This window comes from Myxine glutinosa, chromosome 1 (genome assembly GCF_964187855.1).
Source record: "Myxine glutinosa chromosome 1, kmMyxGlut1.1, whole genome shotgun sequence".
Classification (NCBI taxonomy): domain Eukaryota; kingdom Metazoa; phylum Chordata; class Myxini; order Myxiniformes; family Myxinidae; genus Myxine; species Myxine glutinosa.
This window is the reverse complement of record NC_136261.1, coordinates 148,036,468-148,108,556: the sequence shown is the minus strand read 5'-3', so window position 1 is coordinate 148,108,556 and position 72,089 is coordinate 148,036,468. Positions and strand designations below refer to the sequence as shown.

The following is a 72,089-nucleotide window of genomic DNA, read 5'->3' as shown; positions in this document are numbered from 1 at the left end:
TTCGAAGTCTTTCCCGACTCCTTTTGACTCACACCACCGATCAAACATGTTTTCTTTCACTCTGGCAAACTCCACATGGGTCTCACTCTCCCTCTTCCTGGCATTCCTGAATTTTTGCCTGTAAGCTTCCGGAACCAACTCATAGGCCTTGAGGATGTGCTTCTTCAGTACCTCATAATCTGCACATTGGTCCATTGGTAGCGCCGAATAAATTTCCTGAGCTTTCCCCACCAGCACACTTTGCACGAGTATGGTCCAGGCCTCCTCCGGCCAGTTAAATTGTCGAGCCACTTTCTCAAAGTGTGGGAAAAATTTCGCGACTTCTTTTTCACTGAACGGTGGAACCAGCCTCACATGTCTGCCCACATCCCAGGTTTTCTGGTTAGGTGTCGACCCCGTCAGCAAGGGTGGTGCCTCTCCCCGTTCTCTCATTAACTCCAGCTCCTTGAATTTGATTTCTTGCTGAAGCTCCATGTCACGTTCCTTTAATTCCCTTTCCGCTTTTCTCTCCTCTGCTTCGAGGTCCCTTGCAGCTCTCCTCTCCTCTGCTTTTCTCCCTTCTAACCTTTCCTGGAGTTCTCGTTCCACTCTCCTTTCCTCTGCTTGTTTCTCTTCTCTCCTCTCTTCTGCTTTCCTTTCTTCTTCTTTAATCCGTTCCTGGCTCCGTAATTGCAACTCCAGTTTCCGGAGCTCAACGTCTTCTGGTTCTTCGGGTAGCCACTCCCAGGCTAACTCGTCCCATGTTCCTAATCCCACCATAGATTGTATCACCGTGGCCTGCAACTCTGCCTTCCTCAAATTAGTTCGGACCTCCAAGTTAAAATGTTTGGCCAATTTCAAGAGGTCCGACTTTAGCAACGCTCGGAACTGTGCCTCACTCGGTGTTACCCCAAAGTTCTGTGCCACAAACGCCATGGTGCCTATCGTTAACACCTGTTAACCTTCACCCAAGATTTTACCCCAATTTCTCAAAAAAAATTTTTACCAATTAATAATTAATTAATAAATTTTAATTAATAAAAATTATTCTTTTATTATTTTATACAATTTTAAATCCCGGACGTAGACCCAATTGCGAAACCGCAAATCGTAATTTGGACGAGCCCCCAATTCTGTTACGTGGTCCCCTCGGTGAATACCTGGTCTCAGTGACCCCCGGACCGTGAGAGGAACTTCGCCAGAAAGCTGTATTATATATGCGCTTTCGCCACGCAAGCCATATGAATTTCACCCCAGAGACAACTGACGTTCAAGGATATATTTCAATGGTAATGATACCAAACAATTTCAATGACACAACCATCAACAATATTTCAAGGACACAACCATCAACAATATTTCAAGGACACAACCACGGAGATTTTCCCCGAGCAATCAACAATACATAATCATCACCAATTCCCAATTCACAATCAATTCCCTATGATTAAGATGGCCATCTTATACATGTGTGTCCCGGTGAGTACTCACACCCCCTTTCGGTCTCTGCTCCTCACAATGTCTCTGGGCCCCTCCTGACCAAGATACTGCTACTGGTCGGCGTCTCCGCACTCGGGCGGTTGAACGAACCCCGGGTGGACGTTCCTCCACCGGGCAGGTATCGTACCGGGGACAGCGGCTGCAGCGCACACCTCCTTGCCAAGCAACGGGGCAAAACCCAGCGCGGCTTCCAACGCGCGCGAGGCCCCAAAGTGCGACCCGTACGCGTCCTTGTAGACGGGGCAAAACCAAGCGCGGTTTGCAACGCGCGCGAGGCCCCAACGTGCGACCCGTACGCGTCCTTGTAGACGGGGCAAACTGTGCCGGACGCTTGGTTCCGTGCACGCACTCACGGTGACTTGCCGTGTCAAAAGGTAGTTACGCGTCCAGGTAACTCCTCTCGCCAGACGGGTTTCGGAACGCCGCTTGTTCACGCAGCGCAAGGTCGATCCCACCTTTCGTAGGAGCGGGCGAGGAAGATGAAACCTCCTTCTTTTACCTCGTGTCTTTTCTTCTTCCGTTTCCGGCCACTTCCGTTTCCGGCCACTGGTTCAGAAGGGCTCCTGACCCTCCAATCACAACAACCCTTAATATAATACACACGGATAAGCAACCTGAATGGTAATTCACATACATTCACATAAATATGTAACAAAATAGTTTTTCCACTTTTTGTACCGTTGCTTGTGGATTTTGTGTTTTCAGCCCTCAAGGCCAGTAGGAGTGACGCAGGTAGGGGAGAAGGCCTTTCGCTGCAACTATGTAGATTGTGGCAGACCTTACACCGCAGCACACCACCTCAAGGTAACTTTACCTGTTTCCTGATATTTGTTGGAAATGTTGCAGCATATTTGTGAGAAATGCAGTGAACATGCCTTACTCGTCTTTATTAATGAGTATACACTAAATGATCAAAAGTATGTGGACACCCGAATATCGAACATCTCATTCCAAAATAATGGGCATTAAAATGGAGTTGGTCCCCCCTTTGCTGCTATAAAAGCCTCCACTCTTCTGGGAAGACTTTCCACGAGATGTTGGAACATTGCTTCCATTCAGCCACAAGAGCATTACTGAGGTCGGGCACTGATGTTGGGTGATTAGGCCTGGCTCGCAGTCGGCGTTCCAATTCATCCCAAAGGTGTTCGATGGGGTTGAGGTCAGGGCTCTGTGCAGGCCAGTCAGGTTCTTCCACACCGATCTCGACAAACCATTTCTGTATGGACCTTGCGTTGTGCATGGGGCCATTGTCATGCTGAAACGGGAAAGGGCCTTCCCCAAACTGTTGCCACAAAGTTGGAAGCACACAATTGTCTAGAATGTCATTGTATGCTGTAGCGTTAAGATTTCCCTTCACTGGAACTAAGGGGCCGAGCCCGAACCATGAAAAACAGCCCCAGACCATTATTCCTCCTCCAACAAACTTTACAGTTGGCACTATGCATCCGGGCAGGTAGCGTTCTCCTGGCATCCTCCAAACACAGATTCGTCCGTCGGACTGCCAGATGGTGAAGCGTGATTCATCACTCCAGATAACACATTTCCACTGCTCCAGTGTCCAATGGCTGCGAGCTTTACACCACTCCAGCCGACGCTTGGCATTGCGCATGGTGATCTTAGGCTTGTGTGCGTCTGCTCGGCCATGGAAACCCATTTAATGAAGCTCCCGACGAACAGTTGTTGTGCTGACGTTGCTTCCAGAGGCAGTTTGGAACTCGGTAGTGAGTGTTGCAACCGAGGACAGATGATTTTTAAGCGCTTCAGCACACGGCATTCCCGTTCTGTTGGCTTGTGTGGCCTATCACATCGCAGCTGAGCTGTTGCTGCTCCGAGACATTTCCACTTCACAATAACAGCACTTACAGTTGACCGGGGCAGCTCTAGCATGGTAGAAATTTGACAAACTGACTTGTTGCAAAGGTGGCATCCTATGACGGTGCCATGTTGAAAGTCACTGAGCTCTTCAGTATGGCTCATTCTACTGCCAGTGTTTGTATTTGTAGATTTCATGGCTATGTGCTTGATTATATTATATATACCTGTCAACAATGGGTGGTTGAAACAGCCGAATCCACTAATTAGAAGGGGTGTCCGCATACTTTTGATCATGTAGTGTACTACTGAAAGTAGTTTTAATGCTATTGGAAGAAATGACAACATTTTGAGGGTTATGACTGAAAGTCTAAGCAACGGGGGTTCATATCGACCTGCATATGTATGTCGCCCTCCCGCTCTTGGTACTCTGAATCGTGTGGTGAAGCAGTTGCTTTAATAAAACTTGCCTTGTCCACCTGAAGACGACCTCAGATCATTCCACAAAGCTTGCAACAAGTGTGTATGCTCGAGAGAGAGCCAGAAACAACATCTGTCCAATCTCAAGAATGAGCTTTCTAAAACCTGATGGCGCCTTGTCACCCCATATTGCCTGCCCTTGTTTGTCCGTCTCCATATGTTTTCTCCCTCCATCCTGATGTTGGCGTTTCCCCTTTCTCATGTTGTTCCCTTTGTTATGTTGTGCCATGATTTCTTCTGTGTCATGGCTCTTTCCCGAGCTTAGACCATGTAGTAAAAATGTTGTTTTTTTACCCCTATTCGAACAATGCCCCCACATTCATGGATTCGATATTTGCGGCATTCTCCAGGAATGTATACCCCGCAAATGTCAGGGTCCGACTGTATATGTATATCTGAGTGACAGATGTCTGTCCGTTAGTCTGTTCGCGGTTTACACTGATTGGCTGCGTGAGGCTAGGTGCAATGTGAATGGCTCCTGACATTCCACCACACAGCCATTTATTGCAAAGTATACCTCATAGACCAAGGATTGAATAATGTATCGTCGAGGCGTATTAAAAGCTGATATTCAAAATCTGAATCCATATTTGACAATTGTAACTAATGGCCTAAATAATTGTCAAAATCTAGACTGAAATTGGAATTTGTTTTCGGAAAAAGCGATATTTTTTTTCTAACCCGATTAAATTCAGTAACCTGTTATTGGCTCCACTGGATGCGAGGTAAAATGGCTCCAAAAATACTTTTTTCTCTCTTTTAAGGGTAATTATTGTGTGCCTGATTTTATTTTCCACCGTACAGGGACACCAGTAGTGATCTTTGTGGATTTGCGTTCTACTTATTGTGTCGACTTTTGTTGCTCCCGTGAATGTCATTGTCTGTTCTGTGTTCTTGCTCTTCCACGAGCCTCGATGATGTTTGAAAAACGTAGGGGCGATACCCCTGGCGCTCACCTGGTAGAATAAACAGTATACTGCACTGACTAAAGGTATTTTAAACCAATTTCAATGGTTGCTGGAAGACAGGACAGCATGTAGAATCATACGAACATAATCTAAAGACTTTAAACAAACAAACAAAAAATATCTATTTTGGGGGCAACCACCCCCCCCCCCTCCCCCAACCCCCTTTGACTTCGATTTTCATAGTGCCGTGAACAAACATTGGTACATCATGGGTGATGAAGGTTGTCGTCAAGTTTCATCGAAATAGTGTTTTTAGCTTCAGAAGAAAAAGCAACTTCCTATATTGGGGGGGTCAAACGTGGATCCACTTTGACCCCTGGTAGACCCCCTTAAGCCACGATTTTCTTAATGTCGTGAACAAACTTTACTCCCCTCCCTCACCTGATGGACCCTTGTCATTTATGGCTCGTAATTGTCGACAAAAAATGGCCATCTCCACATAATTTTTTGGGAAATTCTGAAGCCACACTTACTACTTGGATGTTTTGTTTTATATTTTTTGTTTTTGGATAAGTATGTGAAGCAGAAATTTGAGGGTCACATTGTGTACTTTTGTTTCTTTTAATAACTTTTTCACCTTGATGATTGGGGGATGATAGGGCAATTCTGGGGTTTTGCCACCTAAAAAGCATGTTCAGCCACAGCCTGAACCAACTCTTCTCTCTTGACTGGTAGCCGCTTGTCTTTTGTGGCCCTGTCTCATTCCTCCAACGTCTCTCTCTTCCCCCAACCATCACCTTTTCCTATTCTAGTTTAACCAGGTACATTACTACCAAAACTGTAAAGAAATTTAACCAGGTAACCAGGTGCATTACATCCTTTTTTATTCCTTTTTTCAACTGTACAGATATGCCAGACTAGCACAATAATTGAGTTCCATTTTTCTGATAAAAATTGAGGGTTGTTTTGTTTAAATGTTCCATTCAATCTCATTAGGATGAATATTTTTGCTTATTTTCCCCTAATTGGTCCCCACTAGCATGTTTGTGTTTTTGCCTTTCTCTCTTCTTCCATTTCCACACTTAGAGGAGCAGCAGTTGTGAAGCAGTCCATGGCCATTCGGTGCCTTGATTTGTGGTGTACCTCATGCGTCTACAATTGTATGCACTGGTCACACTATTTGACAGCGACTTAGCGTGGGTTTAAATCAGCAGGCCTCTCAATGTAGGATAATGCTGTCAGGGCTGCAAGGGATAATTTTGGTTTCATTGAATGTGGCAGGATTCACTCTAATCTACTAAAGGTACATTCTTTCAATGTGAGCAGAATATCGGTCTGTGAGCAGTGCTAAGAGCAGTGCATTGTTTTGGATTTGTGCGAAAATGCTTGTTTTTTTTGTTCCTGTTCCCAAAATTCAATACTTTCAGGTAGTTAATAATTATTTTTTGTGTGTTTGTTTACTTCGTTTTTTCTTGGAAATTGTTTGGGAGGCAGGAAGGAGAAATGGACTATTTGAACCTGGAAATGCATGATGATTGATGACTTCAATATGGTGGTGGAAATGCAAATGCGTCATGCCATTCCAACATCGTCATAGGACTCAATTTAGATGTTCCTTTTAAGCTTTAAAATGGTGTGGCGATGTTTAACCGAATAGTTTAAACAAAACTATCGGAATAAAATGATAAATTTTCCCAGGTTTGGTTAAATTTAACTGTTTATTTTGTCCATGGTTTGCTCATTTAGGTCCTGTGTGTTAAATCGCAATGCTCACCCTTCGCAAAATAATGAGCATTGAACATAAATTGGAATCTGGCCATGGCACTGGTATATAGGCATCCTCTTAAAGGGAATTTAAAAAACCATGAAGTTTATTCCACTAATAAACAAGTGCAAGCAGGTGAGAAAACAAGCTTTATTTTGCTGTGCCTGTGAAGTGTTGAAAGCATGGTTTGAAGTTAAATGATTAATTTATTTATTTATTCAGCCAGCCTTTCTTTCAATGGCATTTTTGTGACAAGCTGCACATAACTCACTCTGCAAAATTAGAGGTGGATGACAATCTCAATTTTGTGGGATTTTTTTTCCGACTGATCAGATTTGACCACATTTGCACAAATTTGACCATTTGTTTAAATATTAGAAACACCCGCTCCCTTTTAGGAGAAGCCTGGGGGGTTTGGAGGGGAGGGGCAGTGGGGAAGATGGGGCAAATAGATTTTGTGCCGTGGCTAATAATCCCTCCTGTCTGCAGCAGGGGTCAGTAAACCACTTGCACTGTGGCACGTGCACAGGCCAAAATCATTAATCTCCCCTTCCCCCGTCGCAAGGGGGAGGGGATGTATTTTGTACCCATGACCTAACTCTGGGTACTACCACGTATGCTAATTTTGGTGGAGATTGGCACAGTCCTGTTTTTTTTAATATATAATTTTCAGATGTGCACACATACAGAGAATAATTGCCTTATTTAATATACGTAGTAGGATTTTCATAATCTGTATAAATCAGGCTTTCAGAAAATATGATGCATTTAGCAGTTTTTAGGCTAATAGGATCACAACACAGAGATTATAGACAGAAAAATGCATTTTTACTATACATGGTGTTTATAAAGTCTCTATTTCAGAGAAATAACAGGTAACTAAATAGATAGGGACTTTATAAACACCCTTTACTGTACAGTATTTTGCTGAATATTATTATTTATACCATTGAAGGTATCCGTGGTGTTGGCTTAGCGGTTAGGGTGCTGGCTTGGGATCCTAGGATCCTGGGTTCGAATCCCGGTCGATCGCTGAATTAACGCCAGGGGGGTTGACTCAGCCTGTCATCCTTCCGAGGTCGGCAAATTGAGTACCAGCTTGCTGAGATGAATGATCACGGTGTGTACCCCGATTTAGAATAGGTACACCGTATCCCTGCGCATCGTAAGAGCGTGACCAAGGGTTTGTGTCAGGAAGGGCATCCGGCCATTAAAACATTGCCTCAAACAGGGAACCATGATTGTCATGGGGCCCGCAAGGCTAACCCCCGCTCTAGCGGGGAAAATGGCCTTAAAACGATCATTCATTCATTCATTCATACCATTAAAGGTGTTGCTAAGGAGCATGTTGGACTTTAATATCGGCATCCTCCCATCTAAATTTCTGCCCTGGGATATCAGAATATCCAAGCCAATGAGTTACATTATTGTTTGTTATTGAATAGAGAAGAATCCTGCTGACTGGTAATCATGGAGTTATCCCAGTAATTGTACTGACGAGAGAGAGAGACCTACAGACAGACAGACAGACAGAGAGAGACAGAGAGCCTCCTCAGCGTCGACGAGTCTGGCATTTCACTCAGGCCAACTGGCACGGTCTTCAAGCAGCCATCAATCATCTGGACTGGTCTCCCATCTCTTCCGCCTCTGACATAAACCCATCCTGGGAATTCTTCCAAAGTAAATTGCTCTCTCTCATGCACAGATTTATCCCATCTCGTCTTCAGTTGTCATACCCTTCCTCCCGTCCATGGTACACGGAATCTTGTGGTGAGGCTATTGCCCAGAAACAACTTGCTGCAAAAGCAAATCCAACTGAAGGAAATCTCATTTCCTTTCACAAAGCCCGAAACAAGTGTGTGTCCACCCTCAGCAGAGCCAGGAAACAATATCTCTTCGTTCTCAGGACCGAACTCTCTTATCTGTCTCCCTCTTCCAAATCCTGGTGGCGTCTGGTCAAATCTGTTTCTGGTGTTTGTTCCCCCTCCATCCCCTCCCTCACCTCAAATGGCCACACGGCTGACTCCGCACGTGTAAAAGCTGAATGCCTCAACTCTGTGTTTGCCTCTAAATCTTGTGTCCCAAACCCCAAACCCATCCCTCTCTGTACCCACCATACCCAGTCGTACCCAGCTGCTCCTGGACTCTGTGTCCTTTCCTCCTGACAAGGTGGAAAAGTTTCTGTCAACCCTCGACTCTGATTCTGCAAGTGGACCTGACGGCATCAGCCCACGGGTCCTAAAATCCTGTTCTTCCGCTCTTTCACTCCCTCTCTCTGTTCTCTTCACCCTCTCTTTTGCTCAAGGTCATCTGCCATCTGCTTGGAAATCTGCCAACATCACCGCTTCGCACAAAAAAGGTGCAAAAACAGATCCCAGCAACTACAGACCAATCAGCCTTCTCCCAATTATCAGCAAAGTCATGGAATCCATCATTGCTTCAGATATGAAATCTTTCCTCTTCTCCAATGGCTTGATCTCTGATCATCAATTTGGTTTCAGACCTGGTCACTCTACTCTGGCCATGCTGCTTCTGCTTTCTCAACAATGGATGGAGGTCCTCAATGCCAAACAGGAAATTAGAGCTGTCTCCCTTGACAAATCACGTGCCTTCGATACGGTCTGGCACCCCGCACTGCTCACCAAACTCTCCTCTTTTGGTATCCATGGAAATCTCCACGCATGGCTGGCGGACTTCCTCTCTAGTCGTAGTCAACGTGTGGCCCTGAATGGGTTTCTCTCATCTCCTCTTTCTGTTCAGGCTGGAGTTCCCCAAGGCAGTGTTCTGGGCCCTGTGCTTTTTCTGGTCTTCATCAATGATCTCTCTGACTCTCTTGAAAATCTTCTCTATCTCTTTGCTGATGACTCTACTCTCTGTCGCTCCATTCTTCATCCCTCAGATCGGCAGTCTGCAGCCTCCACACTCTCTGCAGACCTGGACAAAATCACAGACTGGGCAAACAAGTGGAACATGTCTTTCAATCCTGACAATTCTCACACTCTTACGATGTCTCTCCGAAAAGACCGAATGGACAACCCTCCCTTCCACTTTCTGAATAATCCTCTCCAAGAAGTTCTGTCACTCAAGCTTTTGGGTCTCACTATCTGCCATGATATTTCCTGGGAAAACCACATTTCAAATCTGGCCTTCAAAGCCAGTCGCCGACTGGGCATCCTCCGTCGTGCGAAGTCCTTCCTTGGCACACCTGAGCAACTCACCACAAACAAGGCTTTCATCCGCAGCTCAATGGAATACTGCTCTCCCCTCTGGGCTGGCGCTCCTGCCTCACACCTAGCTCGTCTTCACGCTGTTGAAACCAAAGCATTCAGAATCATTGGAATCTCCCGCAATGAAGCTAACTCCAAGGGCCTCTCACTCACTCACCGCAGGCAGGTTGGTGGTCTTTCCGTCTTCTACCGACTCCTCTCTGGCCTTGCCCCCCCACCCCATCCCCCCCCCCCCCCCCCCAGCTCTCTCTGGGCTCTGTTCCGCAAATATTCCTACAGGTCGCACAAGATCTGCCTGCAACCCTCTTATGGTTAAACTGCCAAAATCAAGACTCTCTGCTCACCTTCACTCCTTCATTCCTCTTTTCTCCCGCCTCTGGAACAAACTCCCTCACTCTCTTCAATCCCACTCCACCCTCCAGGTCTTTAAAACAGCTGTTCACCACCATCTCTTATCTTCCCCCATCCAAAACCTTGATCTTTTCTACCCCCACTAATTTCACCCCAATTCCACTTTTTTGAAATACCAACTTCTGTCCTGGAAGTCCTTGGTATCCTTGTGTTTTATACTTCTCCCACCCCCTTCCCACGCCTCCTCCCCCCAAGCCCTCTCCCTCCCACACATCTCCCTGCTCTCAAATGTTGTGTTTGTGTGCTTCCCCTTCTCTCCCCATCTTGTCTTCCGCTCCCTCTTTTTATATATTTTGTTTGTCTGGTTGATTTGTTTGTGAAGTAAATGTTAGCTCTTTCACGAGCCTCGATTCATTATACAAAAAAAAGAAGAAAAAAAAGAGAGAGAGACAGACAGAGAGAGAGAGAGAGAGAGAGAGAGAGAGAGAGAGAGAGAGAGAGAAAGAAAGAGAAAGAGAGAGAGAGAGAGAGAGAGAGAGACGTGTGGTTTACAGCCGACCCCCTGTCTCTTCTGCGACAGAAAAGGTTGAGTCATTGGGGATTGGTTCATTGGATGGAAACAAAATAATTTCTCAAGTTGCAACGGAAAGATGGAAATTGAGATATGACGAGTTAGCAGTACAAATGTGCAGCTGCAGAAGCAAATGCATTCACAGCCTGGATTTTAATAGTAACAAGAATGGGGTTTTGGAAGGACGTATATACATCCTGAACTGGCTTTAAAATATTGTGGACCGAGAACTGAAAAAGAAAATCCTTCAGTTCCAACAACCAAATTTGTAACAATTATTTTGTGTGCAAGTGTGATGATTTTTAGCTTGCATAGAAAACTCAGGCTTTTGATACTGTTACTCTGAGTTGTACAACAATGAGGGCACTTTTGAAAAGGATGTTTGCCCTCACTGTGGTGAAATATTGCTTTTTTTCCTGAGGTTCAACAATGCCACATTTGAACTGGAAATCTTTTTGCAAGGAGGTTTTAAAGGATTGTTTTGGTACTCTCCGACACTTCTTAGCAAGAACAGGCAAAATAAAACACTTTTGCAGTGGCTCACAGAATAGAGATTGAAATGAATTTTTCTGTTTTGTGCATATGTTTCTTGAGTTTTATTGTGAGTGAATTGCAGTAGAAGCAAAGATATTCATTTGAAAGAAAATGCTGCTTTTTATAACTGTTGCATTGTACAGTAATAAGGTGTAAAATTTTCTAAATGGCCTTTTTGTACCCCTTACGAATAAACTTTAAATTGGTTATTGTTTGCTGTGCTGTTTTTGTCCCCCGTCGCACCGCGGAGCGAAAGGGGGACTATGGTTTTCCCCTCCGTCCGTGCGTGCGTGTGTGTTGTGTGCGTACGTGCGTGTGTGCGTAAGTGAAGGACCGCATTCGAATTTGGTGTGTGGGTGCAACCCACGTCAAAATCCAAGATGGCCGCCGCCATGTCTGTCTGAACCTTGTGAGCTGAATATCTTGAAAAATAAGCGAAGTACCAACTTATAATCTGGTGTGTGGGTGTATCTAGGCACAAGGAAGAACGCTATTGAAAATTGGGTCGCCACGTCAAAATCCAAGATGGCCGCCACCATATATATGTCTGAACCTTGTGAGCGGAATATCTTGAAAAATAAGCGAAGTACCAACTTCTAATCTGGTGTGTGGGTGTATCTAGGCATAAGGAAGAACGATATTGAAAATTGGGTCACCACGTCAAAATCCAAGATGGCCGCCTCCATGTATGTCTGAACCTTGTGAGCGAAATATCATATCATCGCATGTTTTCTGCGTCTTCCACTTTGTCAACTCACATCACTTCCTCCACGGGGGACCTAGGCGTAACGCTTGTTTACAAGCATTGTCTTTATATGAAAAGCCATGTTCCTTTATCCCATTGTCAAATGTGCGGTTTTGGAGAGGTGTACAGTATTTTTTTAAGGTTGTTTTGATGATATGAAAGCAAATAACTATGCAAGACCTAGACCCTCAGGTTCTAGCCTGTTATTTAGAAGATGATTACTACTTGGATGTTGTAATCATTCCCTTCACAGAAATTTTCAAAAATTTAGTTAGTTTGAAAAATTAAACTTTCAACAGTTTGTTTCTCTTAACGAGACAAAGATATTTTGTGTGAATAAAATCGCCAAGCATTTGGTACTTTGTCTCTGTCGTGGTTGCATGGCTTTGACCTGAGGTGTACTTTCAAATGAAACTTAAATCTGTGTTTGTGTGTGCCAGCTGATTTTACCTGTGATATTTTACCCCAGGATCACCCAAACAAGTCAAAATTCGTGGTGAAACACATGGTTGGGGAAAAGTGGGGAAACATTTCTTGAAGTTAAATGGATTTTATTTACAAAATAAATATGGGGGATAAGGAAGGCCAGGACGATCAAAAAACGCTACAGATCTGGCGGTCAAATGACTCAAGAAAAGGTGAAGGACGAACACAAAATCTTGTCTTCTCTAATAATAAATGCCAGCGTTTGTGTGTTTCACCTCCATAACTCCAAAACCATGCATCCTAGCAGCCCAAAACTTTGTATGCATACGAAGGGAACTCCAAGGGAGTGCATGAATGAAAACTGGATGTTTGGGTAAATTTAAACACGACATGCATGGAGGTTTTATGACTGTACACCCCTTTTGAAGATTATTAACTCATCTCATCATGAAAAAACAAAAACAGGCTTATTCTTGGTCAGTCCACTCTCTCTCCTAGGGGTCTTGATCTGCCATTTGTCTCGGCTGATTCAAAAATGCCTTGGTGATTTTCCATGATGACCTCTCATGGACTAATTAAAGTATATAATCAAAATCTGTCTTCAGATTTGAGGATCGTAGCTGGTGTACTAAAAATCTGGAGTGAAATCTGAAAATTTTAAGAACGTACCGATTCTTATAACTTAGCGTATATCTTGCTTATCACAAAGCAAGTGCTCCTTCCTTCTCCATATTTACACAAGAAAATGGAAAATTGCCAAAGCATGAAATTTAACTTTCTACTGTTCTGACAATTCTATTGAGTGAAGGAATATAACATTAAGGAATGTGCCCAAAGTGTAACTTCATTGTGTGCAACAAAAATAATTAAGCAGGTGAAGGCTACTGCAGTGGGCATGGTGACCGCTGCTCGGTTCTCCGTGGGGACATCCCTGGATTTGGAAAGGCAAAATAAATTCGAGGTTTAGAATGAGTAAAGCAACGGGACAAGTGAACTACAAGTTCAAGAGATAATTGAAAAATGTTTTCAGTGGCTACAAATCGATGAATCTCCACACCACAACAGGATGGCCGAGAGGTACGCACACTCACCCCAAGCAGTGCCGTGTATATTGAGAGTCTGGCCAACTGAAATACTGGCGCCATGTTGCATACCTAACTTCGTGCGCTGGCACTGCGAGATGTATCTCAGCTGTGGCAATCCTGTAGTTCTGTGATGAGGGAATCGATGTTATTACTGTTTGGTCCCAGATTTAATGAGGAACAACTAATTCAAGTTAAAGTGATGTGTTGTTTGTTATTGGAATAATAAAATCTGCAAGTGGCGTCATTTATTCACACGAATTGTTTGCCTGTCGCGATCTTGGCCATCTTGGCACACGATTTATTGTCAGCTGCATACAGCATACTGATAAATTTTATTTCTCTTGGCATGAAATTGTAATTTGATAAAATGGAGCTTGTATACTAGTTTTCATCTATTATCTGGAAACGTAACATACAATCAGCATTCGGTGAGTTAGACTTGATATGCAACTTCTCAAGTTGAACGACAGAGCCCATCAGCTTAATGCTGTGATTGTTCTGGTTATCCCCACTGTTACGTGGTCCCCTCGGTGACTACCTGGTCTCGGTGACCCCCGGACCGTGAGAGGACCTTCGCCAGCAAGTAGTATTATATATATGAGCTTTCGTAACGCAATCAATAGGAATTCCAATCAAAAGGAAACCCCACACCAAGGATCCGGAATAATCAGTGATATATTCCCCGAGCAATCAACCATCAACAATCAACAATCAATATCCCAAAGATGTAACTCATCTACAATAACTCTAAGATGGCCATCTTATACCTTGCTCACGTGAGCCCCACTCCTGACTCCCTCCGTGGTCAATGTCTCTCACAATGTCTCTCTTCTCCGCACACGGGCGGTTGAACGAACCCCGGGCGGACGTGCTCCAAACGTGCCGTCTCGTACCGGGGACAGCTGCTGCAGCGCACACCTTCTTGCCAAGCCACGGGGCAAAACCCAGCGCGGCTTCCAACGCGCGCGAGGCCCCAAAGTGCGACCCGTACGCGTCCTTGTAGACGGGGCAAACCAAGCGCGGTTTGCAACACGCGCGAGGCTCAACGTGCGACCCGTACGCGTCCTTGTAGACGGGGCAAACTGTGCCGGCCGCTTGGTTCCGTGCACGAACTCACGGGGACTTGACGTGTCAAAAGGTAGTTACGCGTCCAGGTAACTCCTCTCGCCAGACGGGTTTCGGAACGCCGCTTTGTCCACGCCGCGCAAGGTCGCTTCCACCTTTTTTCGGAGCGGGGCGAGGAAGAATAATAACCGTCCTTTTTTCTCCTCGTGTCTTTTCTTCTTCCGTTTCCGGTCACTTCCGTTTCCGGCCACTGGTTCAGAAGGGCTCCTGACCCTCCAATCACAACAACCCTTAATATACTACACACGGATAAGCAAAGACCTGAATGGTAATCCACATACATTCACATAAATATGTAACACTCCACCCCTTCAAGAAAGAAAGTTTGAACCCAGCGAAAACTTTCTTTGCCGGCCAATTTGGAGAAACAAACCAGATCACTCAACCCCCCCCCCCCCCCCCCCCAGATTAACTCAATCTGGACAAAGCGTCCGCCACGACATTGTCCCGGCCCCGTACATGTTCAATTTCCAAGTTGAACCCCTGCAAAGCCAAACTCCATCTCATCAACCTCTGATTTTTATTTTTCATTCTTTGAATGAAGGTTAAGGGGTTGTGATCCGTAAAGACCTTTATGGGAAAGGACGTGATTCCTAAATACACCTCATAATGTTGAAGCCCTAGCAGGAGAGCCAGGGTCTCTTTCTCCACGGTGGCATAATTTGCCTGATGTTTATTGAACTTTTTGGAGTAGTAGCACACGGGGTGGTCCACCCCATCCTCATCTTCCTGTAACAAGACCGCTCCAGCCCCCACATCGCTTGCATCTACGGCCAACTTGAAAGGTGCCTGAAAGTCCGGAGCGGTTAGGACCGGAGAGCTCATTAGTATCGCTTTGACATGGGCAAAGGCCGCCTGACATTTGCCATCCCAAACGAATGGGGTCTCCTTTCTCAACAAACTCGTTAAAGGGGCTACCACATCCGAAAAATTCTTACAGAACCGCCGGTACCACCCCGCCATACCTAAGAATCTCATCAGCTCTTTCTTCCCCTTTGGGACTTGGAAGCGATCGATAGCTTCTACCTTGGCGGTCACTGGTTGTACTTGACCCTGCCCTACTACATGGCCGAGGAACACTACCTGTGCTCTTACAAATTCACTCTTGGCTAAGTTGATGGTCAGACCTGCCTCGCGGACATCGTCTGAAAAAATGCATGGATTTGCTTAATATGGTCTTCCATGGTCATGGTGTGGATGATTACATCATCCAGATATGCCTCCACCCCCTCCAGGTCTGCAATGAGCCTATTAATCAGTCGTTGAAATGTCGCCGGCCCGTTCTTCAACCCAAAAGGGAGGACCTTGTACTGATATAACCCATTCGGAGTGACCAAAGCTGAGATTTCTTTGGCTCTATCGGTAAGAGGGATCTGCCAATACCCTTTCAGCAAGTCAAATTTGGTAACAAATTTAGCTGGGCCTATTCGATCAATACAGTCGTCAATCCTCGGGAGCGGATAGGAGTCGGTCTTGGTCACTGCATTCACCCGTTTTAAATCCGTACAACACCGGAAGCTGCCATCGGGTTTCGGAACCAACACACATGGGGAGCTCCATTCACTGTTGCTTGGTTCGATGATGTCATTGTCCAACATATATTGCATCTCCTTCCGAAGGTACTCCATCTTCACCGGGTTCATCCGATAGGGGTGTTGTTTCACTGGAGTGGCCTCCCCCACCTCGATATCATGATATACTAAGTCCGTACGACCAGGTACATCTGTGAACAAATGTTTAAATTCGAACATTAGGCTGGACAGTTGTCCTTGCTGTTCCCTTGTTAAATGACCTAACTTCTCATCCAAATGATTCAACACTTCGGTGTTCGTCAATTTGGGGCAGGCCTGGTCATCCAAGTTATCAAACTTCACACCGGCGTTTCCGTCCATTGTCACCGGTACGACCGGTGAGACAGGAACTACGTCTTCCACCGGTTCCCTCTCATGATATTTCTTCAGTCGCACATGACACAACTGTCGCTTTTTTCGTCGGTCGGGAGTGGTCACCACGTAGTCTGTCTCATTCACCCTCTCCTCCACTGCATAAGGACCGAAATATCTAGCCTGGAGGGGCTGACCTGGAACGGGCAGCAATACTAACACCCGGTCCTGAGGACTGAAATTCCTTATCTGCGAGGTCTTGTCATGTCTCTCCTTCATTTTCCCCTGGGCCCTTCTCAAGTTCCGTCGTGCCACCTCACACGCCTTTGCCAATCGGTTTTTTACTGTGCCCACATACTCCCTCATCGGTGTCCGGGACTCCTGTAGTAACCACTGTTCTTTCACCAATTTCAACGGTCCCCGCACTGCGTGTCCAAACACCAGTTCAAACGGGCTGAATCCCAAGGAATCCTGCACGGACTCCCTCGCCGCAAACAACAATAGGGGTATCCCTTCATCCCAATCCTTGGCACATTCAAAACAATACGTTCGGATCATATTCTTTAAAGTCTGGTGAAACCTTTCCAGGGCCCCTTGGCTCTCGGGATGGTAGGCGCTGGATCTTACTTGTTCCACCCCCAACAGGTGTACCACTTGCTGGAACAGTGTGGACATGAAATTGGTCCCCTGATCCGATTGAATGATCCTAGGTAGGCCAACCCAAGTGAAAAATTTAATCAAGGCCTTTGCAATAACTGCCGCCGTTATTTTCCTCAGAGGCACTGCCTCGGGGAACCTGGTGGACGCACACATGATGGTCAGTAAGTATTGATGTCCAGCTTTGGTTTTGGGTAAAGGGCCCACACAGTCCACAATGACTCGGCTGAATGGCTCTTCAAAAGCTGGAATTGGCTTTAACGGGGCGGGGGGGATTTTTTGATTCGGCTTTCCCACCAGCTGACAAGAATGGCAGGACTTGCAGAACTCCGCCACATCCCGTCGCAGTCCCGGCCAGAAAAAATGTACTAATATCCTGTCACAGGTCTTGTTCACTCCCAGGTGCCCGGCCCAAGGGGTCTCATGTGCCAAACTCAAGATCTCCTTCCGGTACAGCGGTGGCACCACAATCTGATAGTGAACTTTCCACTCATCGTCTGCGGGTACCTCCGGGGGCCTCCATTTCCTCATTAGGGTTTCCCCCTTCATGAAATACCCCACAGGTATCTTCGTAGCCTCTTCTTCCGTAACGGCTTTCTCAATTAACCTCTGGATCTCCGAGTCTTCGTGTTGTTCTTCCACTAGTCTCCTTCGGACCAGCACGGTTTGCTCCACTTCGTTCTCCGCGGTCTCCGACGGACACTCCACGTCCCCTTGCGTTCCAGACGCTACCCTTTCTCGAAATTCCTGGGAATCCCTCCCCTGGGTATTTCCCTTTTTCGAGTTGTCTTCCCGTACCTCTAAGGGTTCCAACTCCCCCTCTCTTTCTTCCTCCTTCTCTTCCGCGTGCTTTCTACCCATAGCCCGAGTCACTGCACAGGATGGAAAGATACCCGGAATCTCCATCTCTAACCGAGTGGTGTTATTTTCCTTACTGGGCTTGTCCACCATTATTGGATTACCCGAAACTCGCCCCCCGGCCAAATCATTCCCGATAATAAAAGAGATTCCCTCCACAGGAAGGGTGGCTTGTAAGCCTACGGTGACCGGCCCGGATACCAACTCAGAACTCAACTGGATGACATGAAGCGGAGCTTTAACATAGCCCCCGACCCCCTGTAAAAGCACACTAACCCCAGTTGCCGTCTTCTCCGACAATGGCAAAATGCCCTCCAGCATCAACGATTGGTGTGCTCCTGTGTCCCTCAATACCCTAACTGGCTTCTGGTTACTCGGGTCGCCATCCAGCGACACGAACCCCTCTGAAATGAAATGTTTGTAGCCCTCCTGAACAAGGTTCTCCCGGGACGCCGCACCTTTGACAGGGGAATCTTCCCCCAGCTCTGCTCTCCAAGAATGATTTCTCACACTTGCCAGTGCATTCGGAGTCGCACTAGACTGATTCCGTTCCGGGTTCTCCCTTTTTCGGAGGTAACATTGGGACATCAAGTGTCCAGTTTTATGGCAAAAAGCACAAGTAGGCCCGGGGGAGAACCTCGGGGTCGGCCTTGAGCCCCCCGAAAAATAAGTTTGTCTTGGGCCCGTAGCCCTCGGATTTCTAACCGTTGGGGTATCGTAGTTGTCCCCATAATCATCTCGAGGCCGCCGCCATGTAAGGTCGTTCTCCGCACCGGGTGTTCCATAACTCCCCTGCTGAAGTCTAGGCGAGGAGTTAGGTTTGTGGACCCCTATTCGGTGGGTTAAGGCATAATCATCTGCCATGGTGGCTGCGTCCCACAACTTCGGTACTTTCTTTTCCTGCAGGTACACTTTGATGTCCTCGTGGACACACTGCTGGAATTCCTCCACCAGGATCAAGTCCCGCAATGTTTCGAAGTCTTTCCCGACTCCTTTTGACTCACACCACCGATCAAACATGTTTTCTTTCACTCTGGCAAACTCCACATGGGTCTCACTCTCCCTCTTCCTGGCATTCCTGAATTTTTGCCTGTAAGCTTCCGGAACCAACTCATAGGCTTTGAGGATGTGCTTCTTCAGTACCTCATAATCTGCACATTGGTCCATTGGTAGCGCCGAATAAATTTCCTGAGCTTTCCCCACCAGCACACTTTGCACGAGTATGGTCCATGCCTCCTCCGGCCAGTTTAATTGTCGAGCCACTTTCTCAAAGTGTGGAAAAAATTTCGCGACTTCTTTTTCACTGAACGGTGGAACCAGCCTCACATGTCTGCCCACATCCCAGGTTTTCTGGTTAGGTGTCGACCCCGTCAGCAAGGGTGGTGCCTCTCCCCGTTCTCTCATTAACTCCAGCTCCTTGAATTTGATTTCTTGCTGAAGCTCCATGTCACGTTCCTTTAATTCCCTTTCCGCTTTTCTCTCCTCTGCTTCGAGGTCCCTTGCAGCTCTCCTTTCCTCTGCTTGTTCCTTTTCTCTTCTTTCCTGGAGTTCTCTTTCCACTCTCCTTTCCTCGGTTCTTTCTTGTGCTGTTTTCTCTTCCAACCTTTCCTGGAGTTCTCGTTCCACTCTCCTTTCCTCTGCTTTTTTGTCTTCTAACCTTTCCTGGAGTTCTCGTTCCACTCTCCTTTCCTCTGCTTGTGCTTTCCTTTCTTCTTCTGCTCTTTCCTTTTCTGCTTTCCTTTCTTCTTCTGCTCTTTCCTTTTCTGCTTTCCTTTCTTCTTCTGCTCTTTCCTTTTCTGCTTTCCTTTCTTCTTCTTTAATCCGTTCCTGGCTCCGTAACTGCAACTCCAGTTTCCGGAGCTCAACGTCTTCTGGTTCTTCGGGTAGCCACTCCCAGGCTAACTCGTCCCATGTTCCTAATCCCACCATAGATTGTATCACCGTGGCCTGCAACTCTGCCTTCCTCAAATTAGTTCGGACCTCCAAGTTAAAATGTTTGGCCAATTTCAAGAGGTCCGACTTTAGCAACGCTCGGAACTGTGCCTCACTCGGTGTTACCCCAAAGTTCTGTGCCACAAACGCCATGGTGCCTATCGTTAACACCTGTTAACCTTCACCCAAGATTTTACCCCAATTTCTCAAAAAATTTTTTTACCAGTTAATAATTAATTAATAAATTTTAATTAATAAAAATTATTATTTTATTACTTTATACAATTTTAAATCCCGGACGGGCCCCCAATTCTGTTACGTGGTCCCCTCGGTGACTACCTGGTCTCGGTGACCCCCGGACCGTGAGAGGACCTTCGCCAGCAAGTAGTATTATATATATGAGCTTTCGTAACGCAATCAATAGGAATTCCAATCAAAAGGAAACCCCACACCAAGGATCCGGAATAATCAGTGATATATTCCCCGAGCAATCAACCATCAACAATCAACAATCAATATCCCAAAGATGTAACTCATCTACAATAACTCTAAGATGGCCATCTTATACCTTGCTCACGTGAGCCCCACTCCTGACTCCCTCCGTGGTCAATGTCTCTCACAATGTCTCTCTTCTCCGCACACGGGCGGTTGAACGAACCCCGGGCGGACGTGCTCCAAACGTGCCGTCTCGTACCGGGGACAGCTGCTGCAGCGCACACCTCCTTACCAAGCCACGGGGCAAAACCCAGCGCGGCTTCCAACGCGCGCGAGGCCCCAAAGTGCGACCCGTACGCGTCCTTGTAGACGGGGCAAACCAAGCGCGGTTTGCAACGCGCGCGAGGCTCAACGTGCGACCCGTACGCGTCCTTGTAGACGGGGCAAACTGTGCCGGCCGCTTGGTTCCGTGCACGAACTCACGGGGACTTGACGTGTCAAAAGGTAGTTACGCGTCCAGGTAACTCCTCTCGCCAGACGGGTTTCGGAACGCCGCTTTGTCCACGCCGCGCAAGGTCGCTTCCACCTTTTTTCGGAGCGGGGCGAGGAAGAATAATAACCGTCCTTTTTTCTCCTCGTGTCTTTTCTTCTTCCGTTTCCGGTCACTTCCGTTTCCGGCCACTGGTTCAGAAGGGCTCCTGACCCTCCAATCACAACAACCCTTAATATACTACACACGGATAAGCAAAGACCTGAATGGTAATCCACATACATTCACATAAATATGTAACACCCACAATGCCTCCACTCTTCTTCCCGGTGCCATTCAGCCATTCTTGACTGTGATCGGGATCCACCTGGTTGAACTTTCGGTCTGATTCCTTCACTACAAAGTTTCCATTCTGGAATTCCTGAAGGACTTCTGGTGGAAGGCGGTTCATTTCTGTCAGGTAAACGGTTCCCCATCGAGCATTATGAGTGTGATCATACCTGAAGAAGAAAGGGAGCATCCTTCGGAAGGCAAACATGTGCAGGTCCCATATACCATCACGCTGTGCTCTGATAAACATCAAGAGGATGCTCACCATATCCATATATCGCCACCAGCAATAGTGCAATATATGCCACCATATATTGCACTTTTCAACTTCCTCTATTGCTTAATCCTATAGGCTGGGCTAATTTATTACTCTATTGGGCTAAATTATGGTGGCCATCTTGGAATTCAAGATGGCGCACAAACCAAACTAGTCGTAACTGAGGTAACATTATATCTGCAATCCTCAGTATCACAAACATGGGTATTGTCACAATTTTTAACCTCCTGTGATACATATAAGCCGAGCTATAGTGCAAAATATGGGGAAAATGGCGGCCATTTTGTTATTTTTGGAATTTGAGGGTCAAAACCCTGCAGAAAGAGGCAGGGGATCAGTCAAAGCGAAAGACAACACATTAAAGAAAGGTACCATCCATTTGTCACCGAAAGCAAATATGGATTTTTTTTATTTCAAAGTGCTGTGAGCAGGATATCTCAAAAATTTGTGGATGGATTTGGACGATATTTGGTGGACATGCTGGGTGTGTGACAGGGACGAGTCGATTAGATTTTGGTGCAGATCCGGATACAAGAATTTTAAAAGTGATTCTTCATTGTTGAGAGATGGGGACAAAATCGATACATGGCATGATATTTCACAAAGTTGTAGACGTATTTTGACAAAACTTGGTGGATAAATTGGTTAGGTGACAAGAACAAGCTGATTAGATTTTGGTTCAGGTCCTGATGCAGATCTGGCTGTCAGTCGGATACAAAACGTAAACTGTTCGGCCTTGCGGATGTATGCGTTCTACCGAGTGACATTCTCGTTATTACCTGCCTCATAATTTGTACATATGTAATACAGTATTTTCAAACTCCCTCGTTCACCATCTTAGCCTCCACATTTATACATAATAAATGTATGGCCCCACAGGAGGTGGGTAGAGATAGAGACATAGTTTAGCATGATCTTTACCAAATGCAAAAATTATGTCCCACAAACCCACAAATGCCTTCCAGAATGGAAGTAGAGGCCTGGTCCAAGTCGGCAAGATGGACAGCCAAATGAAAGATCTCATCATGGTATGAATGCTGTCGATGTACTGTTGTGTGTCTTGTGGGGTCTTCTTACTCAAACATCCAAGTCTCTGGCTGAACAAAGCTGCAAAGATACCTGTGGAATGAAATGTTAAATAACCAAAGTTGTCTGCCCATCACAACAGAAAAAAAACTTCATTTGAACATTCATGACATGGTGTTGTACTACTGTAATAGAGGTAGAGTCTTCAGAATTCATTTTACAGGTGTGGACACCCATGAAGGTGAACCTAGACCTGATTACAAATGAACTTTTGGATGTTTTACAAATATGATGCAACATCCGTAGCCCACGTACCACCATATGGGTGTCACTGCAGTAATTCTAGCCAAAATATTCTGGGCCTTCATTACAATGAAGAAGAAGAAGGTATCAAAACTATGACTAAACAACAACAATTGCCCAAAGTGAAAAAATAGGGCTGTGCTATTACAGCATTACAACTCTATTCCACTTCAATTTTCTTCGACTGAGGGACTGTCATGTCACAGGTAAAAATGGTTTACAAATGCAAGTTGTTTATATGGAAAAGTTGTGTTTGGAAATATTTTAAACCTCTGACATATGTTCCTTTGAAGAACGAAGCAGCTGGGATGCATTGCAGCAAAACATCAAAATATAATCCGTGACCTTCGAAATGATGTAATCTGCCCCAGAATGCTGGGCACATGCACATAAATCCCGAACAATCGGGGTCAGCAGGACAGCCGAACGTAAACCCTGTGTGCGTGACAAGGATTGTTACCTAAAATGGCTCATAAAGCTTCTAAAAGAAGTGGAAAATACTCGTAAACATACCAGTGAAAAAGGGGTGTGCCTCTTCACAACAAAAGAGTTGGAGAACCTGCTGTACTCGCCTAAAAAGGTAATCCCGATGCTGCATGGATCGGTGCAAAGCCCGAAGGTTCGTAGACAAGTGAGTTCTACCCAAACCTTTGACCACCACTGCCAGTGAGTGGACTTTTATCCTTGCGAGATTGCCTCGTGTGAACATGGCAGGCTTGGTGATATACAGTCACGTGAAAAAGTAAGTACACCCATGTAAAGTTTTGACTTTTTCAACATATTTCAACATACAGCTATTTGATCTTCATTTCAACAATATTGATAGATAAAGGTGATATTGTAGCGGTTACCGCTGGATGCACACAATCGCCTTGCACCGGCCAGAACACGGCCAGACGCGCCTCTCCCGGGCATGCCCGGACTCACTGTTCCCGGGCACGCCCGAACCTCCCAGGCACGCCCGGTCTCGTCTTTCCCGGGCATGCCTGCTATCGCCTTTCCAGGGCTCGCCCAGAGCGTCCGGGCATGCCCGCTATCGCCTTTTCAGGGCTCGCCCAGAGCGTCCGGGCATGCCCGCTATCGCCTTTCCAGGGCTCGTCCAGAGCGCCCGGGCACGCCCAGCCTCAACTTGCCAGGCCGCAGCCAAACACGCCCGGGCAGGTCCAGACTCGCCTTTCCAAGGCTCGCCCTTGACACCCGGGCATGCCCGGTATAGCTTTTGCCGGGCAAACTTCCCGACATAAATGTGTATATATATTGCTGCCCGATAAACGGGCTTGTCAGAATACCTGAGCTGTTTTGTTTCAATAAAGCAACTCGGACGAATTCCGTCTTTGGTCGCGTCAATTCTTTCGACTCGCGTTGGAGCGCAGTTCCTTCAATATAATATAACAAATATCATGAAACATTTACATTTTGTAGTCCATTGTATAATTTTAATAAACATAAATGCAAATTTCGCATGTGGAAAAAGTAAGTACACCCTTGGCTCTAATAGGTGGTATTGTCCCCTTTGGCAGAAACAACCTCAAGTAGGCGTTTCTTATAACTGTCGACCAGTCTCTGACATCGTCTGGGAGAAATTTTTGTCCACTCCTCCATGCAGAATTCTTTCAGCTGTGCGATGTTTGAGGGGTTTCTTGCATGCACAGCTCGTTTCAAATCCCCCCCACAACATCTCGATGGGATTTAGATCCGGGCTTTGACTTGGCCATTGCAGAACCCTCCCTTTCTTTATTTTCAGCCATTCCTTGGTGGATTTACTGGTATGTTTAGGGTCATTGTCATGTTGCAAGGTCCACCTTCGGTTGAGCTTCAACTTCCCGACATATGGCCTCACATTATCCTCAAGCACCCTCTGGTACAATGAAGAATTCATAGTGGATTCTATGATGGTGAGCTGCCCAGGCCCTGATGCAGCAAAGCTGCCCCAAACCATAATATTTCCACCACCATGCTTTACAGTTGGTATCAGGTTCTTGTGGTCAAATGCTGTCTTTGGTTTTCGCCAAACATGTCTTCTGGTACTGTGGGCAAATAGCTCTATCTTTGACTCATCTGTCCAGAGCACATTGTTCCAGAAGTGCTGGTCTTTGCCTTGGTGTTCATTGGCAAACTTTAGTCTTGCCCTCATGTTCTTTCTGGACAGCAAAGGTTTCCTCCTGGCACACCTCCCATGTAGATCAAATTTGTGCAGCCTCTTTCTAATGGTAGACTCGTGCACTTTGACATCAACAGTGGCAAGAGCTACCTGTAGGTCCCGTGATGACATTCTGGGGTTCTTAGAGACTTCTTTCAGCATCTTGCGGTCTGCTCTCGGGCTGAACTTGCCAGGGCGGCCTGGCCTGAACAAGTTGGCAGTTGTTTGGGATCTTCTCCACTTGGGGATGATCTTCCGGACAGTCGAATGATTGATTTCATATTGTTTGGAGATCTTTTTAAATCCCTTCCAAGACTCGTAGGCACCCATAACTTCTTTCTGAAGGCCTCAGAGAGCTCTTTTGATCGAGGCATGGTGACACTGCACACTTCAACAACAAAGAGCAAACAAAACGAAATGTCTGAGGTTTAAATAAGACAGTTTCTCCAAGATCCTCTCTAACGACGTTCTAATCATTTGCACCTGAGCTGGTGCACCTGATTCTAATTTTAGGTATTTGAAGTAGTGATAAATGTAGGGGTGTACTTACTTTTTCCACATGCGAAATTTGCATTTATGTTTATTTAAATTATACAATGGACTACAAAATGTAAATGTTTCATGATATTTGTTATATTATATCACCTTTATCTATCAATATTGTTGAAATGAAGATCAAATAGCTGTATGTTGAAATATGTTGAAAAAGTCAAAACTTTACATGGGGTGCACTTACTTTTTCACGTGACTGTATTTAATGGAGTCTGCAATCGGAAAGACGATGCCATCATTGATCATTACATTACCAACATTCAGGGAGACTTCCCAGAGGGAGACACCAAATCTGGTCCGGTTGCTTTTTAACACCAATGGGAAAGTCATATCTGGGGCTTGGCAATGGGCAGGGTAAGTTTAAAATGATGATATTGTTGCGGATTCGGGGTTCGGCGCTCCCCTTACCAAGGGGGGGGGGGGGGTTAATCCCCTTGTCCTTTACGCTGGCCGTCCCCCAATCCTGGAAATTATAACGCTCCTTTCCGGTCGAGATTGGCCAGGGTGATTGGTCAATGGAGTCCCAAATACCTGAGTGCTAATCTGACCGCAAAGCAGGGAGATAACTACCGCTCGGACCGCGGACAAGATGGAAGTTGCCGAGCGGTTTAGCAATCCGAAGCCCGAGCCATTAACAAGAAGACTAAACCCGATCCTGAGCGGTTTCCCAAATCGTGCCACAGGTACTCAATGGAGAGAAAGGACGAAGACGATCGAATAAGAGGAAACCAAAGTAAAGAAAGAACAAATATGATTTATTAATTATGTACAAGAACCCAAAGAGGAACCGAAAGGGAAAGAATATACAAGAAGAAGAAGAAGCAGGACACAGGGCAACCTTACCTATACGGTCTGAAATTAACAAACCCTGGACAAACAGACTGACTTACATGGGATGGTGATGGTAGGGGAGTAAGGTCCAGGCAGATGGTAGGGGAGGAAGTTCCAGGCAGATCGTAGGGCGTTAAGGTCCGGCTCCGGTCCAGGCTGAAGAATGGGAGGCAGCTTGCATGTCGCTGGAGCGCGATCGGACCTTACATATGGCAGGGGGGGAGGGGGGGGTAGTCCTTCGCAAGTCCGTATGTGCAGTTCTCTGCTCGTGACCTCCTTACTCAGATTCTCAGGTGTTCAGCGCCGCTTAATGATTCCTCGCGCATCTGGTACAAACGAGCTCAACAACCGGCAACAATAGGGGTCTAGAGGGCCTCAGCCTATTGCAGCAATGCCAGCACCCCCACGTCTCCCTCTTCTCTTGCCCTCTCTCTCTCATCTCATCTGTGTAAAGGCGCTGCGCTTGCGCTTATATAGTGCCCTTTGAAATCAAGCCGCGTATTCTCGCACTCCGCCCACCGGTGAGCTCACCTCAGCCATGGTTGGTCAGCGAGGGCTCACCGGCTCCGCCCTTGACAGGGCCACGCCTCATTCTGGGCGCTCCGCCCCCTTCTTCTCCAAGCTTGACCACGTGCCTAATGGCGTTTTGAGCCAGGCAGCGAACGCTGCTGGGCGAGCAGAGGCACGTACCACAATTTGGAGAGAGTCAAGCCGCAAAATGAATTGGAATTGAAAAGGACTTATTATTATCTTATTTAATTAATGCAACGCAGATTCAACTATTGGGAACACAGCCTTAACTAAACACAGACTAAGGAAATAACTGAGAAGTTCCTATGGTGTCCTACATGTTGCATCTGGACTAACTATGGGTGCAACCTTTGACCGTTGAAATGATGGAATATATTATTTACAAGAATTATTTACAAGTGAGGGGTTCTCAAAACCGTAACACTGCACCCTCCTTTCCTCCAGGCCCATTCCGGGCCGAAAAAACTTTAACTTAATGTGACACTTAGGTGTGGTAACCCTCTACTTTTAACCTCACCCTGAGTGCGACAGTTTTAACACTAAGTATGTCCCGCCTGCTGCGTTGCATTCTACCTAACAGACTCATTCCCACAAACTAACCGAATTGCGGAATTATTTTCAAAACTAAACATTTAGCCGGTGGGGAACATTATTTATAAGACTACTATTTTGATTATTCACAACTCGAACCCAGGACCTGTCTTTTGGGAGACAAAAGCAGAGGTTTTGATAAGAGGAAAATCATTGCCACACTGCACTGCACTGATACACCATACCACAAGTACCAATATGCACCAATAATAAAAATGCACCAAAAGCACCCTACAGCACCAATGAGCACCATCACCAAAAATGCACAAAACACAAATTTTGAAATAATAAGCAATGATGATGGGATGTCTCCTCTGCTGGGCCGCTGGTTCTGGTCGATCTTGATCTTCATGCTTGCTGCTTATTTAAAAATAAAAGGGCACAAACCACGTCCACTTTTTTATTTTTGGCCAGCAGGCCCAACTCCGGTGGTCCACCTGCATGGCCTAGGTGCCACTTAAAACACAGTGGTCCGCAACCAAAATGCTGCTGGCAGCAATGACTGGTCCCCAGCAGAGGTGCCAGGCCCCAAAACGTGGGGTCCATAAGGTGGTGCTGGGCCACAGAACGTGTGGTCCATAAGTGGTGTACCAGTGCAGGCCGGAGGCAGCGGAGGTGCGGGCACACAACTGCAGTCACCTGCGCACTCCCCCCGGGCCCAAAAGAAACAAGTCCATGAATGGGGGAAGGAGGACAAGCAAAGCAGCGGGGCAAGATCGCAAGGGTACCCATTAATACAAGATAATGCAAGGTGAGGTGCGCAGGAGAGCGAGCCGAGAAAGCTCATCCCTAACGTACGTCCCCCCCCTGTCACCGAATCTACCCTTGCCCCGACCCCGTATTTACACCATCTACACATTTATCAAATCCGTCGCTATGTCCCGTCCCCCATATCTCCCTCCAGTTCCAAATTCATCATCAATCCCCCCTAAGGAGGAAGAGACGGAATAACAACAATGTCACCCCCACGTCATGATGCGTCTCACCATTCCAAATATTTGCACAAAAAAAGCATGGTGTGGAGTCTTATCACCTTGGTGAGTGGATGCGGATGGTGCGAAGAGATTTTCTCCTATCTATCTGCTAAGGGGGGCTTGCTTCAATCTCTCCACGGCATCAAAGTTTGAGTGTTTTCCCGTTCGTTTCTTTGTCAAATTTCCGCTGCGTATTTTGTTGTGTATGTGTTATTGTGTGTTTCTATTTGGTTTTGGTTTTGTAGTTGTTGCAAATTTGTGTGTAATTAGTCGTTTCTTTGTTCGTGCCTCGTGCGGCCTGGTGTCTTGTGCGGCCTCCTCGTCTCGACTTGTGCCCCGCCCCCTATATCTCGTTTGTTCTTTCACCTCTGCTCCTGCTTTCTCAAATCCACGTTCTCACTTAGAGACTTTTCCCAGATTGTTTTTCATGGTTTTGTTTAAATATTTATTTAAATATGTTTAAACCGCAGCCGTGATGCTGACGTCGCCCCCCCTCTCACCCCCCAGAATTTCCATGTTTTAAACGTTTCCCAGTGTGTACCCTGGATAAGAATAGGTATGCCGTATCCCTGCATGTCGTAAGAGGCGACTAAGAGGGTTGGCGTCAGGAAGGGCATCCGGCCATAAAAACATTGCCTCAAAAAGAGAACCATGACAATTACAACTACATGTGGGCAGGGTACAGCCCGAAGTGGAGATCGGTTTCTGAGGTTTGGGACATGGAATGTAGGGACAATGACAGGGAGATCAGGAGAAGTGGTGGAAGTATTGGTCAGAAGAAGAGTGGACATATGTTGTGTGCAAGAGACGAGATGGAAGGGAAGTGGTGTGAGAATGGTGAAGGGTAGGCAGGGACAGAAATACAAGTTTGTGTGGCAAGGGTGCCTGGAGGGCGTGAATGGTGTTGGTGTCCTGTTTTCTGAGGAGTTTGTAGACAGTGTGGTGAGTGTGACTAGAGTGAGTGATAGGTTGATGATGGTGAAAATGATGATTGGAAAGCTCTTGGTGAACGTCATCTCGGGATATGCTCCGCAGGTTGGTCGAAGCGATGAAGAGAAGGACAAGTTCTGGTGTGCGATAGAGAAGCTGATGGAAAACGTGAAAGATGAGTAAGTTGTTGTGGTAGGAGGAGACCTAAATGGACATGTGGGAAGGAGTATGGATGGTTTTGACGGAGTTCATGGGGGTTACGGATATGGTGTGAGAAATGGAGAAGGTGAAAGGATTTTGGAGTTTGCTGATGGAGCTGATTTGTTGATTTATAATACTCAGTTCCAGAAAGATGATAATAAGCTTGTTACATACATGTCAGGTGGGTCGACGACAAGCGTTGACTACCTGATGGTGCGTAGGCGAGATAGGGGGCACCTCCGGGACACAAAGGTGATCCCGGGGGAGGAGGCTGTTTCACAGCACCACTTGGTTGTCTGCGACGTAAGGGTGAAAGGTGCGAGGAGAGCTCGGCGGGTGAAGTACCAACCGAGAATGAAGGTGTGGAGTTTGAAAGAGGTGACAGTAAGGGAGGCATTAAAAGAGAGCCTGAGTAGGGTCGAGGATGATGTGGTTGAGCTTGAAAGTGGTTGGATGTCAATGAAAGCTAGTCTGTTGGGAGCCGTTGGTGAGGTATGTGGATGGACAAAAGGACCACCGAGGCACTCGGAAACATGGTGGTGGGATGATGAAGTTGGAAAGAGGATTGACGAGAAGAGGAAGAAGTTCAAGGAGTGGCAGAAGGCGAAGGGTACGGGAGCAGAAACAGCAGAGCATGAAAGTTATAAGGCAACCAGGAAGGCTGCAAAGAAAGAGGTAGCAAAGGCGCAGGAGGCATGTAGGAAAATGTTCGGAGAACGCTTGGATTCGGAAGAGGGTCAGAAAGCAGCATTCAGGATTGCAAAGCAGATAGCGAAAGAGAGGTGTGATGTGATGGGGGTGAGTTGCTTGAAGGATGAAGTGGGACAAATCGTTGTCGACCCAGATGGAATTAAAGGAAGATGGAAAAGATATATGGAAATGCTGTTGAATACAGAGAATGAATGGGATGGCAACATAGAGAGTAACCCAGTTTTAGGACCGGCAGAGAAGATAACTGAGAAGGAAGTTGAGGAAGCGATAAAAGCAATGAAGGGTAGAAAAGCAGGAGGGCCGACGGGAGTTGTGGGAGATATGTTGAAGGCAGCAGGAAGTTGGGGTGTGAAGAGAATGACAGAGATCTGTAATCTGGTGGTGAAAGAAGGCCGCATTCCAGTGGATTGGGAACTGAGTACCCTCGTCCCTCTATACAAGGGGAAAGGTGACCCTCTGGAGTGTGGCTCGTACCGAGCGATAAAGTTATTGGAGCATGGAATGAAGGTATTGGAAAGGGTGTTGGAGAGGAGGATAAGGAAGAAAGTGAAGATCGACGAAATGCAGTTTGGATTCATGCCAGGAAGAGGAACGACAGACGCGCTTTTCATTGTGAGGCAGTTGCAGGAGAAGTACATGGAGAAGAGGAAGAAGTTGTTTCTTGGGTTTGTTGATCTGGAGAAAGCATTCGATCGGGTTCCACGCAAAGTATTGACATGAGCATTGAGGAAGTAAGGAGTGGAGGAATGGTTGATCAGAGTAGTGATGGCAATGTACAAAAGAGCACGCACAGCTGTAAGGACGAAGGACGGGAACAGTGGTGAGTTTGAGGTGAAGGTGGGAGTGCATCAGGGGTCGGTACTAAGTCCGCTACTATTTGTAGCTGTGATGGAGGTGCTGGCTCAGAACGTAAAGGAGGGTTTACCGTGGGAGTTGTTGTATGCAGATGATCTGGTGTTGATTGCAGAAAGTATGGATGGACTGAAGGAAAAGATGAACACGTGGAAGGAATGTATGGAGACAAAAGGTCTGAAGGTGAATATCGGAAAGACGAAGGTGATGGCAAGTGGTAAAGCATGTGGTGAGCTGGAAAGAACTGGGAAGTGGCCCTGTGCTGTGTGTAGGAAGGGTGTCGGAGTGAACTCCATTCAGTGTACAATGTGCGCTGAGTGGGTTCATCAAAAATGTAGTGGTCTGAGAGGGTCATTAACCAGTGTGGCAGCTACATTCAAATGTAAGGTGTGCACAGAGGGAGCTGCAGATGGAGGAAATGTTGAGTTGCATCTTGGAGACGGCGTGAAGCTGGAAGGTGTGAAAACATTTTGCTACCTCCGAGACATGCTGAATGGAGAAGGTGGATCAGACTCGGCAACGGTTGCTTGAGTGAGATGTGCATGGAAGAAGTTTCGGGAATTGAGTGGCGTGCTGATGATGAGGGGAGTGTCGTTGAAGCTGAAGGGAAAGGTGTATGCTGCATGTGTGAGAAGTGTTATGATTTATGGGAGTGAGACATGGGTAATGAACGTAGAGCAGCAACGAAGGTTGGAAAGGGTGGAAATGCGAATGGTTCGACGGCTGTGCGGAGTATCGTTGAGAGAGAGGAAGACAAATGATGAATTGCGAAAGATGATGGGAATAGAGCCTGTGATTGATGCTGTGAAGAGGAACAGGTTGAGATGGTTTGGTCATGTGTTGAGGAAGGATGAAAGTGACTGGTTGAGAAGAGTGATGGAAATGAATGTAGAAGGAAGTAGAAGACGGGGAAGACCGAGAAAGACTTGGCTAAAGATGGTGGAAGAAGAAATGCGGGCAAGGGGGTTAACAAGGAGAGATGCAGAAAATAGGGCAAAATGGAGAAGATTGTCATGGGGGACCGCAAGGCTAACCCCCGCTCTAGCAGGGAAAATGGCCTTTAAAATGCATGTTGTTGTATCTGCTAAATGACTTTAACTCTCTTTACACTACCCGGGGTCTTACCCTGCCAATCCATTGGCCACTTTTACTCTATGCGGTTCTAAAAACCAATTCCCATTGAACATACTGTGGCGCTCACCAATTTGTGGCCTCGTTCCCCCGATTCTTTCCCTGTGCCCTCGCACAATTTCGGGGCTGGGTCGAGTGGCTCACCAGCAGGTCCGCTCACCTGCACACCTCCGCTACTGTACGTCGCCACCCGAGCTTACCTGCTCCTCACCCTAACCTGGGGAAGGCCCTCTGGCTCTCTCACCCCACTACCGCCCTCTCTGGCGTCGGGCTACCCGGGTCCTCCTCCGGATCCTCGGGCCCCATTAAACTCTAACTCTGAACTGGCTCCCAGAGCCTACCTGTGGCCTCACCTGGCCGACAGACTAACAGTGGCGGAGTGCCCATTCAACCATTCTTACTAACAGGCCACACGCCCAGCCATTTCACTCACACTAATGCACCCATCCAAGCACTTCATTCTACTACACACACCACAGATGTCAATATCCAACCACAATTTACCTACTCCCTCTACCTACTTTTAAACTACCCTCCCCGGGTACTCGTGAAGGGGTCCATCCTTTCCCCATCCACTCCTTCGCACCATACACTCCACTCCATGTATTCCACACTCCCACTCCACACCATTCATTCCATACTCCATTTATTCCATCCAACCATTCTCACTTGCCACCATGCAAGTCAACCACTCAATGCACAATCACACCTTTCACAACACTCTGCTCAATACCCTTTCTACACACACACACAGCATTCTCACGAGCATTGCCTCATTTTATCAAGCTCACCACAAAGAACTTCCATACCAATTCCTCATTTCATCACTCTCACTACAAACACACTGCATCATCTAACTACCTGGTTTCCCCTCTAACTTCGTGCTTCCCGGTCATCCCTTATACGATGCACATCCCTCGTCATTATAATCCATCTAACCTATTATACGTCCCCACTACAGGTACAAAGTCACTACTTAAATCTTGTGTTACCTATGGTCATTTCCAGGTCCCCATACATTAACCCAACTCTCCCGGGCTAGTTTGCACAGCCACCCCATAAACTATAGCTCCTCTGCCCAAAAGGGATGTGAGGTGAATGGTAAAACTACCATTCACCATCACTATCACCATCACTACTATGATCAGTCCACTACACTACGAGCCTCGGTGCGGGAAATACATTTCCATAGCTCGACTTCCAAAAGCCGGCTATCTGTGCGGATGGTTGGTCTACTGTTGGTTGGGTCCATCCGGCATCGATTCTGGGGAGGAGGCATACTCGGGCCGAGATTCCAAGGTCCATCTCGGCGCGGAGCCTTTCGGTCTCCGGCCTGATGACCCAAACCTCACCTGGTCGGAACACCGCCAGGCTCAAAAAAAAGCCATCCTCACGTCTCCCTCTTCTCTTGCCCTCTCTCTCTGCGCTTCTCTCTCTCATCTCATCTCATCTGTGTAAAGGCGCCGCGCTTGCGCTTATATCGTGCCCTTTGAAATCAAGCCGCGTATTCTCGCACTCAGCCCACCGGTGAGCTCACCACAGCCCTGGTTGGTCAGCGAGGGCAATCGGCTCCGCCATTGACAGGGCCACGCCTCGTTCTGGGCGCTCCGCCCCCTTCTTCTCCAAGCTTGACCGCGTGCGTAATGGCGTTTTGAGCCAGGCAGCGAACGCTGCTGGGCGAGCAGAGGCGCGTACCACAATTTGGAGAGAGTCAAGCCGCAAAATGAATGGAATTGAAAAGGACCTATCTTATTTAATTAATGCAACGCAGATTCAACTATTGGGAACACAGCCTTAACTAAACACAGACTAAGGAAATAACTGAGAAGTTCCTATGGTGTCCTACGTGGACTAATTAATGGGTGCGACCTTTGACCTTTGAAATGATGGAATATTATTTACAAGAAATATTTACAAGTGAGGGGTTCTCAAAACCGTAACAATATTTACTATTCTGTCAAACCTTGACAAAAGGAAGCAAGTTACAAAACATGTTTGGCTGCTTACTTCCTTTTTTTATTGGAAATCACTTATGTGCTGGTACTTGCATTTGACATGGCAGTTAAAGCTAAAATAAGAATCATATTAAACAATCTCTGTGCCAGTGCATGCCACTTGCCTCTGTGATGTAATTGGGCTGCTAACTCATTTTTCTCAGGTATGTTATTTGCTTCCTTTTGTCGAAGTTGGGTCGTATTACGGTAATCATGTTTTTAGTAGGTGGATGGTGGGGTGGGAGTGGGACCCGTGTGGGATGCGAGGGTCCTTATGAATACATATATTTTTTGTTTGCTTCCGGGGCCACACAATAAATTATAGAGAGCTTCGTAAGCGAACCTCAATGCCAATTGCATGTACATGTAAATCCATTCAAAATTTCACTTTCATTTCAAATTTCACTAAAAAAAAAATGCAAATTTTTCCCCATTCCCTTGGGAACAAAATTTCATGTTGTCATTTCAAATGTCCCTTCCATGATCCGCCATCTTGTCCCTGCCATGATCCGCCATCTTGCTCACGTGATCTTGCTTTGGTCTGGCGCGGCCGATAAATTATTTTCACCTGGTGATTAAAATTATTTTCACCTGGTGATTAAAATCAATAAATAACAATACAGTACTGTTCAGAACGGATTTTGAATTCGAAACCGCTCATCATTTATGCCAGCTACACCGACTTCTTTTTTCCACCAGCTACACCTGCTTCAGTTTTCCACCAGCTACACCGACTTCATTTAAGCCAGGTACACCGATTTCAGTACGTACCTGCCAGTCGGACCTTCGTACCTGGTCCAGTCGACTCGAAGTCTCGACTATATCGCCTACAGTAGGTATGTCCTGCATTCTATCCCAATCTATCCATTCAATAAAATTAATTTGAATTTTAATTCTAAGCCCAAGATCAAACAACCTAGCCGAGCTAGGCCGAGGCCTACAGATGTTTGTGAGGGCTGCGTACTCGATCGACTGACCATTGTGGACGAAGCTCTCACTCTTCGCAATGCGTATTCATATTACTATATTTTTGTACCTATTGGTGAAAGGAGAAGCATTTGTCTGTGTGTGTGATTGTGTTATATCCACTGCCGCCGCTCACTTGAACAAAAAGGAAGTTGTACAAACCAGACACTGCTCCTCCACGGATATATCCGTGAGTCCGATTTGCATTTAGGAACAGAACAATTCTCGTTAACCATCTTGAAATTGCCACTCTTTTGTCTAAATGCTGAAACCTATGGGATGGGTAAAAGACGATTTGAATCACTGATTTCGTGCGAGCAACATCAAGTTAAAAGTGCCCTTCGAGCAGAACTGAGTCACTGACAACGCACACACAGCGCATGCGCAAAGGCTTCGTTGGCATCCATACGTCATTTCGAAAGTTACGTATTGTCAGTGTAAATTTTCGACATTTTTTACTCCAATTAAGCTTACGCCATCCAAAAGGGCTAGAAATCAACTAGATAAGGATAGCTTATCACCTTCCATTGTAAAGTTCGTTCTGGAGCTACTTGTTAATATTGTTGACGACATTCTGATTGGGCGAGAGGAAGCGAAGCCAGTTGATCCTCTCGAGCAGGTCAGAAATCACGGGGTGAAGTTCTCGCTAATCACGATCATCGCTAATCGCTAATCACGGGGTGCCGTGCCTAAGTTCTTGTCGACCTGCACATGTCTCAGTAATAACATCTCAAATACATGCAACATGTAATAATCGTATATCTGAAACGATCATGAAGCATGTTAAGCTTTTACTTCCAGACAGAGCCTCCCGAAGCGCAAATGTGAAGTGAATGGCACCAGATGGTACGAAGTAAACGACCCTTTCTTTGATCAATCACAAAATGGAGGATTTGCACCCTGACCTCCAGGCTCCAGGTCATATGATCTCGAAGAGCCAATAGAACGGCTCGACAAAGAACACCAACAAGTCAGTTATTTAAACTATCCACCAGTGGGCAGGACGTAAACAGTAAACCATCGTGTTCTGCCGCACGGATGTGTGAAACTTGCACACGACCTCCACATTTTGGGAAAACCCGCAAACGCACTCCAGACTCCCCCCTCCCCCCTGTCAATCATTTTCGTGTTTTCAATGAAATATTTAATTCAAGAAAACATTTTAAAAACAACTTTGAATTGTCCGTTCTTGCAAACGTCAACAGTTAATTAGGCGGTGTATTAATCCAGTGCGTTGTTGGAGAATTTCCACTCAATTGGTTTCTTCATGAAACCCATTTGACGAGTTAAAATAATTTCTTCGTGAACGTGGAAACTCAAAATAGATATTCGTGAAAAATCCGATGGACACGATGCATATTTCACATTTATTTGTCACCGTGGGGGTTAAATATGCAAGATCAGATGAAATTAATCGGGGTATGGGTGGACGAGAGGTCTGGTGCACATCGCAACGAATCAGAACCTTCGCCTCCAGCCTGGGTTCGATTCCAGCTTAGGGGGCGAATTAGCATAACAATAGTGGGGAGAAACCAAAAGACGTAGCAGCGCTCTGGGAGTCCTCCGTATCTCAGCCAATTCCACCCGCAATGTGCTGCCCTGTAAAGAGGAACCGACGGCTATCCCATGGCTTGACCCCACTTTTTTTCCCCCCTCGCAATCACGAATTCATAAATCTCCACGGCCGTCGACGACAGTGGTGACGTCACGTCCATGTTGTGCGCTCCCTTCCTGTTCCATCTCCAGGTGCTGCATGACGTCAACATGCAGCAACACGAGGTAATTATTTGATACCACATTGTTATAAAGGTTATTTTGCAGGAAAGTCATGACGGACGTCTCAACCGGATTTGTTCGTTGTCCTTGACTTGTGCAGGATGGCCATGGCGGCGTGCAGCCTGCGCGGATTGGCCGTGCCGTTGCTACGACGATTCGATACCGGTAAGGATTTCTTGATCTACGTTTGCAGAACGCACAGGCTATTCTTCGTGTGGTAAAGAGATTCGCAATTCAAAAAACGAAGAAAACATTATTACAGATGCTTGTGGATGACACCATATCGGTGATCCCCAACCTGACACTGACCATAAACGTTCTGGTCGATCACAGATTGTATCACAAAGCTCTCTGATGGACGGAAAGCCGGGTGTCCCTTGTGCTGGCATAACTTGAGGGTGAAGGAGCTGGGGCTCCCACGTCGATCGGAAGAATGGACGCGACAAAAAGCTGGAATTCATCCGAGTTGCTTTAATCAAACCAAACACTCAGGCACTCCGAAAAGCCCGTTTATCGGGCAGCAATATATATACATATTATCCCGGAGCGTTTGCCCAGGAAAGGCGAGAGGGGGCGTGGCCCTGCGGCCTGGCAAGTTGAGGGCGAGCCTGCCCGGGCATGCCCGGGCGTCCCGACCGAGGCCTGGCAAGTTGAGCGCGGGCCTGCCCGGGCGTCCTGGACGAGCCCGGCATGGTGATCGCTCCGCGTCCTTGATAGGTGCAAGGCGATTGTGAAAACCCAGCGGTAGCCGCTACACACGTCCCCCCAGAATCGACTTGCACCGGCAGGGTCAATTTGAGGGGGGTCCTGATGACCCGGCCGAAGCGACCCCTGGCGGGTCGTGGGAGGGGGTCCGGTGTGGTGGTGGGCGGTCGAGTGGGGGGCACCGTGGACGGGGGGCGGCCTCGCCGCGGCGGAAGGGCCACCCGTGGTGGGTGGTCGACGTCCACGTGCGCCGGCTTGAGGCGGTCCACCGCAATCCGGTCCGACCTGCCGCCGATGTCGATGACGAACGACTTGTCGTCCCGTCGCAGCACCCGGAAGGGCCCGTCGTACGGCGGCCGGAGTGGCCCCCGATGTGCGTCGTGACGCACAAAAACATACTCCGCTGTGCGAAGTGCTGGGGGGACGTAGGACTGGGGGTCACCGTGGTGGGATGTTGGCACGGGGGCAAACCGTCGGGCGGCCTCCTGGAGGTCCGAGCGCTGGTGAGCTGCGGACCAGGGACTGGTAGCGTCGGGCACGAATTCGCCCGGGACGCGTAGCGCCTGGCCATAGACAAGCTCGGCGGTGGATGCCTGGAGGTCCTCCTTGGGGGCCGTGCGGAGGCCCAAAAGGACCCACGGCAGCCGGTCGGCCCAACCGCCGTCCTGAAGGCCGGCCATGAGCGCGGCCTTCATGGAGCGGTGGAATCGCTCGCACAACCCGTTTGCTTGGGGGTGGTAGGCCGTAGTACAGTGGAGCTTGACCCCCAGGTTGCGTGCGACCGCGCCCCACAGCTCGGAGGTGAACTGTGGTCCGCGGTCTGACGAGATGTCCGTCGGTGCGCCGAAGCGGGCGACCCAGGTGGCGATGAAAGCCTGCGCCACGTCGGCGGTGGTGGTGGAGACGAGGGGAACGGCCTCCGGCCACCTGGTGGTCCTGTCCACCATGGTGAGCAGGTGTGTGAACCCCCGTGACGGGGGGAGGGGGCCCACCAGATCCACGTTGACGTGGTCGAAACGTCGTTCGGGCACGGTGAAAGGTGCCAGCGGGGCCTGGGTGTGTCGGTGGACCTTGGCCCGTTGGCAGGCCGTGCAGGTGCTGGTCCAATCGCGGACGTCCCGACGAAGGCGTGCCAGACGAATCGCGCCGACACCAGCTTCTGGGAAGCTTTCCGGCCCGGGTGGGAAAGGCCGTGGAGGGAGGCGAAGATGCGGCGTTGCCAGGTGACGGGCACGATGGGGCGAGGCTGGCCTTGGGAGACGTCGCAGAGCAGGACAGTGTCCGCGAAGGGGATGTCGGCCAGGCGGAGGCCCGTGTCCGCCGCCCGGAGGGCTTGCACCGTGGTGTCGGTGGTTTGGTCCGCCGCCATAAGCGCAAAGTCCACGCCCAGGTGGACCGCGTTCGCGCTGGCCCGGGAAAGACAGTCGGCCACGGCGTTGTTTTTGCCGGCGACGTGCCGGATGTCCGTGGTAAACTCCGACACGGCGGAGAGGTGGCGCTGTTGGCGGGCCGACCACGGCTCCGTGACCTTGGCCATGGCATAAACCAATGGCTTGTGGTCGACGAACGCCGTGAAAGGTCGGCCCTCCAGGAGGTGGCGGAAATGGCGGACGGCCAGGTGTAGACCGAGGAGCTCCCGGTCAAACGTGCTGTATTTGAGCTCGTTCGGCCGGAGCTGCCGGCTGAAAAAAGCGAGTGGCTGCCAAACCCCGTTCACCCATTGCTCATGTACGGCGCCCACCGCGTAGTCGGAGGCATCCGTGGTGAGGGCGATGGGAGCGTTGAGCACCGGGTGAGCGAGCAGTGTTGCGTCGGCGAGGGCCCGCTTTGAGCTTTGGAAGGCCGCATCCATTGCTGCGGACCAGGCGATGTCGTGCTTGGCCGGCTTGCCCCGGAGGGCTTCGTAGAGGGGCCGCATGAGTTGAGCAGCGCGGGGCACGAAGCGGTGATAAAAATTCACCATTCCCAGGAATTCCTGCAGGGCCTTTATGGTGCGGGGACGCGGGAACGTGGTGATGGCCTCGACCTTGGTTGGCAGCGGCACGGCCCCGTTCTTGGTGATGTGGTGGCCCAAAAAATCAACGGCCGTCGTGCCGAAGTGGCATTTGGCCGGGTTGACGATGAGGCCGTGCTCGCTGAGGCGCCCGAACAGTGTTCGGAGGTGGAGGAGGTGCTCGGCCCGGGACGTGCTGGCGACGAGGATGTCGTCCAGGTAAACGAAAAGGAACGGCAGGTCACGCAGCACGCCGTCCATCAAGCGCTGGAACGCCTGAGCCGCGTTCTTGAGACCAAACGGCATCCGCAAGAATTCGAATAAGCCGAACGGCGTGATGACTGCCGTTTTAGGGACGTCGGCCGCCCTGACAGGTACCTGGTGATATCCCCGTATGAGATCAATTTTCGAAAAAATGACCCGTCCCGCCAGACGGGCGGAGAAGTCTTGGATATGCGGGATCGGGTACCTGTCGGGGGTGGTAGCGTCATTGAGACGGCGGTAGTCGCCACACGGGCGCCATCCACCCCCCGGCTTTGGCACGATGTGCAGTGGCGAGGCCCACGCGCTATCGGAGCGCCGCACGATGCCGAGATGCTCCAACGCGTCGAATTCGGCCTTCGCCACGGCGAGCTTGGCTGCGTCGAGGCGGCGGGCCCTGGCGTAGACCGGCGGGCCCGTGGTTGGTATGTGGTGCTCGATCCCATGCCGTACTGCGACGGCCGAAAACGTCGGCCGCGTGAGGGCCGGGAACTCCGTGAGCAGGCGAGCAAACTCGTTCGCCGCCGGGACGGCGCATGCCAGCTCGGTCGGCGCGGAGCTGCTCAATGTGCATACCAGGGAGCTGAAGGTTTCGGCGTTGATTAAACGACGCCGTTGGACGTCCACCAGCAGTCCGTGTGCGCAGAGGAAGTCGGCGCCTAGCAGAGCCATGGGCACGTTTGCGGTTACAAACGTCCAAGCAAAGCGTTGGCCGCCGAAGCAGAGGGTGACGTTGCGCGGGCCGAAGGTGCGGATGGTCGATCCGTTGGCCGCAACCAAGGAGGGGCCGCAAACCGCGGATTGCCTGTCCTGGTCAGAGGCGGGTATGACGCTCAGTTGGGCGCCGGTGTCGCACAGGAAGCGCCGTCCGGACGCTTTATCCGTGATGAACAGTAAGTTGCCCGTGTGGCCGGCGCTCATGGCTGGTAATGAACGCCGGCCCGGCCGTTTCCCGGCCTGCCGAAGGTGCACGGGGGTCGGCATGTCCGGGCCTTCTGTCCGAACCTGGCATGATAGTAACACCACGCTTGGTCAGGTGGAGGCCCCGGTCGTCGTGCTGGAGGTGGTCGGCTCGGTGTAGCGGCCGCCAATTGCATCGGCAGTTCGGTCGTCGACCGTGCCGGGTGCTCGGGCGCCATGGGTGTTGCGTCGGACGGCGGTGGGTCCCATGTCTCCGCTGCAATGCGCTGTCCTGCGGCGGAGATCTTGTCCGCTTCTCTGGCAAGGGCCCGGGGATCTGTGATCGTCGTGCTTGCCAGGGCGAGGCGTACCGGGTTAGGCAGCTGACGGAGGAACAGCTCCCGGAACAGGAATGCCGGAGAGTGCTCGCCGAGCAGTGAAAGCATGTAGTCCATTCGCTCGGAAGGGCGCGTGTCGCCGAGCTCGGGCAGGTCGAGCAGGCGCCGTGCGCGTTCCGCCGATGGGAGGGCGAAAGCGTCGAGGAGAAGCTTCTTAATCGCGCCGTATTTGTCAGCGGCTGGCGGGCTCTCGAGGAGGCTCAGGGCGCGGGCCGCGGTGGCCGAACCGAGCGCTGCTACCACATGGTGGAAGCGGGTGTCGTCGGCCGTGATGCCTCGCAGGGCGAACAGGGAATCCGCCTGTGCGAACCAAACCGCCGCGTGAGCCTCCCAGAAGGTAGGCAGTTTAAGGGCAACTGCCGTGTCCATGTCGGTAGGTCACCAATGAAGGAGCTGGGGCTCCCACGTCGATCGGAAGAATGGACGCGACAAAAAGCTGGAATTCATCTGAGTTGCTTTAATCAAACCAAACACTCAGGCACTCTGAAAAGCCCGTTTATCGGGCAGCAATATATATACATATTATCCCGGAGCGTTTGCCCAGGAAAGGCGAGAGGGGGCGTGGCCCAGCGTCCTGGCTGCGGCCTGGCAAGTTGAGGGCGAGCCTGCCCGGGCGTCCTGGACGAGCCCGGCATGGTGATCGCTCCGCGTCCTTGATAGGTGCAAGGCGATTGTGAAAACCCAGCGGTAGCCGCTACAAGGGTAAGTTAAAAGATCCCAGTGTCTTTCGTGAAGAGCAGGCTCGTTACCGCCGACAAAGTCAGGCCTGTCCTGCCAGTTCGTGAAAGACTTTTCTTTAAAATGTCCCTTGGCCGATCCCACAAGTAGGTGAGAATAATAATTGGCGGGGTTCAAGGAGTCGTCGACGGTCGACGTGAAGCAGCTCGGTAATTAATTAAAGGGAGTGTGGCTTACACATGATCCATGAATTCCTGAGTCCCGTGAAATGGGATGAATAGGGACAGCAAGGTGACTCGGGACTCAAACTGAAAAAAAGTTCGGAAACTTTTTTCGCTGAAAATTGATAACCATACTGATTTGTTGATATTTGGGTTGAAAGTGTTCTCTTGTTTTAAAAAAAAAATCAACTTATAGTCCATATTAACCCCATATATGGGTTAAATAGGAATAAATAGGATTTTTATGGCTGTCCCTATCCACCCCGTTTTACGGGTGAATCGGGACAGTCACTAATACAAAAAAATAATCATCAAGAAATAGGGACAGTTTGGAGAAACTTTTTATATAATATAAACCAATATAATATAAACCGTGGTTTATATTATTATTATGGGTGCATATTAGGTGCATCCATCTGAGCTATCAATTTAGCAATAAGTTGGAAACTCAGGATTGTTTCTTGATTATTATTTTTTTGTCTTGAAGAGGCAGGCGAGTGGAATTTTTTTTGTCTTCTCATAACTGAGGTGGGGGCCTCACGCAAAGGGTTTTATTGCCACGCCCAGCGAACCCTCTGGAACCTCTAGCCACACCCCGTCAGGCGATGTCGCCTCAGCCCTGGTTGGTTGTTGGGGTCTTACCGGCTCCGCCCTTGATGTCTGCTTGACGTGGCCACACCCCTGACCTCGCGCTCCGCCCCCTTTTTGGGCCTTACCTCGTGGCATTTGGGCTGCTTTCAGCATCCTAATGCAAGGGGCAATGGGGTGCAGACAGGATGGGCGCAATGGGGCATGGGGTGCAGACTGGATAGTGTGCAATGGAGTCTATTGGAGGGAGGGCTGCTGAATGAACGGGGCCTACTCTGATTTGTTTTACACAACGCATATGATAACTATTGCAAATGGCCTTATCTCACATATACTAAGAAATAACTAACGTTCTAAGGTGACCTACGTGTTGCTCGTGGACTAACTATGGGGGCAGAACCTTTAATAATAATAATAATGCATTTATTTTATATAGCACTTTTCAGGGAGCCCAAAGACGCTTCGACAGAGTGCAAAACAAAGTGCATAGCAAAACATAAAAACAATTGCAAAAAGACAAGAATCAATAGGGAAATTTTCCAAGCAAAAAGGAGGGAGAAGGAGAAGAGATAGTCAGGGGTTAAATGCTGTGGATTAAATGTTGAATGCAGTGTTGAACAGGTGGGTCTTGAGTGATGTTTTGAATGTGGTGAGTGAGGAGGAGTCTCTGATGGTGTGAGGAAGTGAGTTCCAGAGGGTGGGAGCAGCGATGGAGAAGGCCCTGTCCCCCCAGGATCTGAATTTGGTCTGGATGGGGGGGGGGGGGTCAGGAGGTTGGTACGAGCAGAGCGGAGGTTGCGGTTGGGAGTGTGTCTGGAGAGGAGGTCAGCCAGGTAGGATGGGGCCAGGTTATGGAGGGCTTTGTAGGTCAAGAGGAGGATTTTGTACTGGATTCTCTGGGAGATGGGGAGCCAGTGAAGCTTGTGAAGGACGGGGGTGATGTGGTCACGGGTCCGGGAATGGGTGAGTAGACGGGCAGCGGAGTTGTGAATGTATTGGAGTTTATTGGTGATTGTTTAGGGTGAACCATAGAGGAGGCTATTGCAGGAGTCCAGGCGGGAGGTGATGAAGGCATGGATGAGGGTTTCTGCAGCCGTGGAGGAGAGGGATGGACGGAGACGGGCGATGTTTTTCAGGTGAAAGAAGGCTGTCTTTGTGATCTGTTTAGTGTATTTGTCGAAGGAGAGGGTTTGGTCAAAGATGATGCCAAGATTCCGGATGTGAGGGGAGGTGGATACTGGGATACCGTCGATGTTGAGGGCAAAGTTATGGGTGGATTTTATGAGCGTTTTTGGGCCAATGATGATTATTTCAGATTTATCATAGTTAAGTTTGAGGAAGTTGATTTGAAGCCAGGATTTTATTTCAGTGATGCAGTTTGTCAGGATAGAGTGGGTGGCGGTGAGATGGACTTGGTGGAGATGAAAAGCTGGATGTCATCGGCGAAGCAGTGGAATTGGAGACCATGACGGCGGATTAAGTGACCGAGGGGGGACAGGTAAAGGATGAAGAGGAGGGGGCCAAGAACTGAACCTTGGGGGACACCTTGGGGGAGGGGAGCAGTGGGGGATTTGCAGTTATTGATGGAGATGAACTGGCGTCTGTCAGAGAGGTATGATTTAATCCAAGAGAGGGCAGTGCCGGTAACGTTAAAGGTGGTTTCAAGTCTGGTGAGGAGGATGGTGTGATCGATGGTGTCAAAGGCGGCGCTCAGGTCGAGGAGGATGAGAATGTTGAGGTTGCCAGCGTCAGAGGAGAGGAGAAGGTCGTTGGTGATTTTGAAGAGAGCAGTTTCAGTACTGTGGTTGGAGCGGAATCCGGATTGGAATGTTTCATACAGGTTATTGGCAGAGAGGTGATGTTTGAGTTGAGTGGCTACAGCGCGTTCCAAAACTTTCAACAGAAAGGGTAGGTTGGAGATGGGTCTGAAGTGTTGTTTAGGGTGTCAGGGTTTAGTCCAGGTTTTTTCAGAATGGGGGTAACAGCAGCAATTTTGAGGGATGGTGGGACGATGCCTGTAGACAGGGAGGAGTTTATTGTTGCAATGATAAGTGGAGAGAGAGCAGGAAGGGAGGCCTTGACAAAGCTGGAGGGGATGGGGTCAAGAGTGCAGGTGGCAGTTTTCATTCCTATGAGGAGTTCAGAGAGGTCAGTAGGGGAGATTGGGGAGAATTGAGACAGGGGTTGACAGGATAAGGGGGGGCAGGTGGTTTGAGGGGGAGCGGGTGCGGCAGTGGTCAAGCTGTTGTAGATGTTTTCAATTTTGCGTTGGAAGAATGAAAGGAAGGAGATGCAGTTGTCTACTGTGAATGACTGGGTGGTGGTGTTCAGGGGGCTGAGGAGTTTGTTTATTGTAGAGAAGAGTGCTTTTGGGTTTCCGGAGCCAGAGTGGATAATTTGAGAGTAGTCGGCGGAGCGGGCGCGGGAGAGGGCATCTTTGTAGTGTTGTAGGTGGTCCTTGTAGGCTTGGGAGTGAATTGTGAGACCTGTTTTATTGCGGAGTCTTTCAAGTTGGCGAGCACGAGTTTTCATCAGGCGGAGTTCAGGGGTAAACCAGGGAGCAGAATGGGTGAAAGAAACTGTTTTGGTTTTTACAGGCGCAAGCTGGTCAAGGCAGGAGGAGAGAGTGTGGTTGTAGTAGTCAGTGAGGTCGGAAGGGGTGTGGAGGTCAATGAAGGGAGAAGTGGACATTTTTTCAGAGAGGGTGGATGAGAATGAGGTAGGTGAAAGAGCGTTCAGCTTACGGAAGTTGATAGTGCGATAATGCCTTGGTGCTGGGGCATGGATGTTGATGGTCATGGTGATGGCTAAGTGGTCAGAGAGGGTGAGGTCGGAGCCAGAGAGATGGTGCAAATATGTACACTTTAACCTTTATTAATCAAATATGTACACTTTCAAAACCGCAACAATATATTGTTAAATATGGCTATTAAATTCTGTTAAATTAACTATTAAACACAAATGTATTGCTATTAAATTAATTGAGGGCATTGTACTCCAACGAATGTTTCAATTTCATGTCTCCATCTTCTCTTTGTTCCACCTCTAGTTCTTCCCGGGCCTTCTCTTTGTTGTGATTTTGTAAAGCCAGTTCGGTCTTGTTGGTGCGTATCCAGCCCAGTTCCATTTCAGTTTTGTCATTGTCACCAGAACGTGAAGGAATTTTGTTTTCTGTCTGATCTATTGGTTTATCTTTTTGTCTTGTACTTGTCTGGTTTTTTTTTTATGCCTCCGCCGACGAAGTCGCCTGAGGCGTTTTGTTTTTGGATTGTCCGTCCATCGGCGAGTCTGTACGTCGGTCCGTGATAGGTTTTCGTTACCGCGATAACTTGAGAACGGCTGAAGGGATTTAAGTCAAACTTGGTGCAGGTATGTAGAATGAGGTAAAGATTAACTGATTCGATTTTGGGGTCAGGAGGTCAAAGGTCATGTCAGGTAAAGATCCTGTTACCGTGATAACCTGTGAACCAGTGATGGGATTTTGACCAAAGTTGGTATAAGCATGTATTTCGATGAAAAGATGAACTGATTAGATTTTGCCGTCAGAGGTCATGTCAGGTAAAAATGTGATACTTGAGAACAGCTGAAGCGATCAAATCAAACTTTGTACAAGTATGTATAATGATGGATTAATGTGGGTGGCGGCATATCGGTCGACGTCGCGACATTTGATGTGCCGTTGTAGTTTTTTTTTTGTTTGTTTGTTTGTTTTTTTACTCTGCACTTACAAAGCGAAAAGCAGGGTTAGGCATTCGATAACGTCCGTACGTTTGGCGTGCGTGTCTGCATTTTTGGCTCACCTGGAAGGAAGTTCAGGGGAGCTCATGCAATGGCACGTTGTCAGTCCGTAAACACTTGCAACTTCTTCTCCAAAACCGCTGATGGGATTGCGACCAGATTTGGCACAAATGATATTTGTTGTGTTGTGACTAAAGTTTGTTCACAGCATTAAAAAAAATCGGGGTCAAAGTGGATCCAGGTTTGAACCCCTCCCCACCACCCCCCCCCCCCCCCCTAAAATAGGAATTTCCTTTTTTTTTCTCTGAAAATACACACAATATTTAGATGAAACTTGATCACAACCTTCATCACCCGTGATGTACCGAAGGTAATCATGGCACTAAGAAAATCAAAGCTTAAAGGGGTCTATGGGGGTCAAAGTGGATCCAGGTTTGACCCCCCCAAAATAGGTATTTGCTCTTTTCCCTGAAACTACACACACGAAGTCAACAATCATAATAGGCTTCCTCACTTATTTGATATTTTATCTCTTCTTGATACCCCATAGAAGGATATGATACCATCTCAGTGCAAACTGTGCAGTTAGAAGATGGCACAACAGCATACATCCATCTGGCGGCATCGAGTGCCTCACACACTCCGGATGGTCATTCACGGGGCTCAGCACATCCGGCCATCATGAACGTAGACTCTGATGCTTTATGTGCGTTGGAACAATATGCCACAGTGGTGAGTAAACCTGTCACAAAATAAATGCTCTTCATGGTGAGATTTTTCACAAACTTCATGCCACCGGCGACTGCCATGATGTTTTCGGGTTTACCGTCCAGCTGTCCGTCCGCCCATGATAGGTTTTCTTTGCCGTGATAACTTAAGAACGGCTGAAGGAATCTAAATCAAACTTGGTACAGGTATGTATTATGATGCAATAATGAACTGATTTGATTTGGGGTCAAGAGGTCAAAAGTCAGAGTCTGTAATAGGTTTATAACTTGAGAACGGCTGAATGAATCCAAGTCAAACTTGGTACTGGTATTATAATGATGTAAATATGGAACTGATTAGATGTTGGGGTCAAAAGCTGTGGTCAGGTCAGTCTTGTGGGACTGCCACTGATAACATGTAACCCAGTGCTACCTGCCTCATAGTCGGGTTGTCGGCGACTAAACCGACACCCATCACTAGCTTTGCTCGTTGGCAGGGTGACTGTGACACTTGCCAGGACCAAAAACAACACCTGGTAAAGGGCGGATGAGCTCCTGTGGGGAGCCAACGGCCATCCAGTAAGGAGATGGTGTCTCCGAAAAAACACCCATCCGGATTGGACCGGTTCAAGTCATACCAAAGACTTTAAAAATGGTACTTGCTGCTTCTTTGCTTGAAAAGGATAGAGCACGGACAATCCCCATTGGATGGCATCCATGGGGAGGAGGAAATTTCTCTTGACCAAATGCCCCGCTGAGTTCGATGAGAAAAGCTGCGCCATTGTTATGACGTCGCTGGTCCCCAGAGTATCCCGGGAAGTGACAGTGGTGACGGCACTTCCACCAAGCTCAGTGGCTGTGTTAAGTGTTTGTCTCATCAGTGTGTGTGCGTGCGTCCATGCGTGCGTGCGCTCTTTTCCGAGCCTAAGCTCATGTATTTCAAATATAAATAAATAAATATAAATAAATAATAATAATAATAATGATAAAGGTCAAATGTCAGACGTCCCGTTGGGTAAAAATTCTGTTACTGAGCTAACTTGTGAACCAGTCATGGGATTTTCACCAAACTTGGTATAAATTATATGGTATGATGCAAAGATGGACTGATTAGATTTTGGGGTCGAGACGTCAAAGGTCAGAGGTCTTGTTGTGTAAAAATGTGATACTTCACAACAGCTGATTGGATTTGAAGCAAACCCGGTACAAGTATGTATAATGATATAATGTGGACACAGGCATATCGGTCGACGTCGCGACATCGAAGAGTGCCGTTCTAGTTTAAATAGAAAACAAATAAATTGGTATGTCTTTTGACTGCCTTGATTATAGACCTTTTCACGATCCCTCCTTTGTCACTATCCTGTAAGATTGTATTATTGCTACTTGTTTAACGGCACCAGTTATTACCATCGCCAGAGGAGAGGTATTACATTTGAGTCCGTTTGTTTGTCCAAGTCCCAGGATAGACAGCTTAAAGGTGAGTATCCTGTAAAATAGGCCGTGATTGATTAATTTTCGGAGGTTTTTGATGTATCTGTCATTCATTCCTATTGTAGAACACGGGAGGCGAAGAGAGAGTGTCGTTGGATGATGTTGGCAATGACAGGCTTCGAAAGGTGCGCTTGGTTTGTAGATTACACCATTTCTAATTATGGATTAATTGCCAAAATTCAGCCATTGGTTAAAAATATGACGTGACGTCAAATGTTTATTGACCAATCTTGACATTGCTGGCTCCACATAAATGATAAGCAAAGTTTTCTGAGCATAATTTATTCTTTGTTTCACCCACTCAAACCTACCCTGAATCTCCAGCCTCCCTTCTTGTAATCCATTTTGCTTTTCTTGTCTTCATGTTTGAAGTCATTTTATTTAATCATGTCTTGTTTAATTTATTGCATATTTTTATGTGTACATGCAAAAAAGAAATCCCTCCCTCCCTTTTAAAAAATTATTAAATTCGTGCTCGGACATCTAATGTCCTTCAGCTCTACTGTTGGTGTCACTGATGCCACATTATTTCTTAGCATATGTCGATTCACATCAGATACTGCTCTTAATCCAGTAGTATACTATGTATCAAAACTTGTATTCACTACTTAGTTATTTTTTTTTCTTGAATTTCTTCCGAAAGTGTCATTTGGGCTTTGATTTCAATTATTTTTCTCCACCAATTGAACTCGTAGTTGCACAACTTCGTGTTTTCTTATAGAAATTGTTACGTGGTCCCCTCGGTGAATACCTGGTCTCAGTGACCCCCGGACCGTGAGAGGAACTTCGCCAGAAAGCTGTATTATATATGCGCTTTCGCCACGCAAGCCATATGAATTTCACCCCAGAGACAACTGACGTTCAAGGATATATTTCAATGGTAATGATACCAAACAATTTCAATGACACAACCATCAACAATATTTCAAGGACACAACCATCAACAATATTTCAAGGACACAACCACGGAGATTTTCCCCGAGCAATCAACAATACATAATCATCACCAATTCCCAATTCACAATCAATTCCCTATGATTAAGATGGCCATCTTATACATGTGTGTCCCGGTGAGTACTCACACCCCCTTTCGGTCTCTGCTCCTCACAATGTCTCTGGGCCCCTCCTGACCAAGATACTGCTACTGGTCGGCGTCTCCGCACTCGGGCGGTTGAACGAACCCCGGGTGGACGTTCCTCCACCGGGCAGGTATCGTACCGGGGACAGCTGCTGCAGCGCACACCTCCTTGCCAAGCAATGGGGCAAAACCCAGCGCGGCTTCCAACGCGCGCGAGGCCCCAAAGTGCGACCCGTACGCGTCCTTGTAGACGGGGCAAAACCAAGCGCGGTTTGCAACGCGCGCGAGGCCCCAACGTGCGACCCGTACGCGTCCTTGTAGACGGGGCAAACTGTGCCGGACGCTTGGTTCCGTGCACGCACTCACGGTGACTTGCCGTGTCAAAAGGTAGTTACGCGTCCAGGTAACTCCTCTCGCCAGACGGGTTTCGGAACGCCGCTTGTTCACGCAGCGCAAGGTCGATCCCACCTTTCGTCGGAGCGGGCGAGGAAGATGAAACCTCCTTCTTTTACCTCGTGTCTTTTCTTCTTCCGTTTCCGGCCACTTCCGTTTCCGGCCACTGGTTCAGAAGGGCTCCTGACCCTCCAATCACAACAACCCTTAATATAATACACACGGATAAGCAACCTGAATGGTAATTCACATACATTCACATAAATATGTAACACTCCCCCCCTTCAAGAAAGAAAGTTTGAACCCAGCGAAAACTTTCGTTGCCGGCCAACTTGGATAAATAAACCAGATAACTCAACCCCCAAATCCTCAGTTCCCCTGGGCAACAATTATCCCAACTCAAAAATAAAGCAACAAACTCTCACAAAACCCCCAGATTACTCCCTCTGGACTAAACACCAGCAACGACATTGTCCCTGCCAAATCAAACTCCCTCTCATGACCCTCTGACTTTGACCGTCAGCTTCTTGTGAATGAAGGTTAAGGGGTTGATCAAAGATCCAAAGTTACGCAACTCGATAGCACTTTTTCCGGGAGGCCAAGCCGAGTATTCACTACATGGATGCCTTTAGGAACGTGAAGTTCACGGTTAGTCCGTGCAGGAAAGTTCTCTACATGGGCGCCTTGAGGAACGTGGAGTTCACGGTTAGTCCGTGCATGAAAGTTCCCTATATGGACGCCTTTAGGAACGGCGTTCACGGTTAATCCGTGTAGGAATCTTGGCTCAGCGGCTCCGCCGCATTCAGTGCTTCAACTTCTCAGAACTTCCCTAATAATTATGGTGGGACCCCTTGTCCCTGTAGTCCCACGAATAGCGGTCTCCTTCTCGGCCACTACTTTGCCAATCCTTCCTTCGGGAGCTGCCGTCACTCAGGGAGCCTCCATAATAATATTGATTGCGGCCACCACCAAAACTACCGCCCAGTTGTCCTCTCCTGTCGACCTCTCGACGCCTACGAAATGCCTTCCCTACTGTTATGGTCCGACCCTCCAAATCCTTGCCATTCCAATTCTTCTCTGCCTCTCTGGCGTCTTTGGTGCTGGCAAACGTGACAAAGCCGAACCCTCTGGACTGTTGCGTTTCCCAGTCTCTTACCAACCGCACGTCCACCAGCGGCCCATATCTGTTGAAGACAGAGGTCAGAACTTCTTCCTCTGTTTTGAAGTTCAGTCCCCCTACAAATAACTTGGCACTTTTGTCGCCATCCCGAGCTGGGGTGGTGTTATTTTCCCTGCTGGGCTCTTGACCAACCCTCAGGTTACCATAAACTTGACCCCCGGCCAAATCATTCCCGATAACCACAGATACACCCTCTACAGGAAGCGTGGCTTGTAAACCGACGGTGACCGGTCCTGACACCAAATCGGACTCCAAATGGATGACATGAAGGGGAGCACTAACACCGCCCCCAATCCCCTGTAAACGAACACTATCCCCCGTTGCCGTCTCCTCGGACCATGGCAAAATGCCTTCAAGCATTAAAGATTGATGTGCCCCTGTGTCCCTCAATATCCTAACCGGTTTCCGGTTAGTCGAGGCTCCATCCCGTGACACAAACCCCTCTGAAATAAATGGTTGGTAACCCTTTTGATGGCGATTTCTTACGCTAGCCATCGCATTCGGAGTGGTAATAGTCGGACTCCGCTCTGGGTTGTCCCTTTTCATGAGGTAACAACTGGACATCAAGTGTCCAGGTTTCTTGCAAAACGCGCAAGTAGGGCCGGAGGAAAAACTCGTGGTCTGCCTCGGGCCCCCTGAAAAATAAGTTGGTCTTGGGCCCACAGCCCTCTGACTTCGAACAGGTGGGGTATCCGCGTTGTTCCCCTCATCCTCTCGAGGCCGCCGCCATGTATTGTCGTTCTCCGCACCTGCTGTTCCCCACCTCCCCTGCGGAGATCTAGGCGAGGAGGTAGGTTCATGGACCCCTATTCGGTGGGTTAAGGCATAATCATCTGCCATGGTGGCTGCGTCCCACAACTTCGGTACTTTCTTTTCCTGCAGGTACACTTTGATGTCCTCGTGGACACACTGCTGGAATTCCTCCACCAGGATCAAGTCCCGCAATGTTTCGAAGTCTTTCCCGACTCCTTTTGACTCACACCACCGATCAAACATGTTTTCTTTCACTCTGGCAAACTCCACATGGGTCTCACTCTCCCTCTTCCTGGCATTCCTGAATTTTTGCCTGTAAGCTTCCGGAACCAACTCATAGGCCTTGAGGATGTGCTTCTTCAGTACCTCATAATCTGCACATTGGTCCATTGGTAGCGCCGAATAAATTTCCTGAGCTTTCCCCACCAGCACACTTTGCACGAGTATGGTCCAGGCCTCCTCCGGCCAGTTAAATTGTCGAGCCACTTTCTCAAAGTGTGGGAAAAATTTCGCGACTTCTTTTTCACTGAACGGTGGAACCAGCCTCACATGTCTGCCCACATCCCAGGTTTTCTGGTTAGGCAGGTGGGCAGGTGTCGACCCCGTCAGCAAGGGTGGTGCCTCTCCCCGTTCTCTCATTAACTCCAGCTCCTTGAATTTGATTTCTTGCTGAATCTCCATGTCACGTTCCTTTAATTCCCTTTCCGCTTTTCTCTCCTCTGCTTCGAGGTCCCTTGCAGCTCTCCTCTCCTCTGCTTTTCTCCCTTCTAACCTTTCCTGGAGTTCTCGTTCCACTCTCCTTTCCTCTGCTTGTTTCTCTTCTCTCCTCTCTTCTGCTTTCCTTTCTTCTTCTTTAATCCGTTCCTGGCTCCGTAATTGCAACTCCAGTTTCCGGAGCTCAACGTCTTCTGGTTCTTCGGGTAGCCACTCCCAGGCTAACTCGTCCCATGTTCCTAATCCCACCATAGATTGTATCACCGTGGCCTGCAACTCTGCCTTCCTCAAATTAGTTCGGACCTCCAAGTTAAAATGTTTGGCCAATTTCAAGAGGTCCGACTTTAGCAACGCTCGGAACTGTGCCTCACTCGGTGTTACCCCAAAGTTCTGTGCCACAAACGCCATGGTGCCTATCGTTAACACCTGTTAACCTTCACCCAAGATTTTACCCCAATTTCTCAAAAAAAAAATTTACCAATTAATAATTAATTAATTAATTTTAATTAATAAAAATTATTCTTTTATTATTTTATACAATTTTAAATCCCGGACGTAGACCCAATTGCGAAACCGCAAATCGTAATTTGGACGAGCCCCCAATTCTGTTACGTGGTCCCCTCGGTGAATACCTGGTCTCAGTGACCCCCGGACCGTGAGAGGAACTTCGCCAGAAAGCTGTATTATATATGCGCTTTCGCCACGCAAGCCATATGAATTTCACCCCAGAGACAACTGACGTTCAAGGATATATTTCAATGGTAATGATACCAAACAATTTCAATGACACAACCATCAACAATATTTCAAGGACACAACCATCAACAATATTTCAAGGACACAACCACGGAGATTTTCCCCGAGCAATCAACAATACAGAATCATCACCAATTCCCAATACACAATCAATTCCCTATGATTAAGATGGCCATCTTATACATGTGTGTCCCGGTGAGTACTCACACCCCCTTTCGGTCTCTGCTCCTCACAATGTCTCTGGGCCCCTCCTGACCAAGATACTGCTACTGGTCGGCGTCTCCGCACTCGGGCGGTTGAACGAACCCCGGGTGGACGTTCCTCCACCGGGCAGGTATCGTACCGGGGACAGCGGCTGCAGCGCACACCTCCTTGCCAAGCAACGGGGCAAAACCCAGCGCGGCTTCCAACGCGCGCGAGGCCCCAAAGTGCGACCCGTACGCGTCCTTGTAGACGGGGCAAAACCAAGCGCGGTTTGCAACGCGCGCGAGGCCCCAACGTGCGACCCGTACGCGTCCTTGTAGACGGGGCAAACTGTGCCGGACGCTTGGTTCCGTGCACGCACTCACGGTGACTTGCCGTGTCAAAAGGTAGTTACGCGTCCAGGTAACTCCTCTCGCCAGACGGGTTTCGGAACGCCGCTTGTTCACGCAGCGCAAGGTCGATCCCACCTTTCGTAGGAGCGGGCGAGGAAGATGAAACCTCCTTCTTTTACCTCGTGTCTTTTCTTCTTCCGTTTCCGGCCACTTCCGTTTCCGGCCACTGGTTCAGAAGGGCTCCTGACCCTCCAATCACAACAACCCTTAATATAATACACACGGATAAGCAACCTGAATGGTAATTCACATACATTCACATAAATATGTAACAAAATAGTTTTTCCACTTTTTGTACCGTTGCTTGTGGATTTTGTGTTTTCAGCCCTCAAGGCCAGTAGGAGTGACGCAGGTAGGGGAGAAGGCCTTTCGCTGCAACTATGTAGATTGTGGCAGACCTTACACCGCAGCACACCACCTCAAGGTAACTTTACCTGTTTCCTGATATTTGTTGGAAATGTTGCAGCATATTTGTGAGAAATGCAGTGAACATGCCTTACTCGTCTTTATTAATGAGTATACACTAAATGATCAAAAGTATGTGGACACCCGAATATCGAACATCTCATTCCAAAATAATGGGCATTAAAATGGAGTTGGTCCCCCCTTTGCTGCTATAAAAGCCTCCACTCTTCTGGGAAGACTTTCCACGAGATGTTGGAACATTGCTTCCATTCAGCCACAAGAGCATTACTGAGGTCGGGCACTGATGTTGGGTGATTAGGCCTGGCTCGCAGTCGGCGTTCCAATTCATCCCAAAGGTGTTCGATGGGGTTGAGGTCAGGGCTCTGTGCAGGCCAGTCAGGTTCTTCCACACCGATCTCGACAAACCATTTCTGTATGGACCTTGCGTTGTGCATGGGGCCATTGTCATGCTGAAACGGGAAAGGGCCTTCCCCAAACTGTTGCCACAAAGTTGGAAGCACACAATTGTCTAGAATGTCATTGTATGCTGTAGCGTTAAGATTTCCCTTCACTGGAACTAAGGGGCCGAGCCCGAACCATGAAAAACAGCCCCAGACCATTATTCCTCCTCCAACAAACTTTACAGTTGGCACTATGCATCCGGGCAGGTAGCGTTCTCCTGGCATCCTCCAAACACAGATTCGTCCGTCGGACTGCCAGATGGTGAAGCGTGATTCATCACTCCAGATAACACATTTCCACTGCTCCAGTGTCCAATGGCTGCGAGCTTTACACCACTCCAGCCGACGCTTGGCATTGCACATGGTGATCTTAGGCTTGTGTGCGTCTGCTCGGCCATGGAAACCCATTTAATGAAGCTCCCGACGAACAGTTGTTGTGCTGACGTTGCTTCCAGAGGCAGTTTGGAACTCGGTAGTGAGTGTTGCAACCGAGGACAGATGATTTTTAAGCGCTTCAGCACACGGCATTCCCGTTCTGTTGGCTTGTGTGGCCTATCACATCGCAGCTGAGCTGTTGCTGCTCCGAGACATTTCCACTTCACAATAACAGCACTTACAGTTGACCGGGGCAGCTCTAGCATGGTAGAAATTTGACAAACTGACTTGTTGCAAAGGTGGCATCCTATGACGGTGCCATGTTGAAAGTCACTGAGCTCTTCAGTATGGCTCATTCTACTGCCAGTGTTTGTATATGTAGATTTCATGGCTATGTGCTTGATTATATTATATATACCTGTCAACAATGGGTGGCTGAAACAGCCGAATCCACTAATTAGAAGGGGTGTCCGCATACTTTTGATCATGTAGTGTACTACTGAAAGTAGTTTTAATGCTATTGGAAGAAATGACAACATTTTGAGGGTTATGACTGAAAGCCTAAGCAACGGGGGTTCATATCGACCTGCATATGTATGTCGCCCTCCCGCTCTTGGTACTCTGAATCGTGTGGTGAAGCAGTTGCTTTAATAAAACTTGCCTTGTCCACCTGAAGACGACCTCAGATCATTCCACAAAGCTTGCAACAAGTGTGTATGCTCGAGAGAGAGCCAGAAACAACATCTGTCCAATCTCAAGAATGAGCTTTCTAAAACCTGATGGCGCCTTGTCACCCCATATTGCCTGCCCTTGTTTGTCCGTCTCCATATGTTTTCTCCCTCCATCCTGATGTTGGCGTTTCCCCTTTCTCATGTTGTTCCCTTTGTTATGTTGTGCCATGATTTCTTCTGTGTCATGGCTCTTTCCCGAGCTTAGACCATGTAGTAAAAATGTTGTTTTTTTACCCCTATTCAAACAATGCCCCCACATTCATGGATTCGATATTTGCGGCATTCTCCAGGAATGTATACCCCGCAAATGTCAGGGTCCGACTGTATATGTATATCTGAGTGACAGATGTCTGTCCGTTAGTCTGTTCGCGGTTTACACTGATTGGCTGCGTGAGGCTAGGTGCAATGTGAATGGCTCCTGACATTCCACCACACAGCCATTTATTGCAAAGTATACCTCATAGACCAAGGATTGAATAATGTATCGTCGAGGCGTATTAAAAGCTGATATTCAAAATCTGAATCCATATTTGACAATTGTAACTAATGGCCTAAATAATTGTCAAAATCTAGACTGAAATTGGAATTTGTTTTCGGAAAAAGCGATATTTTTTTTCTAACCCGATTAAATTCAGTAACCTGTTATTGGCTCCACTGGATGCGAGGTAAAATGGCTCCAAAAATACTTTTTTCTCTCTTTTAAGGGTAATTATTGTGTGCCTGATTTTATTTTCCACCGTACAGGGACACCAGTAGTGATCTTTGTGGATTTGGGTTCTACTTATTGTGTCGACTTTTGTTGCTCCCGTGAATGTCATTGTCTGTTCTGTGTTCTTGCTCTTCCACGAGCCTCGATGATGTTTGAAAAACGTAGGGGCGATACCCCTGGCGCTCACCTGGTAGAATAAACAGTATACTGCACTGACTAAAGGTATTTTAAACCAATTTCAATGGTTGCTGGAAGACAGGACAGCATGTAGAATCATACGAACATAATCTAAAGACTTTAAACAAACAAACAAAAAATATCTATTTTGGGGGCAACCACCCCCCCCCCCCCCTCCCCCAACCCCCTTTGACTTCGATTTTCATAGTGCCGTGAACAAACATTGGTACATCATGGGTGATGAAGGTTGTCGTCAAGTTTCATCGAAATAGTGTTTTTAGCTTCAGAAGAAAAAGCAACTTCCTATATTGGGGGGGTCAAACGTGGATCCACTTTGACCCCTGGTAGACCCCCTTAAGCCACGATTTTCTTAATGTCGTGAACAAACTTTACTCCCCTCCCTCACCTGATGGACCCTTGTCATTTATGGCTCGTAATTGTCGACAAAAAATGGCCATCTCCACATAATTTTTTGGGAAATTCTGAAGCCACACTTACTACTTGGATGTTTTGTTTTATATTTTTTGTTTTTGGATAAGTATGTGAAGCAGAAATTTGAGGGTCACATTGTGTACTTTTGTTTCTTTTAATAACTTTTTCACCTTGATGATTGGGGGATGATAGGGCAATTCTGGGGTTTTGCCACCTAAAAAGCATGTTCAGCCACAGCCTGAACCAACTCTTCTCTCTTGACTGGTAGCCGCTTGTCTTTTGTGGCCCTGTCTCATTCCTCCAACGTCTCTCTCTTCCCCCAACCATCACCTTTTCCTATTCTAGTTTAACCAGGTACATTACTACCAAAACTGTAAAGAAATTTAACCAGGTAACCAGGTGCATTACATCCTTTTTTATTCCTTTTTTCAACTGTACAGATATGCCAGACTAGCACAATAATTGAGTTCCATTTTCTTGTTCGTGTTTTTTTTTTTTTTGCATTTAACTCTCCATTGAATGTTTTTTTTTCTGATAAAAATTGAGGGTTGTTTTGTTTAAATGTTCCATTCAATCTCATTAGGATGAATATTTTTGCTTATTTTCCCCTAATTGGTCCCCACTAGCATGTTTGTGTTTTTGCCTTTCTCTCTTCTTCCATTTCCACACTTAGAGGAGCAGCAGTTGTGAAGCAGTCCATGGCCATTCGGTGCCTTGATTTGTGGTGTACCTCATGCGTCTACAATTGTATGCACTGGTCACACTATTTGACAGCGACTTAGCGTGGGTTTAAATCAGCAGGCCTCTCAATGTAGGATAATGCTGTCAGGGCTGCAAGGGATAATTTTGGTTTCATTGAATGTGGCAGGATTCACTCTAATCTACTAAAGGTACATTCTTTCAATGTGAGCAGAATATCGGTCTGTGAGCAGTGCTAAGCAGTGCATTGTTTTGGATTTGTGCGAAAATGCTTGTTTTTTTTGTTCCTGTTCCCAAAATTCAATACTTTCAGGTAGTTAATAATTATTTTTTGTGTGTTTGTTTACTTCGTTTTTTCTTGGAAATTGTTTGGGAGGCAGGAAGGAGAAATGGACTATTTGAACCTGGAAATGCATGATGATTGATGACTTCAATATGGTGGTGGAAATGCAAATGCGTCATGCCATTCCAACATCGTCATAGGACTCAATTTAGATGTTCCTTTTAAGCTTTAAAATGGTGTGGCGATGTTTAACCGAATAATTTAAACAAAACTATCGGAATAAAATGATAAATTTTCCCAGGTTTGGTTAAATTTAACTGTTTATTTTGTCCATGGTTTGCTCATTTAGGTCCTGTGTGTTAAATCGCAATGCTCACCCTTCGCAAAATAATGAGCATTGAACATAAATTGGAATCTGGCCATGGCACTGGTATATAGGCATCCTCTTAAAGGGAATTTAAAAAACCATGAAGTTTATTCCACTAATAAACAAGTGCAAGCAGGTGAGAAAACAAGCTTTATTTTGCTGTGCCTGTGAAGTGTTGAAAGCATGGTTTGAAGTTAAATGATTTATTTATTTATTTATTCAGCCAGCCTTTCTTTCAATGGCATTTTTGTGACAAGCTGCACATAACTCACTCTGTAAAATTAGAGGTGGATGACAATCTCAATTTTGTGGGATTTTTTTTCCGACTGATCAGATTTGACCACATTTGCACAAATTTGACCATTTGTTTAAATATTAGAAACACCCGCTCCCTTTTAGGAGAAGCCTGGGGGGTTTGGAGGGGAGGGGCAGTGGGGAAGATGGGGCAAATAGATTTTGTGCCGTGGCTAATAATCCCTCCTGTCTGCAGCAGGGGTCAGTAAACCACTTGCACTGTGGCACGTGCACAGGCCAAAATCATTAATCTCCCCTTCCCCCGTCGCAAGGGGGAGGGGATGTATTTTGTACCCATGACCTAACTCTGGGTACTACCACGTATGCTAATTTTGGTGGAGATTGGCACAGTCCTGTTTTTTTTTATATATAATTTTCAGATGTGCACACATACAGAGAATAATTGCCTTATTTAATATACGTAGTAGGATTTTCATAATCTGTATAAATCAGGCTTTCAGAAAATATGATGCATTTAGCAGTTTTTAGGCTAATAGGATCACAACACAGAGATTATAGACAGAAAAATGCATTTTTACTATACATGGTGTTTATAAAGTCTCTATTTCAGAGAAATAACAGGTAACTAAATAGATAGGGACTTTATAAACACCCTTTACTGTACAGTATTTTGCTGAATATTATTATTTATACCATTGAAGGTATCCGTGGTGTTGGCTTAGCGGTTAGGGTGCTGGCTTGGGATCCTAGGATCCTGGGTTCGAATCCCGGTCGATCGCTGAATTAACGCCAGGGGGGTTGACTCAGCCTGTCATCCTTCCGAGGTCGGCAAATTGAGTACCAGCTTGCTGAGATGAATGATCACGGTGTGTACCCCGATTTAGAATAGGTACACCGTATCCCTGCGCATCGTAAGAGCGTGACCAAGGGTTTGTGTCAGGAAGGGCATCCGGCCATTAAAACATTGCCTCAAACAGGGAACCATGATTGTCATGGGGCCCGCAAGGCTAACCCCCGCTCTAGCGGGGAAAATGGCCTTAAAACGATCATTCATTCATTCATTCATACCATTAAAGGTGTTGCTAAGGAGCATGTTGGACTTTAATATCGGCATCCTCCCATCTAAATTTCTGCCCTGGGATATCAGAATATCCAAGCCAATGAGTTACATTATTGTTTGTTATTGAATAGAGAAGAATCCTGCTGACTGGTAATCATGGAGTTATCCCAGTAATTGTACTGACGAGAGAGAGAGACCTACAGACAGACAGACAGACAGAGAGAGACAGAGAGCCTCCTCAGCGTCGACGAGTCTGGCATTTCACTCAAGCCAACTGGCACGGTCTTCAAGCAGCCATCAATCATCTGGACTGGTCTCCCATCTCTTCCGCCTCTGACATAAACCCATCCTGGGAATTCTTCCAAAGTAAATTGCTCTCTCTCATGCACAGATTTATCCCATCTCGTCTTCAGTTGTCATACCCTTCCTCCCGTCCATGGTACACGGAATCTTGTGGTGAGGCTATTGCCCAGAAACAACTTGCTGCAAAAGCAAATCCAACTGAAGGAAATCTCATTTCCTTTCACAAAGCCCGAAACAAGTGTGTGTCCACCCTCAGCAGAGCCAGGAAACAATATCTCTTCGTTCTCAGGACCGAACTCTCTTATCTGTCTCCCTCTTCCAAATCCTGGTGGCGTCTGGTCAAATCTGTTTCTGGTGTTTGTTCCCCCTCCATCCCCTCCCTCACCTCAAATGGCCACACGGCTGACTCCGCACGTGTAAAAGCTGAATGCCTCAACTCTGTGTTTGCCTCTAAATCTTGTGTCCCAAACCCCAAACCCATCCCTCTCTGTACCCACCATACCCAGTCGTACCCAGCTGCTCCTGGACTCTGTGTCCTTTCCTCCTGACAAGGTGGAAAAGTTTCTGTCAACCCTCGACTCTGATTCTGCAAGTGGACCTGACGGCATCAGCCCACGGGTCCTAAAATCCTGTTCTTCCGCTCTTTCACTCCCTCTCTCTGTTCTCTTCACCCTCTCTTTTGCTCAAGGTCATCTGCCATCTGCTTGGAAATCTGCCAACATCACCGCTTCGCACAAAAAAGGTGCAAAAACAGATCCCAGCAACTACAGACCAATCAGCCTTCTCCCAATTATCAGCAAAGTCATGGAATCCATCATTGCTTCAGATATGAAATCTTTCCTCTTCTCCAATGGCTTGATCTCTGATCATCAATTTGGTTTCAGACCTGGTCACTCTACTCTGGCCATGCTGCTTCTGCTTTCTCAACAATGGATGGAGGTCCTCAATGCCAAACAGGAAATTAGAGCTGTCTCCCTTGACAAATCACGTGCCTTCGATACGGTCTGGCACCCCGCACTGCTCACCAAACTCTCCTCTTTTGGTATCCATGGAAATCTCCACGCATGGCTGGCGGACTTCCTCTCTAGTCGTAGTCAACGTGTGGCCCTGAATGGGTTTCTCTCATCTCCTCTTTCTGTTCAGGCTGGAGTTCCCCAAGGCAGTGTTCTGGGCCCTGTGCTTTTTCTGGTCTTCATCAATGATCTCTCTGACTCTCTTGAAAATCTTCTCTATCTCTTTGCTGATGACTCTACTCTCTGTCGCTCCATTCTTCATCCCTCAGATCGGCAGTCTGCAGCCTCCACACTCTCTGCAGACCTGGACAAAATCACAGACTGGGCAAACAAGTGGAACATGTCTTTCAATCCTGACAATTCTCACACTCTTACGATGTCTCTCCGAAAAGACCGAATGGACAACCCTCCCTTCCACTTTCTGAATAATCCTCTCCAAGAAGTTCTGTCACTCAAGCTTTTGGGTCTCACTATCTGCCATGATATTTCCTGGGAAAACCACATTTCAAATCTGGCCTTCAAAGCCAGTCGCCGACTGGGCATCCTCCGTCGTGCGAAGTCCTTCCTTGGCACACCTGAGCAACTCACCACAAACAAGGCTTTCATCCGCAGCTCAATGGAATACTGCTCTCCCCTCTGGGCTGGTGCTCCTGCCTCACACCTAGCTCGTCTTCACGCTGTTGAAACCAAAGCATTCAGAATCATTGGAATCTCCCGCAATGAAGCTAACTCCAAGGGCCTCTCACTCACTCACCGCAGGCAGGTTGGTGGTCTTTCCGTCTTCTACCGACTCCTCTCTGGCCTTGCCCCCCCACCCCACCCCCCCCCCCCCAGCTCTCTCTGGGCTCTGTTCCGCAAATATTCCTACAGGTCGCACAAGATCTGCCTGCAACCCTCTTATGGTTAAACTGCCAAAATCAAGACTCTCTGCTCACCTTCACTCCTTCATTCCTCTTTTCTCCCGCCTCTGGAACAAACTCCCTCACTCTCTTCAATCCCACTCCACCCTCCAGGTCTTTAAAACAGCTGTTCACCACCATCTCTTATCTTCCCCCATCCAAAACCTTGATCTTTTCTACCCCCACTAATTTCACCCCAATTCCACTTTTTTGAAATACCAACTTCTGTCCTGGAAGTCCTTGGTATCCTTGTGTTTTATACTTCTCCCACCCCCTTCCCACGCCTCCTCCCCCCAAGCCCTCTCCCTCCCACACATCTCCCTGCTCTCAAATGTTGTGTTTGTGTGCTTCCCCTTCTCTCCCCATCTTGTCTTCCGCTCCCTCTTTTTATATATTTTGTTTGTCTGGTTGATTTGTTTGTGAAGTAAATGTTAGCTCTTTCACGAGCCTCGATTCATTATACAAAAAAAAGAAGAAAAAAAAGAGAGAGAGACAGACAGAGAGAGAGAGAGAGAGAGAGAGAGAGAGAGAGAGAGAGAGAGAGAGAGAGAGAGAGAGAGAGAGAGAGAGAGAGAGAGAGAGAGAAAGAAAGAAAGAGAAGAGAGAGAGAGAGAGAGAGACGTGTGGTTTACAGCCGACCCCCTGTCTCTTCTGCGACAGAAAAGGTTGAGTCATTGGGGATTGGTTCATTGGATGGAAACAAAATAATTTCTCAAGTTGCAACGGAAAGATGGAAATTGAGATATGACGAGTTAGCAGTACAAATGTGCAGCTGCAGAAGCAAATGCATTCACAGCCTGGATTTTAATAGTAACAAGAATGGGGTTTTGGAAGGACGTATATACATCCTGAACTGGCTTTAAAATATTGTGGACCGAGAACTGAAAAAGAAAATCCTTCAGTTCCAACAACCAAATTTGTAACAATTATTTTGTGTGCAAGTGTGATGATTTTTAGCTTGCATAGAAAACTCAGGCTTTTGTTACTGTTACTCTGAGTTGTACAACAATGAGGGCACTTTTGAAAAGGATGTTTGCCCTCACTGTGGTGAAATATTGCTTTTTTTCCTGAGGTTCAACAATGCCACATTTGAACTGGAAATCTTTTTGCAAGGAGGTTTTAAAGGATTGTTTTGGTACTCTCCGACACTTCTTAGCAAGAACAGGCAAAATAAAACACTTTTGCAGTGGCTCACAGAATAGAGATTGAAATGAATTTTTCTGTTTTGTGCATATGTTTCTTGAGTTTTATTGTGAGTGAATTGCAGTAGAAGCAAAGATATTCATTTGAAAGAAAATGCTGCTTTTTATAACTGTTGCATTGTACAGTAATAAGCTGTAAAATTTTCTAAATGGCCTTTTTGTACCCCTTACGAATAAACTTTAAATTGGTTATTGTTTGCTGTGCTGTTTTTGTCCCCCGTCGCACCGCGGAGCGAAAGGGGGACTATGGTTTTCCCCTCCGTCCGTGCGTGCGTGTGTGTTGTGTGCGTACGTGCGTGTGTGCGTAAGTGAAGGACCGCATTCGAATTTGGTGTGTGGGTGCAACCCACGTCAAAATCCAAGATGGCCGCCGCCATGTCTGTCTGAACCTTGTGAGCTGAATATCTTGAAAAATAAGCGAAGTACCAACTTATAATCTGGTGTGTGGGTGTATCTAGGCACAAGGAAGAACGCTATTGAAAATTGGGTCGCCACGTCAAAATCCAAGATGGCCGCCACCATATATATGTCTGAACCTTGTGAGCGGAATATCTTGAAAAATAAGCGAAGTACCAACTTCTAATCTGGTGTGTGGGTGTATCTAGGCATAAGGAAGAACGATATTGAAAATTGGGTCGCCACGTCAAAATCCAAGATGGCCGCCTCCATGTATGTCTGAACCTTGTGAGCGAAATATCATATCATCGCATGTTTTCTGCGTCTTCCACTTTGTCAACTCACATCACTTCCTCCACGGGGGACCTAGGCGTAACGCTTGTTTACAAGCATTGTCTTTATATGAAAAGCCATGTTCCTTTATCCCATTGTCAAATGTGCGGTTTTGGAGAGGTGTACAGTATTTTTTTAAGGTTGTTTTGATGATATGAAAGCAAATAACTATGCAAGACCTAGACCCTCAGGTTCTAGCCTGTTATTTAGAAGATGATTACTACTTGGATGTTGTAATCATTCCCTTCACAGAAATTTTCAAAAATTTAGTTAGTTTGAAAAATTAAACTTTCAACAGTTTGTTTCTCTTAACGAGACAAAGATATTTTGTGTGAATAAAATCGCCAAGCATTTGGTACTTTGTCTCTGTCGTGGTTGCATGGCTTTGACCTGAGGTGTACTTTCAAATGAAACTTAAATCTGTGTTTGTGTGTGCCAGCTGATTTTACCTGTGATATTTTACCCCAGGATCACCCAAACAAGTCAAAATTCGTGGTGAAACACATGGTTGGGGAAAAGTGGGGAAACATTTCTTGAAGTTAAATGGATTTTATTTACAAAATAAATATGGGGGATAAGGAAGGCCAGGACGATCAAAAAACGCTACAGATCTGGCGGTCAAATGACTCAAGAAAAGGTGAAGGAGGAACACAAAATCTTGTCTTCTCTAATAATAAATGCCAGCGTTTGTGTGTTTCACCTCCATAACTCCAAAACCATGCATCCTAGCAGCCCAAAACTTTGTATGCATACGAAGGGAACTCCAAGGGAGTGCATGAATGAAAACTGGATGTTTGGGTAAATTTAAACACGACATGCATGGAGGTTTTATGACTGTACACCCCTTTTGAAGATAATTAACTCATCTCATCATGAAAAAACAAAAACAGGCTTATTCTTGGTCAGTCCACTCTCTCTCCTAGGGGTCTTGATCTGCCATTTGTCTCGGCTGATTCAAAAATGCCTTGGTGATTTTCCATGATGACCTCTCATGGACTAATTAAAGTATATAATCAAAATCTGTCTTCAGATTTGAGGATCGTAGCTGGTGTACTAAAAATCTGGAGTGAAATCTGAAAATTTTAAGAACGTACCGATTCTTATAACTTAGCGTATATCTTGCTTATCACAAAGCAAGTGCTCCTTCCTTCTCCATATTTACACAAGAAAATGGAAAATTGCCAAAGCATGAAATTTAACTTTCTACTGTTCTGACAATTCTATTGAGTGAAGGAATATAACATTAAGGAATGTGCCCAAAGTGTAACTTCATTGTGTGCAACAAAAATAATTAAGCAGGTGAAGGCTACTGCAGTGGGCATGGTGACCGCTGCTCGGTTCTCCGTGGGGACATCCCTGGATTTGGAAAGGCAAAATAAATTTGAGGTTTAGAATGAGTAAAGCAACGGGACAAGTGAACTACAAGTTCAAGAGATAATTGAAAAATGTTTTCAGTGGCTACAAATCGATGAATCTCCACACCACAACAGGATGGCCGAGAGGTACGCACACTCACCCCAAGCAGTGCCGTGTATATTGAGAGTCTGGCCAACTGAAATACTGGCGCCATGTTGCATACCTAACTTCGTGCGCTGGCACTGCGAGATGTATCTCAGCTGTGGCAATCCTGTAGTTCTGTGACGAGGGAATCGATGTTATTACTGTTTGGTCCCAGATTTAATGAGGAACAACTAATTCAAGTTAAAGTGATGTGTTGTTTGTTATTGGAATAATAAAATCTGCAAGTGGCGTCATTTATTCACACGAATTGTTTGCCTGTCGCGATCTTGGCCATCTTGGCACACGATTTATTGTCAGCTGCATACAGCATACTGATAAATTTTATTTCTCTTGGCATGAAATTGTAATTTGATAAAATGGAGCTTGTATACTAGTTTTCATCTATTATCTGGAAACGTAACATACAATCAGCATTCGGTGAGTTAGACTTGATATGCAACTTCTCAAGTTGAACGACAGAGCCCATCAGCTTAATGCTGTGATTGTTCTGGTTATCCCCACTGTTACGTGGTCCCCTCGGTGACTACCTGGTCTCGGTGACCCCCGGACCGTGAGAGGACCTTCGCCAGCAAGTAGTATTATATATATGAGCTTTCGTAACGCAATCAATAGGAATTCCAATCAAAAGGAAACCCCACACCAAGGATCCGGAATAATCAGTGATATATTCCCCGAGCAATCAACCATCAACAATCAACAATCAATATCCCAAAGATGTAACTCATCTACAATAACTCTAAGATGGCCATCTTATACCTTGCTCACGTGAGCCCCACTCCTGACTCCCTCCGTGGTCAATGTCTCTCACAATGTCTCTCTTCTCCGCACACGGGCGGTTGAACGAACCCCGGGCGGACGTGCTCCAAACGTGCCGTCTCGTACCGGGGACAGCTGCTGCAGCGCACACCTCCTTGCCAAGCCACGGGGCAAAACCCAGCGCGGCTTCCAACGCGCGCGAGGCCCCAAAGTGCGACCCGTACGCGTCCTTGTAGACGGGGCAAACCAAGCGCGGTTTGCAACGCGCGCGAGGCTCAACGTGCGACCCGTACGCGTCCTTGTAGACGGGGCAAACTGTGCCGGCCGCTTGGTTCCGTGCACGAACTCACGGGGACTTGACGTGTCAAAAGGTAGTTACGCGTCCAGGTAACTCCTCTCGCCAGACGGGTTTCGGAACGCCGCTTTGTCCACGCCGCGCAAGGTCGCTTCCACCTTTTTTCGGAGCGGGGCGAGGAAGAATAATAACCGTCCTTTTTTCTCCTCGTGTCTTTTCTTCTTCCGTTTCCGGTCACTTCCGTTTCCGGCCACTGGTTCAGAAGGGCTCCTGACCCTCCAATCACAACAACCCTTAATATACTACACACGGATAAGCAAAGACCTGAATGGTAATCCACATACATTCACATAAATATGTAACACTCCCCCCCTTCAAGAAAGAAAGTTTGAACCCAGCGAAAACTTTCTTTGCCGGCCAATTTGGAGAAACAAACCAGATCACTCAACCCCCCCCCCCCCCCCCCCCAGATTAACTCAATCTGGACAAAGCGTCCGCCACGACATTGTCCCGGCCCCGTACATGTTCAATTTCCAAGTTGAACCCCTGCAAAGCCAAACTCCATCTCATCAACCTCTGATTTTTATTTTTCATTCTTTGAATGAAGGTTAAGGGGTTGTGATCCGTAAAGACCTTTATGGGAAAGGACGTGGTGATTCCTAAATACACCTCATAATGTTGAAGCCCTAGCAGGAGAGCCAGGGTCTCTTTCTCCACGGTGGCATAATTTGCCTGATGTTTATTGAACTTTTTGGAGTAGTAGCACACGGGGTGGTCCACCCCATCCTCATCTTCCTGTAACAAGACCGCTCCAGCCCCCACATCGCTTGCATCTACGGCCAACTTGAAAGGTGCCTGAAAGTCCGGAGCGGTTAGGACCGGAGAGCTCATTAGTATCGCTTTGACATGGGCAAAGGCCGCCTGACATTTGCCATCCCAAACGAATGGGGTCTCCTTTCTCAACAAACTCGTTAAAGGGGCTACCACATCCGAAAAATTCTTACAGAACCGCCGGTACCACCCCGCCATACCTAAGAATCTCATCAGCTCTTTCTTCCCCTTTGGGACTTGGAAGCGATCGATAGCTTCTACCTTGGCGGTCACTGGTTGTACTTGACCCTGCCCTACTACATGGCCGAGGAACACTACCTGTGCTCTTACAAATTCACTCTTGGCTAAGTTGATGGTCAGACCTGCCTCGGACATCGTCTGAAAAAATGCATGGATTTGCTTAATATGGTCTTCCATGGTCATGGTGTGGATGATTACATCATCCAGATATGCCTCCACCCCCTCCAGGTCTGCAATGAGCCTATTAATCAGTCGTTGAAATGTCGCCGGCCCGTTCTTCAACCCAAAAGGGAGGACCTTGTACTGATATAACCCATTCGGAGTGACCAAAGCTGAGATTTCTTTGGCTCTATCGGTAAGAGGGATCTGCCAATACCCTTTCAGCAAGTCAAATTTGGTAACAAATTTAGCTGGGCCTATTCGATCAATACAGTCGTCAATCCTCGGGAGCGGATAGGAGTCGGTCTTGGTCACTGCATTCACCCGTTTTAAATCCGTACAACACCGGAAGCTGCCATCGGGTTTCGGAACCAACACACATGGGGAGCTCCATTCACTGTTGCTTGGTTCGATGATGTCATTGTCCAACATATATTGCATCTCCTTCCGAAGGTACTCCATCTTCACCGGGTTCATCCGATAGGGGTGTTGTTTCACTGGAGTGGCCTCCCCCACCTCGATATCATGATATACTAAGTCCGTACGACCAGGTACATCTGTGAACAAATGTTTAAATTCGAACATTAGGCTGGACAGTTGTCCTTGCTGTTCCCTTGTTAAATGACCTAACTTCTCATCCAAATGATTCAACACTTCGGTGTTCGTCAATTTGGGGCAGGCCTGGTCATCCAAGTTATCAAACTTCACACCGGCGTTTCCGTCCATTGTCACCGGTACGACCGGTGAGACAGGAACTACGTCTTCCACCGGTTCCCTCTCATGATATTTCTTCAGTCGCACATGACACAACTGTCGCTTTTTTCGTCGGTCGGGAGTGGTCACCACGTAGTCTGTCTCATTCACCCTCTCCTCCACTGCATAAGGACCGAAATATCTAGCCTGGAGGGGCTGACCTGGAACGGGCAGCAATACTAACACCCGGTCCTGAGGACTGAAATTCCTTATCTGCGAGGTCTTGTCATGTCTCTCCTTCATTTTCCCCTGGGCCCTTCTCAAGTTCCGTCGTGCCACCTCACACGCCTTTGCCAATCGGTTTTTTACTGTGGCCACATACTCCCTCATCGGTGTCCGGGACTCCTGTAGTAACCACTGTTCTTTCACCAATTTCAACGGTCCCCGCACTGCGTGTCCAAACACCAGTTCAAACGGGCTGAATCCCAAGGAATCCTGCACGGACTCCCTCGCCGCAAACAACAATAGGGGTATCCCTTCATCCCAATCCTTGGCACATTCAAAACAATACGTTCGGATCATATTCTTTAAAGTCTGGTGAAACCTTTCCAGGGCCCCTTGGCTCTCGGGATGGTAGGCGCTGGATCTTACTTGTTCCACCCCCAACAGGTGTACCACTTGCTGGAACAGTGTGGACATGAAATTGGTCCCCTGATCCGATTGAATGATCCTAGGTAGGCCAACCCAAGTGAAAAATTTAATCAAGGCCTTTGCAATAACTGCCGCCGTTATTTTCCTCAGAGGCACTGCCTCGGGGAACCTGGTGGACGCACACATGATGGTCAGTAAGTATTGATGTCCAGCTTTGGTTTTGGGTAAAGGGCCCACACAGTCCACAATGACTCGGCTGAATGGCTCTTCAAAAGCTGGAATTGGCTTTAACGGGGCGGGGGGGATTTTTTGATTCGGCTTTCCCACCAGCTGACAAGAATGGCAGGACTTGCAGAACTCCGCCACATCCCGTCGCAGTCCCGGCCAGAAAAAATGTACTAATATCCTGTCACAGGTCTTGTTCACTCCCAGGTGCCCGGCCCAAGGGGTCTCATGTGCCAAACTCAAGATCTCCTTCCGGTACAGCGGTGGCACCACAATCTGATAGTGAACTTTCCACTCATCGTCTGCGGGTACCTCCGGGGGCCTCCATTTCCTCATTAGGGTTTCCCCCTTCATGAAATACCCCACAGGTATCTTCGTAGCCTCTTCTTCCGTAACGGCTTTCTCAATTAACCTCTGGATCTCCGAGTCTTCGTGTTGTTCTTCCACTAGTCTCCTTCGGACCAGCACGGTTTGCTCCACTTCGTTCTCCGCGGTCTCCGACGGACACTCCACGTCCCCTTGCGTTCCAGACGCTACCCTTTCTCGAAATTCCTGGGAATCCCTCCCCTGGGTATTTCCCTTTTTCGAGTTGTCTTCCCGTACCTCTAAGGGTTCCAACTCCCCCTCTCTTTCTTCCTCCTTCTCTTCCGCGTGCTTTCTACCCATAGCCCGAGTCACTGCACAGGATGGAAAGATACCCGGAATCTCCATCTCTAACCGAGTGGTGTTATTTTCCTTACTGGGCTTGTCCACCATTATTGGATTACCCGAAACTCGCCCCCCGGCCAAATCATTCCCGATAATAAAAGAGATTCCCTCCACAGGAAGGGTGGCTTGTAAGCCTACGGTGACCGGCCCGGATACCAACTCAGAACTCAACTGGATGACATGAAGCGGAGCTTTAACATAGCCCCCGACCCCCTGTAAAAGCACACTAACCCCAGTTGCCGTCTTCTCCGACAATGGCAAAATGCCCTCCAGCATCAACGATTGGTGTGCTCCTGTGTCCCTCAATACCCTAACTGGCTTCTGGTTACTCGGGTCGCCATCCAGCGACACGAACCCCTCTGAAATGAAATGTTTGTAGCCCTCCTGAACAAGGTTCTCCCGGGACGCCGCACCTTTGACAGGGGAATCTTCCCCCAGCTCTGCTCTCCAAGAATGATTTCTCACACTTGCCAGTGCATTCGGAGTCGCACTAGACTGATTCCGTTCCGGGTTCTCCCTTTTTCGGAGGTAACATTGGGACATCAAGTGTCCAGTTTTATGGCAAAAAGCACAAGTAGGCCCGGGGGAGAACCTCGGGGTCGGCCTTGAGCCCCCCGAAAAATAAGTTTGTCTTGGGCCCGTAGCCCTCGGATTTCTAACCGTTGGGGTATCGTAGTTGTCCCCATAATCATCTCGAGGCCGCCGCCATGTAAGGTCGTTCTCCGCACCGGGTGTTCCATAACTCCCCTGCTGAAGTCTAGGCGAGGAGTTAGGTTTGTGGACCCCTATTCGGTGGGTTAAGGCATAATCATCTGCCATGGTGGCTGCGTCCCACAACTTCGGTACTTTCTTTTCCTGCAGGTACACTTTGATGTCCTCGTGGACACACTGCTGGAATTCCTCCACCAGGATCAAGTCCCGCAATGTTTCGAAGTCTTTCCCGACTCCTTTTGACTCACACCACCGATCAAACATGTTTTCTTTCACTCTGGCAAACTCCACATGGGTCTCACTCTCCCTCTTCCTGGCATTCCTGAATTTTTGCCTGTAAGCTTCCGGAACCAACTCATAGGCTTTGAGGATGTGCTTCTTCAGTACCTCATAATCTGCACATTGGTCCATTGGTAGCGCCGAATAAATTTCCTGAGCTTTCCCCACCAGCACACTTTGCACGAGTATGGTCCATGCCTCCTCCGGCCAGTTTAATTGTCGAGCCACTTTCTCAAAGTGTGGAAAAAATTTCGCGACTTCTTTTTCACTGAACGGTGGAACCAGCCTCACATGTCTGCCCACATCCCAGGTTTTCTGGTTAGGTGTCGACCCCGTCAGCAAGGGTGGTGCCTCTCCCCGTTCTCTCATTAACTCCAGCTCCTTGAATTTGATTTCTTGCTGAAGCTCCATGTCACGTTCCTTTAATTCCCTTTCCGCTTTTCTCTCCTCTGCTTCGAGGTCCCTTGCAGCTCTCCTTTCCTCTGCTTGTTCCTTTTCTCTTCTTTCCTGGAGTTCTCTTTCCACTCTCCTTTCCTCGGTTCTTTCTTGTGCTGTTTTCTCTTCCAACCTTTCCTGGAGTTCTCGTTCCACTCTCCTTTCCTCTGCTTTTTTGTCTTCTAACCTTTCCTGGAGTTCTCGTTCCACTCTCCTTTCCTCTGCTTGTGCTTTCCTTTCTTCTTCTGCTCTTTCCTTTTCTGCTTTCCTTTCTTCTTCTGCTCTTTCCTTTTCTGCTTTCCTTTCTTCTTCTGCTCTTTCCTTTTCTGCTTTCCTTTCTTCTTCTTTAATCCGTTCCTGGCTCCGTAACTGCAACTCCAGTTTCCGGAGCTCAACGTCTTCTGGTTCTTCGGGTAGCCACTCCCAGGCTAACTCGTCCCATGTTCCTAATCC

At 47.5% G+C, this 72,089-nt stretch overlaps 1 protein-coding gene across 1 annotated transcript; it reads left to right on the top strand.

The window, feature by feature from the left end:
* The first annotated feature begins 36,986 nt into the window (after positions 1-36,986).
* On the top strand, positions 36,987-58,600 carry LOC137430003 (zinc finger protein 143-like). Its single transcript, XM_078770822.1, has 5 exons — positions 36,987-37,044; positions 46,912-47,093; positions 48,628-48,687; positions 54,358-54,456; positions 57,996-58,600. The coding sequence occupies exons 1-5, from the start codon at positions 36,987-36,989 to the stop codon at positions 58,038-58,040; spliced, it is 444 nt and encodes a 147-aa protein (XP_078626948.1). The 3' UTR covers positions 58,041-58,600.
* The last annotated feature ends 13,489 nt before the right edge of the window (positions 58,601-72,089 follow it).

Bases quoted from the DNA above. Each gene is read 5' to 3' on its own strand.
- LOC137430003 (XM_078770822.1), top strand. From the start codon at position 36,987: ATGGCGGCGTGCAGCCTGCGCGGATTGGCCGTGCCGTTGCTACGACGA. The intron at 37,045-46,911 runs GTAAGGATTTCT...GATACCCCATAG, and splicing joins GCTACGACGATTCGATACCG to AAGGATATGATACCATCTCA. The intron at 54,457-57,995 runs GTAACTTTACCT...TTCCACACTTAG, and splicing joins CCGCAGCACACCACCTCAAG to AGGAGCAGCAGTTGTGAAGC.